The sequence below is a fragment of the Scyliorhinus canicula genome, chromosome 14 (assembly GCF_902713615.1).
Source record: "Scyliorhinus canicula chromosome 14, sScyCan1.1, whole genome shotgun sequence".
NCBI lineage: Eukaryota > Metazoa > Chordata > Chondrichthyes > Carcharhiniformes > Scyliorhinidae > Scyliorhinus > Scyliorhinus canicula.
Window position 1 is genome coordinate 81,078,317 of NC_052159.1, and position 72,089 is coordinate 81,150,405.

Consider the following 72,089-nt stretch of genomic DNA (forward strand, 5'->3'; position numbering starts at 1 on the left):
GGCCGAGTTCCCGATGACGTGGGACACGTTGGTCTCACCCGTCAGGAACTCAGCTTGGCGGCTGCGGACTCAGTCCAGCGCCGCCACAGTCGGAGGCGGGCCAGTCTGCGGGCAGGGGGACACATTATTTGGGGCTGTCGCTGTGGGGGGTGGTCCTGGACACTTGAGCTGGCCGAAGGGGACTATTTCGCGGGCTGGGTCCACGAGTGCCCACTGCCGTGAAGAACAGTACGGCTGCTGCAAGCTGCCGCCGTGCGCATGCATGGCCACGGACACGTCAAATCTCCGGGGCATATCGGCAGCGAGTCGGGTGCTCTACGCTACCGTCCTGATAGCTCCCAGCCAAACGGGGAATCAGTGGTCATTTTGGGCCAGTTTTTCTGGCGTTAAACACCACCATTTCCAAGCCAGTGTGGGGACATAGCCCCAGAATCGGAGAAGCCAGCTCCACATCTTTCAAGATTTGTGGGAGGGAACCGGAGCGTCCGGAGGAAACACATGCAGACACAGTGGAAAATGTGCAGACTCCGCACAGACAGTGACCCAAGCCGGGAATCAAACCCGGGTCCCTGGTGTGTGAAACTACAGTGCTAACCGCTGCGCTACCGTGCCGCCCTTCCATCAGTATCAGGTGTTCCTAATGTTAATCCTTTACAAATAGAAGCTTAAGCACCAAAAATCCCAACTTATCTTTTCAGCAGCCACTCACAAACTCTCTCCATGTCCTTAAATAAGACAAAACAACCCATATTTCAGGGAGAGGTGCATGATCAGAGCAACAGTACATAATATCCTAACTATATCCCAAGGAGAGCAGGAGGTCCGAGAGGCAAAGCTATAGCTATGGAGAAGGTAAGGCTTGTGGCTTATTTGAGCAGGGTATCCGTGAATTACGTGTCACTCTTCATTCAGTGCTGGAAATAAATTTTATTTCCCTTTGGGCATCTGGTTCCGACAAGTAAATGCCTCTCAGAAAAGGACAAATCTCCCGAGAATGCACCATCACTGAAGCACAGACACTGGCATTCAATTAGACAGTCAGACAAGGGTCTGAATATGGTGAAGCAGTCTGAATTGGAGAGCAGCACTGATGCTGGTGCAGGGAGATCTCAGGAGAAGATCCACTGAAGGGTGAGGTCTCCTCCCAGCTCTGCAGGTTATAGATGAGGACCTCAAGGCCTCAGTCATAAAAACAAATCTGTGGGACTGGCATGGGGGTGCAGTGGTTAGCACTGCTGCCTCATGGTGCCGAGGATTGGGGATCAAACCTGGCCCTGGGTCACTGTCTGTGTGGAGTTTGTACATTCTCCCTGTGTCTGCATGGGTCTCACTCCCACAACTCAAAGATGTGCAGGATAAGTGGATTGGTCACGTTAAATTGCCCCTTAATTGGAAAAAAAGGAATTGGGTCCTTTAAATTTAAAAAATAAATAAATTAAAATAAATAAATCAGTTTGTCTCATCTGAGCAATGATATAAGGCTTTGAGCGGCCTGTCAAGGAAATTATGGCAGACAATAGAGAACTCCACTTACAATTTGGACAGTGTCATCTTGCATGCCATCTGCACTCTGTTGTCTTCCTTGGAGTGTACGGACAGCTCCGGCAAACATTCGGGACCCAACCCAGCCGACCTTCGCGACTCACGCCGGCCGACCTTCGAGACCCACCATTGGAACTTTGGTGGAAGCTGAGGGCTGCGCCTTGCTGTCTAGAAAGACTGGTGTGCCAAACAGATAGAGGCCTCCAAAGAGCCACTCACCTTCTCCAATTTGCACTCCCACAAATCAGTGAAAGTTGTGAACTTACTGGCAGTGGCACAATGAGAGACGATTGTGAAGAGAGGCCATACCTGGAGCGCAGGTGCAGTTTTGATCTCCTTACCTAATGCAGGAGATACGTTCCCCAGAGCGAGAACAAGAAAATAGACTGGTTCTTGAGATGAGGGAATTGCCCTATGAAAGGAAATTGTGTAAACTAGGCCTCCATTCCTGGAGTTTAGAAGCCAATATGCACAGCATGTTAAAAACATAGCACAAGTCAATGAGGCTGTCAGCATTCTGGAGTGGCTTCTCCAAGGAGTATCCGGAGCTGAGTAAAACAAGCATTTTGTTGCTCCTTCACAACGACCTACATGTGTGAGGTTGGATTTTCCGTCCTCACATAGATGAAGACGCCACAAAGGAACTGGCTGAATCCTTCACCCAGTATGCGCGTAGCCCTCTCTTCCTGTGAACCTGATTGGAGTGAGATCGTGAGGACCAAGCAGGCTCACCTCTCACATCAACGTTAAGAGAAAATGGTGGGTCGCGAAGGTCGGCCGGCGTGGGTCGCGAATGTCGGCCGGGTTGGGTCCCGAAGGTTTGCTGGTTGGTAAAAATGGGTCCCCGGAAATAAAGTTTGCAGAACACTGCTCTATGCAGATGACCTGCTTCTGTATGTATCGGACCCAATAGAGGGGATGAAAGAAATCATGAGGATTCATGAGGAATTTGGTCGGTTTTCGGGTATAAGCTCAATATGAGGCAAAGTGAGATGTTTGCAGTCCAGTCGAGGGGACAGGAGAGTCGATTGGGGAAGCTGCCGATTAGATTATTGGGGGAAGCTTCAGGTACCTAGGCAGTCAAGTGGCGCGGGAATGGGGCCGGCTGCATAAATTAAATCTGGCCCGACTAGTAGACCAAATGAAGTACGATTTTCAGAGATGGAGCGCGCTTCCGTTGTCACTGGCTGGGAGGCCACAGACGGTGAAGATGACGGTCCTCCCGAGATTCCTGTTCGTGTTTCAATGTCTCCACATCTTTATTCCGCGGTCCTTTATTCCGCGGTCCTTTATTCCGCGGTCCTTTTTTAAACAAAGTGATCACTGGCTTTGTTTGGGTGGGCAAGACCCCGCGAGTAAGGAAAGTAATGCATGAGCGGAGTCGGGGAGAGGGCGGGCTGGTGCTGCCAAATTTTTGTAACTATTACTGGGTGGTGAATATAGCCATGATCAGGAAGTGGGTGGTGGGGTCTGGGTCGGCATGGGAGCATATGGTGGCGGCTTCATGCAAGGGCACCAGCCTGGGGCCATTGGTAACTGCACCTCTGCCATTCCCGCCGGCACGGTACTCCACCAGCCCCGTGGTGGTGGCGGCCCTGAGAGTCTGGGGGCAATGGAGGAGACATGTGGGAGCAGAGGGAGCATCGGTGTGCTGGTCCCCAATCTGCCCCGGGAAGTATGGATGGGGGGCTCAGGATATGGCGGAGAACAGGAATTGAGAGGATGGGGGATATGTTTATAGAGGGGAGCTTTCCGATTATGAGGGCGCTAGAGGCGAAGTTTGGGTTCGCGAGGGGACACAAATTCAGATATCTGCAGGTGCAGTACTTCCTGCGTAAACAGGTGTCAACCTTCCCACTCCTACTGCTAAGGGGGATTCGGGACAGGGTAGTTTCCAGAGGGTGGGTCGGAGAAGGGAGCGTTTCTGACATTTACAAGGAACTTATGGGGTCAGAGGAGACGCAGACCGAGGAGCTGAAGCGCGAGTGGGAGGAGGAGCTGGGAGGACAGATAGAGGATAGTCTATGGGCCGACGCATTGAGTAGAGTCAAAGCATCCGCAACATGTGCCAGGCTCAGCCTGGTACAATTCAAGGTCGTTCACCGGGCTCATATGACAGCGGCTCGGATGAGCAGATTCTTTGGGGTGGAAGACAGGCATGCAAAATGTGCAGGAGGACCAGCGAACCATGTCCACCTTTTCTCTGTTTGGAGAAAACAAGTTTGCCTTGAAAGAGTCACTGTTAGGGTTCGCCTGGAGGTGGCAACCGTTCATAGACTTCTTCGCAGAAAATTAATTGCCGGCAGAAGGGGGGAGGGTTAGTTTAGCTTAGAGTAGGGGGTTAATAAAGGTGGGACCTGTAAGGGAGGGAGATGGCTTTTGCACTATGTTTATAGTTTCATGTACAATGTACAATGTTTATTTTGTTGTTGTCATAATACCAAAAATACCTCAATAAAATGTTTATTTAAAAAAAAGAGAGCTATGGATGTTCAGACATAGAGTATCTTCAAGGGTGGGTCAACTATTTTTGGGCACTAAGGAAATTAAAGGAGGTGCAGGAAGTTGGAGTTAATAGAAAAGGCCAGCCCTGATCTTATTGAACGATGGAATGTGTGAAGTGCCTAATGACCTACTCCTGCTCTTATTTCGTATTTTCTTATATTGACCTCTCAGAATTTCAATGGAGCTGCTTTCCTAGACACCCGCTCAACCTATGTTAGCTATGGTGGCCACAGGGTCAGACGGCCTTGCAGCAGCTGAGCTGTAGCAGTCCCCAGCTCTGCCTTCTGTTATAATCCACATGGGTCTTACAGAGTGGGGATGATTAACTACCCAATGGATATTGCAGAATGCGAGCCCCCTCTATAAGAGGGCGGGGAAACTTTAACCATGTATAGCCATGTACAAACAGAGGCACCTACTAGAGAAGACCCAGTAGGAGGTGTATATAATAGTAGTTGCACAGAATTTACAGTGCAGACGGAGGCCATTTGGCCCATCGAGTCTGCACCGGCCCTTAGAAAGAGCACCCTACCTAAACCCACATCCCCACTCTAGCCCCATAACCCAGTAACCCCACCCAACCATTTTGGACACTAAGGGCAATTTAGCATGGCAAATACACCTAACCTGCACATTTTTGGACTGTAGGGGGAAACCGGAGCATGCGGAGGAAACCCATGCACACACTGGGAGAAAGTGCATACTCCACACAGACAGTGACCCAAGCTGGGAATCAAACCTGGGACCCTGGAGCTGTTAAACAACTGTGCTAGCCACTGTGTTACTGTGCCCCCCCCTTGTGCTACCATGTCCCCCTTCATTATTGTAAAATTAAGTAACTTTTTTACTTCAACAAACTCAGTGTGGATTCTTCGTGGCCTTTTCAAAATTGGCGATGAGGATAAAAACTGGATAGCTATCAACGCTGCTAAGCCACCTTCCAATCTCCAGCTGATACAAGTTGGAAATTTTCTTTCATCGTGCCTCTTTTTGTACATTTGGACGTGTTTGACGCTGGACTGGAAGATTGGAATCAGTACGCACAGAGGCTGCGTTACTTTTTCCAGGCCAACAATATCGCAGCGAACAATCACCAGGTGGTCATCTTGCTAACTGCCTGTGGCGTGCATACGTTCAGAGCAATATGGAGCTTTACATAACCAGCAGCCCCGGACACTAAAACTTTCCATGGGTTTGTAGCTTTAGTGGGGCAGCACTATAACCTGACCTTGTCCGTTATAGTACAACAGTACCGGTTTAATACCACCGCAAGGGCCCCAGGTGAGTCAGACACTGAGTTTGTGTCGAGGTTACTTAAAATTGCGGAATTCAAGGGCAGCACGATGGCGCAGTGGTTAGCACTGGGACTACGGCGCTGAGGACCCGGGTTTGAATCCCAGCCCTGAGTCACTGCCTGTGTGGAGTTTGCACATTCTCCCCCTGTTTCACCCCCACAACCCAAAGATGTGCAGGTTAGGTGGATTCGGCACGCTAAATTGCCCTTTAATTGGAAAAAAAAATGATTGCGTACTCTAAATTTATTTTTTTTAATTGGGAAATTCTGTGAAAATGGTGCTGCCCTGTCTGAAATGCTGCGTGACCGCTTTGAATGCAGCATTAATAATGTGGCCTCTCAGAAGAAGCTGCTAGCCGAACCTTCCCTGACCTTGCAACAGGCCACCCAATAAAGCACACAGAGAGAGGTGCAGCAAATAAAGGGTATGGAGGTGAACGCCGAGGGTGCATCCCCTCTCATCAAGGGGCACTTCCCGGACCTTCGTGTTGCCTTGGACTGAGCACTGTAAAGGCTGTCCTGGGGGCCAAAGGAAGAGTCTACCCAGCAGGCTACATCCCCAGGGTTGGTAGAAGGGCAGCCTTGGTCGGTGTGGGACTTGTGGTCACTGGTCCTGGCGTGAGCGCAAGCCGCGGGTGAACCAGAGGTCCAGACGCCCCGGTAGGGGAAGATGTCAGGCCAGGGCCCGTACTTTCCATCTGGATGAGCCAGGAAGATGAGCCAGGAAGATGACTGCATGCAATGGCATTGTGTGGTAATCCCCGCAGTGGCCCCCATTAAGGTTGCAGTGCAGGTCAATGGGCACCTGCTTGATATGGAATTGGACACTGGCTCTGAGGTGTACATGGTCAGACAGAGAATGTTTGACTGCAGTAAACTGGAAATTCTGATCCTAGATTTAATGGACACCCGTTTACGATGATCAATGTTCGTATTTCATGAGAAGGAGGTGGTCTTCATCAGTTACCAGGTGGACCGAAAAGGTTTGCACCCCATTGTGGAGAAGGTGAATGCCATCCATCGGGCTCCCAGTCCGATGGACGCCTCAGAACTTTGCTCTTTTCTTCAGCTCATTAACTACTATGGAAATTTCTTCTTCAGGAGAATGTGAATAAATGTGAAGGTATCTGTTACAGCAGCAAAAATAGGGAAGCAGATTTTTATTTGAATGGGTGAAAATTGAGAGAGTGGATACTCAGCAAAACCTTGGTTATGTTGGCCTTCATAGTGAGAGGATTTGAGTATAGGAATAGAGATGTTTTACTGAAATTGTGTAGGGCATTGGTGAAGCCACACCTGGAGTATTGTGTATGGTTTTGGTGTCCTTATCTGAGGAAGGTTGTTCTTGTTATGGAGGGAGTGCAGCGAAGGTTTACCAGGCTGATTCCTGGGGGGGGGCTGTCATATGAAGAGCGAATAAACCGGTTAGGATTATATTCATTCAAGTTTAGAAGAGTAAGAGGGGTTCTCAAAGAAACTCACAAAATTCTAACAACATTGAAGAGAAATTTCTTCACCCAGAGAGTGGTGATCTGTGGAATTCACTCCCACAAAGTTCGGCCAAAACATTGTGTAATTTCAAGAAGGAATTAGATATAGTTCTTGGGGCTAAAGGGATCAAGGGATATGGGGGAAGGCGGAATCAGGGTATTGAACTTGATGATCATCCATGATCATAATGAATGACGGAGCAGGCTCGAAGGGCCGAATGGCCTCCTCCTACTTCTATTTTCCGTGTATGTTTAAAACCACATCTGCTCAGGGAATCACGGTGGTGCACTGGTTAGCACTGCTGCCTCACGGCCGCGGTTCAATCCCAGCCCCGGGTCACTGTCAATGTGGAGTTTGCACATTCTCCCCATGTCTGCATGGGTCTCACCCTCGCAACGCAAAAAGATGTGCAGGCGAGGTGAATTGGGCACGCTAAATTACCCCTTAATTGGAAATAAAGAATTGGGTACTCTAAATTGTTTTTGGATAAAAACCACATCCGCCACCTGAACAGATCAACAGAACCCCAAGGGAATCAAGACGCCAAAATGACTGAGGTCGTTAACTCGGACTCGGAGATGGAAACGCAGGAGGGCTCTGATGGGGAACCCTCGGATACGCAGTCTCCAGAATTGCATGTGTTGGAAATGGCATTCACCTTCTCGGTACACACCATCCACTCCAGCATCTCGGGTGCACGATGCCCAGCCAGACGGCAAAAGAGTCCAACGCCCTCCTTTGCCATGGTCTTCAGAGAATTTGTTCAGCCTTTGGGGGGAGGGATGTTATAACCCATACAGGTCTGATGGGATTGGGGTGATTAACTACCCCGTGAATTTTGCAGAATTATGAGCTCCCCGATAAGGGGGCGAGGGACATTTAACAATGTCTGGCTGTGTATAAATATAATTGGCCAGTAAAGCACCGACTAGAGAAAACCCAGTAGAGAATTACTGGAGCTGTATATAATAGTACCTGTGAAATATTGTCATTTTTTTGTTTCAACAAACTTGGTGTGGATTCTTCATGGCCCTTACATAACCTTCATAGATTTGACCTCCCGGAAGTTGGCAGTCATGGGTGTTATATTACGTTTAGTAATATCTTGTTACTCATTTGCTTACTGCCAGAATGGTCGTATGCTTGATGTTCATTAAGAACAAAGAACAAAGAAAAGAAAAGAACAGGCCCTTCGGCCCTCCAAGCCTGCGCTGACCATGCTGCCCGTCTCAACTAAAATCTTCTACACTTCCGGGGTCCATATCCCTCTATTCCGATCCTATTCATGTATTTTTCAAGATGCCCCTTACACGTCACTATCGTCCCTGCTTCCACCACCTCCTCTGGCAGCGAGTTCCAGGCACCCACTACCCTCTGTGTAAAAAACTTTCCTCATACATCTCCTCTAAACCTTGCCCCTCGCACCTTAAACCTATGCCCCCTAGTAATTGACCCCTCTACCCTAGGAAAAAGTCTCTGACTATCCACGCTGTCTATGCCCCTCATAATTTTTTAGACCTCTATCAGGTCGCCCCTCAACCTCCTTGGTTCCAGTGAGAACAAACCAAGTTTATTCAACCTCTCCTCATAGCTAATGCCCTCCATACCAGGCAACATCCTGGTAAATCTCTTCTGCACCCTCTCTAAAGCCTCCACATCCTTCTGGTAGTGTGGTGACCAGAATTGAACACTATACTCCAAGTACACTGGAGGTGTCCGTACTCTCCAAGGAAGACTACAGAGTGCAGATGGCATGCAAGGTGACACTGTCCAAATTGGAAGTGGAGTTCTCTCTGTTGTCTGCCACAATGCTGAATTTCCTTGACAGGCCTCTCAAAGCCTTATACCATTACTCAGGTGAGACAAACGGATTTATTTATTTTTATTTATACAGCTGCAACATGACTTGCCAATTTTTGTACTCAATGCCCCGGCCAATGAAGGCAAGCATGCCGTATGCCTTCTTGACTACCTTCACCCCCTGTGGACCTGTACACCAAGATCTCTCTGACTGTCAATACTCTTGAGGGTTCCACCATTCATTGTATATTCCCTACCTGTATTGGACCTTCCAAAAAAAAGGTCTCGGAAGTCTTCAAATAAATCAAATACTATTTATTGAGTAACAATTATAAATTAGCTATGAGCTTGTTCATTCTTCTATAACTATAACTGTAGATTAGATAAATAAGATTAAGTATGCATATATAATGATTAACTACACCTGCACACTAAGCTATATCTCTAACACTCTGTTCATTAGTCACTCCTGATATGAAGACGCGGGAACTCTCTCTGAGTTTACCTTATATACACATATCTGGTGCTGCCATCTAGTGGTTATCTAGCACTTGCTTATAGTTGTTAACTCTTTACATACCATCAGATATACAGATCACTACAATTGGCATCTCTAGGGTTCCAATATGAAGGACAGTAGATTTCCTGGCGACATTGTTGGAGCAGTAGTTATAGATATCCTTCTTGTAAGAAAGGCACCATAAGTTGACACTTGGTTGATAAATGAAAGAAAGACAATTATTGTGTTGTGAATTAAACCCTTCATTTTATCATATTTGACATCTTGGTTTGCAGTGTGGATTTATTACAGCTTCTGACTGTAATGATAGTAATTCATTGCTATAAAAGTTGGATGAATGGTTTCAAGGTTCCTTCGTGAAGAATGAAAGAAGTAGTGAAGGATGTAATAAGGACTTGTAACACAGAGGGAATTTCTGTAAGTGTTCAGGGCAGGAGAATGAACAGGACACAAGGATCACCAGACAATCATCTCATCCCACACATCATTGGCTTCAATGTTTTTGGCGGTGTCCCTCCTTCTGAAACTCAATTTCCTCTTGACCGTTAACTAGGAGTTATTTCTTATCTCCTAGCAACCAGGAAGAATCATGTGTTAGTCGGGGGGTGGGGGGTCGCGGTAGCACAGTGGTTAGCACAGTTGCTCCAGAGTCCCAGGTTCGATTTCCAGCTTGGGTCACTGTCTGTGCGGAGTTTGCACTTCCTCCCCGTGTCTGCGTGGGTTTCCTTCGGGTGCTCCGGTTTCCCCCCTCAGTCCAAAGATGTACAGGTTAGGCGGATTGGCCATGCTAAATTGCCCTTAGTGTCCAAAAGTTTTCCTTCAACTGTTCTTCCATCCAAATGAAACTGGCAACACGAGCATTCATGATAAAGCCTGCTGTGAATTAGTGAGGCTAAAAATGCGAGGAAGTATTGATCTGGAAGCTGGAAACTCCCCTGGTACTCCAAACAGCAAAAAAAATGACATACAGATCCTGTGACCTGAAAATTACTTGAAAATTTTCAGCAGCTCAGAAAGATCAATCACGCAAGGTTTTACTTGTGGGACTGATGTTGGGTGAAACCTCTGTGGCGTAGCAATGAAAGAGCCTCATGCTTTTGTTTGTGTACTCGGATCAAAATTTCCAATATAGCCGTCATACGTCACCTGCCTCTGGCAGGCACATTGGCCGAAGTAAGGCAAGTGGTTTAAATAGTGGCAGTAACAAATTGGGAACAGAGTGGTAATTACTCTGTAGGTGTTTATACTGCCTGACTATCAGACACCCACAGTTATAAGTGACCCTTTATATTTCAGATAAAGAATTTGATTCTGTTTTTTTCTTTTCTTTCATTAAATGAAAACTTTGTGCAAATATATAAGGCAGTTTTGACTTTGGGAACTTTTCATGCGTTACACTTTTGTCCAACCAGTGTGACGATACACTCAAAGTTAATCGTGAAAAAAAGGGTGGCACAGTGGCGCAGTGGTTAGCACTGCTGCCTCATGGTGCCGAGGAGCTGGTTTCGATCCTGGCCTGGGTCACTGTTCATGTGGAGTTTGCACATTCTCCCTTTGTCTGCGTGGGTCTCACCCCACACCCCAAAGATGTGCAGGCTAGGAGATTGGCCACACTAATTGCTCGCTAAATTGCCCCTTAATTGGAAATTTTAAAAAAATAATTAAAAAAGAAGAACACCTTTGCTTTTTAAAAATTATTGAGGCATAAGTTCAACTCCTTCTTAAGAAACCCAGAAAATAAAATAGGCTTGAAATTGTGCCTGGTTGCCTGCCTGGAGTGGACCAAATTTGTTGCTCTCAAACAGCCACTTAAGAAACCTCAGACTTTTTCAGCAGGCCATTTAGATTAGCTCTGCAGTCTTTCAACATTGTAAGTCAAAAGGCTGGATCCCCTCTGTGTCACTTAAAACTAGCTTCACTGGTTTCCAGCTGTGGTTTAGAGCAGACCGTCAATCATTTAAATATCCCATAAATTCTCACATCCAGTTAACCTTGGAAGTGAGATTATCTGGTTTTCTGCTCGAAAACATCCTTTCACATGCCCTTTTTCTACTGGATATTTTATCTATTTGACGACAAAAGAGCCTTAAATCTCTCTTCTTTGCAGGTTTCAAAACCTGTTCTTACGCAGTGTCTGGATATAAATTATGAGTCTAGGAGTTTCTAAAAAGATATGTAAAGCAGCATTTTTCAGTTCTTCACTTAGTTGGTACAAGCTTCACAAATTAATTATGCCAGACATCGTACAGATAAGAATAATATCGAGATTACATGCACCAACAGCATGCTGACATTTTTCAGTCAAGCTCTGATTTATCATGAGATGACATTTCAAATTGATCACATGTCATTAAATTAAATAAACACTTTGTGTGAAATAACAGACAAGGGACAAGAAGTATTGCAGTTGGAAATTTGCAACATACTGGTAAATATTTGGATTTTATGTGTTTATTGTACATGCATTCCGGAATGTATTGGCACCGCTGTTGAGGTGACGGTCAATCGTGATTTGGCATCAAATTGATGCCTGCTGCGATTTTGGCATCAGAACCTATTCTCCGCCCAATTGCATTTCACGATTTTGGCGTCAGCCAACAGAGAACCCTGCCCAATATCTCCCACAGTTAGGCTCACAGCAGTTGAAGATAAGGAGAGAGTGAGACGGCAGCTCACTTGGTTCTGCTCGAAGCAGGGAATTTTGTACAGCGGAGTAATATGCAAGAAAGGTAACTCTTGAGGCACTAAAGGACAGTTGGTTCTAGAAACAGAATGGGATACTGTTCATGGACAGCCCACCAAAAGCTGAGACAGAATCGGCTGGTGAGAAGATCTGTTTCTCAAGGTTTCTAAAGTAATCCTGAAGGGAAGGTTTCTAACATAATTCTAAAGTTTGGAATGTCTTACAAAAGTCTGAGGAAAAATTTTAACATAATTGGAAGATAGTATTGGCTGAATATCAGAGTTTCTGTTAACAGTGAAAGTCAGTCAAGAAAAGGGGCTGGATTCTCCGCTCCCCGACGCCAAAATTGCTTTCGGTGATGGGGCGGAGAATCCGATTTGGTGCCGAAATCGGAAGCACCGCCAGTTTCCAAATTCTCCGCCCCCCCGGAAATCAGCATACTCATGGAGGATGCTGCGCTGAGTATCCATCGCCTCAGGCCATTGTCTGAGGCTCGCCTCGCAATGCTCCATTGCCAACTGGCCGAGTTCCCGACGCCGTGGACCTCTCATGGTCCCACCATCCGGGATCCTCGTGTGGTGGCTGCAGATTCAGTCCAGGGCCGCCACAGTTGGGGGACGGCCGATCGACCGTAGGGGGGGCCTTCGTTCGTGGCGGGGGGGAAATGTGGGCGGGTGATGCGGGGCACTATTTTGCCAGTCCAGTTCTGCGAGCTGAGTCCACCATGGAGCACAGATTGGCCGCTGGAGGCTGCCACCGTGCACATGCGCGGCCTCTGACCCGGACGTGCGGGGGGCTATATCAGCAGCTAGAGCTGCGAGCTCCACGACGGCTGCCTGCTAGCTCTCAGCAAGACAGTGAATCTGTGGCATTTTGACACCAGTTTTCCTGGCGTAAAAGACCACAGTTTTCACGACGGCGTGCAGACTTAGCCCCTAAAATGGAGAATCCAGCCCAAGGAATCCTAATGGGGTTGGTGGAAAATCTTGGTTTGGTTTCACTGGTAAAAGTGGGTCAGAAGCTTTGTTCACATAAGCCTTTTGGAAAACATGGACTTGATTTTGGAATGTAAAAGAGAAACAGAAAGGATGATTATGTGAGAAGATTTTAAAGAATGTTTTGGGGATTAGAGTTTGGAAACTCTTATGTGACAATCATCTGGTGGGATTCTGAGGAGACATTCATAGTCATTTACTTGGGGTTTCAGAGTGAAGTGTGTATTTGACCACAGACATCTTGTGTGTGTCAAAGGGACTTTGTGAGACCATTGGAGCACCAAATATACTTTGTCATGTGTGTTATGTGTGTTAATCTTAAAGCCTGTGTGTATTTGTTATGCTAAGGGGGAGAGTAAAGGATTACGGAACCATAACTTCCTGGAGGATTCACGACTCTAAGTGGCTGGTGCGCCTCACATGCGCTGCATGACAGCTCGGAAGCCCTGATGTTCAGGCATGCGGCTAAAAGTATGCTGCATTTAAAGTACCAGCCAATTTTCTTTCCCTTTGAAGCTCTGCACTGCCGAATGAAAACTCCGGCTACAAAGCTAACTCGGGCCACTTACTCGGATATTTGGTAAGTTTTTACACCTTTTTATTTGCGCTGTTTCAGTCTAGCAGAAGCTGGAGACATCGGAGACATTTTTTTGGTAGGTTAAAGTTTTATATTATTTGTGCTTAGTGTTTACATATATGTTTAAAATGCAATTAAAATGAAAGGAAGATTTATCATTTTATTATTTTAAAACATAGGTTTGTCAAGAGGCTGTTAATTTCATTAAAAAGGTACTTTACTCTTTAAAGTGAGTTTCAAGCCACAGAAAGTGAAAGAATCATTTATTTTAAACTTCGGTTTGTCATGAGGTTATTAATTCCATTAAAGGAACTATAATGGATAGAATGCAGTGAGCACTTGCTAATGGGTATGATAGTCCACCTAAGATACTGGCCATAGGTTCTGTGGATCCTTGCATGGCCATTGAGCCTGATCCTAGAACCGCATCTTCAATTAATTCACTTGGCAGGAGTTTCCAAAAGGTGGCATCTGTCCTTGGATGCCACGTCATGGGTATTCTTTTCTCAGGCCCTTTTCTGTGCCCCTTTTGCCATCAGGTGTTCTCGATGAATTTTAACCCTTCAGTCAGGAGGTTCCTCTAAGTATGTCTATTCTGAGCAAGGTCTACCAGGCATTGACGTGTATGTTCCATTTCTTGAGGTAAGCCTACAAGGTGTCTGTTATAACCTGTCTGCTTACCACTGGCTGGGGACTAATGGCAATCACACAATACTTAGGGAGTATGAGCTACCCCAATAAGGGGGCGGAGAAATCATTAGCAGCCTCTGCATAAATAGAGCTGGCCAGTATGGAACCAGCTAGAGAGGGGTGAGCAATGGTGGAGTCCTGCTGCTGTATATATATGTCATTGTAAATAAAGTTATTTCTTTCTATTCTGCAAACTCGTGCTGGATTCTTCGTGGTGCTCACAATAGTTTCTTTGAAGAGCTTTCTTTGTCCTCCTCTTGTTCAGGATCCTACCTTGAGCTGGGTGAAGGAGATTTGTGTTGGCAGTCGGGACACTCATATCCTAAGTATATTGGTGGCCCAGCAGAGTTAGTTTCGGATGATCATGGTCTCAGTACTGGTTCTATTGACTCCTTTAAGGGCACTAACCTTATTACGCCTATCCTCCCAGCTGATTCAGAACTAAAGTACATTTGGATTTTGCAATGTATTTTAAGCTGAGTTGTTTATGAGTATCCCTGATCTAATCCAGTTTGGCGGCGAAATCGGAAGCACTGCTGGTTTCCAAATTCTCCGCCCCCCCCCCCCCGAAAATCGACGTACTCATGGAGTATACCGCGCCAATTGTCCACGACCTCAGGCCATTGTCTGAGGCCTGCCCTGCAATGCTCCGTTGCCAACCGGCCGTATTCCCGACAGCGTGGACCTCTCATAGTCCCACCGTCCGGGATCCTCGTGTGGCGGCGGTGGACTCACGGTGTGCCACAGTCGGCGGAGGGCCGATCGGCAGGCAGGGGGGACTTCATTCGGGGCTGGGGGAAATGTGGGCGGGCGGTCTGGGGCGCACAAGCGAATGATGCGGCGCACCATTTTACCAGTCCAGGTCTGCAGGCTGAGTCCACAATGGAGCACGGCACAGCTCTATGTTTATCCTGAGACGACTCAGTGATTACTTCAAATGCTTTAACAAAGTTTAATGCCTTAGTTGATAAATGCAAGCCTCCTTTAAGCTAATGTGAACTAACTGTCTGACAGGTATTGCAACGAATCAACCATTCACCTTTAAGAGTGTACTGTCAAAGGACTGTAGCCATTTGAAATGCCTACCTGGAAAGGACTATGGGAATTGTGGTCAATCAGCCAATCTGTATGGTCAGCTTTGCCAGAACCCCAAAATGTAGGAGGAGGAAGCCTAGAGGAAATGAAGCCCGCAATATTAGATGCTTTCGGATACAACAAAGGGGATCCGGTAGAGGGTTTGAACAAATGCAGGCAAAAGAAAGGGGAACATCCGACCGCCTTTGCCAGTCGCCTCTGGATACATTTCAAGGCAGTATACAGAAATTTAAACTGCGCTCTCCTGGATGAGGACGAAACCACTAAATGGTGCCGTACTTTAGTTTCGCATACCAAGCAGGAAAAAGGGCTTGCGCAAACTATGACCTGGCAGATACCACACACAATGAGATTTGGATACTTAGACACCTATCCTGGGCATGGGAACAGTCACTGCAGGATCAGATCGACCAAAACGGATTAGAAGCCACAATGTACCCAGTTAGAACTAGCCAGGAACCCGCATGGATAAATGAGGGCAGAAGAGAGGAACACTACCCCCGAGAACAGCACCCCAGAGCACAAGGCCCAGCCCATGCACCACGAGGTTCATGTTGCAACTGTGGGCAGTCAGGACACTTCGTCTGAGATTGCAGGAGACCCCCACCACCAGCTAGACCAGATATGAAAGAGAAGACTACCCATAGCAGCTAGAAGGTCCCAGCTGCCCCATGCACACTGTGAGTGCTTACCCGCCACTTCTCATGGCAGCGACGCATCAGCAATGCCACTTCATTTTTGTTTCTCTCTTTCTTCCTCTCTTCTTCGGTTACACTACACAAACTCCATATGCTAGTTGCACCCCAAGCGAAATGTGAGTGCAGCTAAGAAATATATAAAACTGGCCACCCTAAAATATGGCTGAACTCCTCAAACTCTCAAACTCCTCAAAGCCTCAAACTCCCATGGTTGTGAGTGAAGATGGAGACTGGTCGAAGAAAGCATCCACCCACTCCAAACATCGACCACACTTGAATAATTGAGTTGAGACGCTTGGATTAGTACCTCTCAATTAAAAAAAAAAAATGGGGGAGTCACACATGTTGACGATCATAAAGGGAAATTGTAACTAAGAGAAAGAGACTAACACACACTGATATTAAGCAATGATACCGACATGATACTATGCTTGATTCCCTAGGATTATACGGAAACCAGACATCGCAGGATGAACCCAGCTGCCATGATCTTCGTATGGATAATGATAACTTTCCGCAGCCCAGCGTTCTGTGGTACCGTCCCCCAGATGCAGGGGAATGTGAGAGTGGCACCCTATGGGTGCGTAAGAGCAAAAGCATCATATTTGGCTGCAATAACCAACGGGCAATTTTCAAAAAGCCAAACGGAACCACATCAGAATGTTACATTAGCACAACCGGAACAGAAGATTGGTTAGAACTTACTAACGAAGGGTGCCCTGAAATTGGATGTTTAAAGAAAATTGCAGGGAGCACAATAAGGATCGGACAAAATTGCCCCGGCACACCTACTAAAGGTAATTTGGCAATACACACAGAGTAGGTCCTAATCCAGCCCTGAACGCCACCACCCCACAGACCACCTCCAGTCAGGATACCACACAACTGTGAGAGACAGAGACCGAAACCCCCACCTAGTGGGAAGGCATTGCATTGTGGGAATCATACATAATAGAGACCCTCTTCCAGATTGCAGTAATCTATAGTGTAGTCCTCACATTCAAACTCCGTAAATGGAAGGCAAAATCCTCCCGGCCCCCTATATACACAGTTCGAGCCCCCATCTTTGGAATCCAATAGAGCTCTATTAAGAATGTACAACTTATTTTTTTTAAACTGTAATAACCACTGCTAAATGGACCCTTTGTATCTCTGTACAGAAGAAATGTGATAAGAAGGAAGAATGTGGTGCTGCTGTTTAAATTTTGTAGATTTTGTGTCGTAGATAAGTTCTTTATGTAAAAACAGCAGCATGAGTGTAGCATAGAAAGTTTAGTTGGCGACCAAGTATGAATTGAAGTTAAATTAATTTATATGACTTTAATTTAGATATAAAATAGCCATTAGTAATGAATTATGAATTGATTTAATGAATGTAAGTGATAAGGTATTAGGTAAAACTATGCAATGAATTCGAGGACAGAGTAGAGTAGGACCTGAACTGACTGACCAGTGGCCGACTTGATAAGGTAGACTACGGGATCAAGACTGAGCCACCACGTTTCGCGTTCAGGATCAAAAGAATCGAATGTAGCCATTTAAAATGGCCACCTGCAAAGGACTATGGGAATTGTGGTCAATTTGGGACACAGACAGGTAAACAGCCTCTGTGTATTGTGCAAAGAAACTAGACCTGGTAAGAAACTCCCAGTTCATTAAAGATCGATCACCATTTTCTCCAAGGCAATAGCATTCGCATTAAAGACCATCAACGATAGCTGATTAACTGGCGACACCCCCTTTATTTGGAAAGGCCTACGTGCCTGGGACAATGATAGCTAGGACCCACCCAGTCATCGAGGTATCCACCCCCTAATTGGCTAAGATCCATGAGGGTGATCGAAACGCTATCGATCCATTGAACCTGGAGTAAGGACCGCCCAAAAAGGCGTGAAAGAGATGAAGGATAAAAAGCCCTGTGCATTAAGGATCAGCCTCTTTTGGGACCGGCCTGTGCGCGACCAACTATAGCAGAACAACCAAGTTCAAGGACCTCCGACCATTTCCTGAAGGACGAGCCCAGTTGTGACGAACCCAACAACTTCCAACCGACCACGTGGACCTGGATAAAGGCCTTATCCCGCACAGTGCCGGTCTCTCGAAGTTAAGTTAAGGTCATCTTAGTTATTAGGTGTAGTTTAGTACGGAGCTGCGTGTATTATTGCATAGAGATACAAGCCCTGTGTCATTAATAAACTGTGTTTTTGAGCTAACGTACTGGTTCTGTGGTCAGTGGTCAACATAAGAAACGGCTTGTGGTTTACCTGAAGGGTAAAAAGGCAACAGGACATTCCAAAATGATGTCAGAGGAGATGTGTACCAGGACACTGCTCTTCAGCAGCTGTTGCTTTCGGACTTTGATCTTGTCAATTAACAATTGTCGAAACCCTCCCCTACCCCCTCCCGTTTACAAATAGATAGGACTGTTGTGTTTAAGTGAGATCATGGGCAAAATTCTCCGACCCCCAGCAGGGTCGGAGAATCGCCTAGGGCCGCCGAAAATCCCGCCCCCGCGTTGGCAGAGATTCTCCGCCACCCGGGAAGTTGCGGGGGCGGGAATCACGCCACTCCGATCGGCGAGGCCCCTGTAATGTTCACCATCTTTTTTAAAAATAAATTTAGAGTACCCAATTCATTTTTTCCAATTAAGGGGCAATTTAGAGTGGCCAATCCACCTACCCTGCACATCTTTGGGTTGTGGGGGTGAAACCCACGCAAATACGGGGAGAATGTGCAAACTCCACACGGACAATGACCCAGAGCCGGGATCGAACCTGGGACCTCGGCGCCATGAGGGAGCAGGGCGAACCCACTGCGCCACCGTGTTGCCCCGGGTGCACTCTTTCTCCTCCGCCGCGGCCACGGCCTCCGCCATGGCAGAAGCGGAAGAGAAACCCACATTGCGCATGTGCCGGTGGTGACGTCAGCGGCAGCTGGCCGCTGATGTCACCGCCAGCGCATGCGCCGACCGACGAAAGCCTTTCGGCCAGCCCCGCTGCCGGGCGGCAGGCCTGAAAGGCCGCTGGCGCCGGTTTTTTGCGCCAGTCTTCTGGTGCCAACCGCTCTGGCACGGGGCTAGCCCCCAAAGGTGCGGAGAATTACCCACCTTTGGGGAGGCCCGACCCCTGAGTGGTTGGCGCCACTCCCCTACGCCGGGACCCTCTGTCACGCCGGGTAGGGGAGAATCCCGCCCCATATATTTTATTACATGAAATTTGTAAAAGTTGAGGCAGTTTTACGTCATTGTTCAGCTGATGAAGTTAAACGTTAAGTTAAATGTTAACTGATTTCAAAGTTTGGTATTATAAAATTCTTCTTGTTAATAAATGTTTTAGATTAAACTTTACAACCTTCTACAAATGACTTACTGAAACATCATAACCCAACATTTAATTGAGATCATTATAAATGAAAAGATAATTGAAATAAACAAGGCAGAAACATATTTAATACGGTGGCACATTAGCTAGCACTGTTGCCTCTCAACATCAGGGACCTGAGTTCAATTCAGACCTTGAATGGCTGTGTGGTGTTTGTACATTCTCCCTATGTCTGCAGGGGTTTCCTAGGACCATGGAATAGAACCATTCAATTCCTACATCGCAGAAGGAGGCCCTTTGGACCATCAAGTCTGAAACGATCCTCTGAAAAAGTATCCTACCTGGGTCCATTTCCTCGCCCTATTTCCGAAACCTAACCTGTACATCCCTGAATGCTAAGGGCAACATAGCATGGCTAATCCACCTAACCTGCACATCTTTGGACTGTGGGAGGAAACCAGAACACCTGGAGGAAACCCAAGCAGACATGGGGAGAACGTACAAAGTCCAAATAGACAGTCACCCAAGGCCGGAATTGAACCGGATCCATGGCGCTGTGAGGCAGCAGTGCTAAACATTGTGCCATCATGCTGCCGCCATTTCCTCCGGGTGCTTCGGTTTCCTTCCACATTCCAAAGATGCGCAGGTTAGGTGAATTAGCCTTGCACAATTGCCCCTTAGTGTCCAAAAGTTAGGTGGGGTTATGGGGATAGGGCGGGTCATGGTCTTCGGGAGGGTACTCTTTCGGAATGTCAATGCAGGTTTCATGGGCCGAATGGCTTTCTTCTGCACTGCAGTGATTCCATAAACACTCATCAAAAAATGTAGATGTTACAAGGACAGTGACAGTGTTTTTAAAATCTTATTTTGAAGCCTGCCACCGTACAATTATGTAACAATATAGTGCAGATTTAAATAGGTTCACAGATATAAAACAAATAACCATATCCATGTTTACTTACAAATAATCACCTGTAATCATAATTTAAAAATTAAAATTACTTTAAAGGTATCAACAACAATAATAATGCCTGTTTAAAAGAAAGAGCAAAAAAACTGTTTTAAAAACGCCGACATTCCTTTAAAACACTTGTTAAAATAGTATTTATCTAAATCTGCTATTTAAATGCCTGCCCGCAATGGGTGTGCCCAAGCTGGCCACTTCTCCTGCACCGCGCTGGAGCCTGCGCTAACCGGGATGCTGGAGACCCCCACCGCGCTGGAGCCTGCGCTAACCGGGATGCTGGAGACCCCTCTGCCGCAGAGAAAGGAAGGTTGGATGCATCATTGGAACTTAGGTAAGACAGCAGATTTCACTTTTTAAATTGGCAGCCTGTGGCTTCCCGCTGCTTAAATGCCATTGTATTATAATCCACTTTTTTTCATGTTCAATAAAATATCTTTTTCTTGTTAAAACTAATTTACGGTCCTGTGACCCTGTTCCTCCACATTTGATTCAGAAAACATTACGCAGTGGAATTCTCCGTTCCTGTGACTATGTTGACGCCGAGGCTGGAATCGCGGGTTTCCACGACGGCAAAACTGGCGCGGCACCTGGACGGATTCAGCGACCGTTGAGGGGCTAGCACCGGTCCCACGTGGAGCACAATTGATTCCAATGAGAAACGGCGCGGGATTCACCGGGTTTGTGACTGTCACCTGAGAGGCTGACAAGCTGAAGCCGTACATACACACATAACGGGGCCTCACGGTAGCATGGTGGTTAGCATCAATGCTTCACAGCTCCAGGGTCCCAGGTTCGATTCTCGGCTGGGTCACTATCTGTGTGGAGTCTGCACGTCCTCCCCGTGTGTGCGTGGGTTTCCTCCGGGTGCTCCGGTTTCCTCCCACAGTCCAAAGATGTGCGGGTTAGGTGGATTGGCCATGCTAAATTGCCCATAGTGTAAGGTTAATGGGGGGATTGTTGGGTTACGTGGGTTTAAGTAGGGTGATCATTGTTCGGCACAACATCGAGGGCCGAAGGGCCTGTTCTGTGCTGTACTGTTCTATGTTCTATGTTCTAACTCCCCACACACACTCACCCCAGCCAACAAGATGGCGCTGGTTGTTCTGGAGCACGACCATCCCACTGATAGATTGGCTGGGGCCAGAGGGCACCTAGTGGAGTGGCCTGGGGTCAGGCCTACATGACCAGTGGACAGTCAGCGGCATGCGCTGCTGCATAGCGGTCTTTCCGGCTGCGATATTGGTGTTCCATGCCCATCCGCCACGACCTCACAGCCCACCTCCTGGCCACCCTCCCACTACACCACCCACCCCTGGTAGTAATTCCCGGCCAGTGGCACAACTGTCAGCAAACTATGGTGATGTTGGACACTTTCGTACCCCTTCTCTCTCCCTCAGCAGCCATGGTGCCTTTTTCTTGATTTTTAAAAGCACAAGTGAACCTCGCCATCGGGAATTCACCCCAGTGGAGGCGGAGAATCGTGGAGGACACAGAGAATACCGGATCAGGCCCGCTAATGAGCAGCCAATGGTGTTTACTGTACGTGCAGAGTCGAATGCATTGACGCTGGTGGCGAAGCACCAGAGAATTACGATTTGAAGTGGATCCAGCGCCCACCACAATTTTGGTAGCAAACCGATTCTCTGCCCTATCGCCTTTCCCAATTCCGGCGTCGGCCAACGGAGTATTCTGCCCACGGTCTTTTAAGCCAGGGTTCCATTTTGGGATCGTCCCATCCAGCTATAACATCAACTGGGATCGTAACATAACCACGAATGTATCGCAAATTCATTTTTATTCCCCTTGACCCAGCACATCTTTGGGTTTCTCACATCTGTGGCTATGTTCCTTTCAGTGCCCTGCTTTTGCAGCATAAATCCTGCTGAGGGCAGAAAAATGATGGGCTGCTAATGGTCTGAGGTAAAACATCTGGCCATGCTTAGAAACATTGAACCTGTCAAACAGCTGGCAGGAGAAAGAGGAAAAAATTGTGCCTTGTTCTCCAAGAGGTCCAACTACAGCAATTTTATTCATTTTCAACCCGGAATATCTCTATACAATTTGTAGCATGCACACTTTTTAACTCTTGGTCTACTTCAATAATTGCATGACTGAATTCTCCCTCTGTGTACCCGAACAGGCGCTGGAGTGTGGCGACTAGGGGTTTTCACAGTAACTTAATTGCAGTGTTAATGTAAGCCTACTTGTGACGCTAATAAAGATTGTTATTATGGATTTTCAGGGCGGCACGCTGGTGCGGTGCAATGGTTAGCACTGCTGCCTCACGGTGCTGAGGTACCAGGTTCGATCCCGGACCTGGGTCACAGTCCGTGTGGAGTTTGCACATTCTCCCCGTGTCTGTGTGGGTCTCACCCCCACAACCCAAAGATGTGTAGGGTGGGTGAATTGGCCACACTAAATTGCCCTTTAATTGGGAAAAGAAATGGGGCGCGATTCTCCGCAAATGCGGAGAGTCGTAAAGGCTGCCGTGAAACTGGCCGTGTTTCATGGCAGCCTCCGCGCCCCCTCCCGGGACCCGATTCTCCCCCCCCCCGGGCAGGGCTAGCAGCGCGGCCCCGTGAAGCACGGCATCGCGGGCTTAGCGACCATCACTAAGTCCGCGCGCCAAGCGTCACGGCGGCTGACGTGCACGATGACGACACCATGCCCTCTGGAGCAGCGATTCTGACCCCTACAGGGGGCCAGCATGGCACTGGAGCGACCAATGCCACTCCAGCTGCCGATCCCAGTGTCAGATGTGCGCCGCGGGTCTGTGCATGTGCAGTGGGACCGGCGCTAATGTGCACATGCGCACTGGGTCCCTTCTCCACGCCGGGCGGAGAATCTCCGGGGAGGCGGAGTAGAGCGACCCCCGACTGGTGCCGCGCCGGCGCCAATTCTCTGCACTCCGGAGAATCGGCGGACCGGCGTCGGGGCGGCGTCGCACAATTTGCGACCATCCGGTGATTCTCTGGCCTGGCCTGGGCTGAGAGAATCCCGTCCTGTGTACTCTAAATTTTAAAAAGTACTAAGGATTTTCAGTTGACTTCACAAAAGCAGAGGTTAGGTGATCATGTAGACATCCTTGGAGAGTAACATCCTTAACAAAAAAAGTACAGAGATTGATAAATTCTTTAAAATTATTCCAAGCTTAAAAGTCAGTCCACAGTCAATTGTGAATTGGCCACACTAAATTGCCCTTTAATTGAGGAAAATTAAAGGAATTGGGTACTCTAAATTTAAAAAATACAATGGATTTTCAGTTGACTTCACAAAAGCAGACATTATGTGATTATGTGAACTTCCTTGGAGTTGAGTAACATCCTGAACACAACAAATACAGATATTGCTAAAGGCTTTAAAATTATTCCAAGCTTAAAGATGAGTCCACAGTCAAAACGTAAATGCACAAAATTAAAAGGCATTCTTTTTTATTGAAATTGCATTGAACAAAAGATGCCAAAGCCACTTTGTGCATCACATTACTTTGCAAGGATTTTTCATGCAAACTGCAGATCTAGCTCAAATGTAAATTGTTTCCTCTCACATTTACAATATTCATTTCATAGCATATTAATTCATTTTAATGTAATAATATATTCACGGAACATATGATCCAGGTTCAGCAAAGGTCCATTTCACATAATTAGTATTTTTCCACTGTTTTGCTTGACAATAACGTCAAGGAGTGACAGCTTTGATTTTTGGCTGACATTCAAGTGCCACAGTCAATACAAATGCTGACAGCCGGTTGGCATGTCACAGAATGCACAGCTCTTCCTACTTTAGGGAATTCTCAGCGAATGTTTCAGTTCCACGGACAAAAAGTTGGAATAATTTCTCTGCTTTGCCAGTTCTGTGTTGTTGAACAGAAGGGACATTTTGCCAATCGCCCTCTGTAAACCTAACAAGAAGAACAGGGAACCTAACCCCCATCCCAACACTCACCACCCCAGAAAATGTAGAGACCCCCACCTGTCTGGTATTTCCAGTAATTTCCAACTTGCCTTATAAGGGGTAGAAGTTTAGTCCACCTCTTATAAGGGAGGTATCAACAGGGGAAGAACAAGAAATAGACTTCATGATGTTATACCAAGAATTTTCATTCCACTGGATCAGTGGGACTGGGTGTATGGAAACCGATGCACTAAGCAAGTTAAGGCTTTCCAGCTGAAGATGAAATAAAGGTTAACCCAACAAGCCTTGTTAATATCTTGGAAGTGGCCTGGAATCCTGACAAAGGGGAGGTATATCTTTAAATAGGAACCAAATTGGCTCTTCAACAGGTGTTTCAAAAAGCTAGGAGAGTCCAAAACATGAGATGTGTCCATCCTGGTGCTTATGCCTGTCTCTTCTATTCAAACTTGATGACCTCCCACTGATGTCCTCCAAACACCAGCAGAGTCAGTGGAATCGAACTTAATGTGTGACGGCAGTTCAAAAAGTGCCCAGTTTCCATGTACGAGTTCAGACTCCACTGGCTCGCTATTAGAATCTGCTGTGTAAGCTGATCAATTTAAGTACCAAACCAGAATTTGCAAATTTCTATTCATTGTATACAACCAAATCCAGAAACATGGACGCAATTCACCGAAACGGAGAGAAAAGGCCGACGCCGGAGTGAAACCCGGAGTGTTTCACTCCAGCGTCAGAGGCCGCTCCTCGCCCCCTATTCTCCCCCACCTCCCCGGGGGGCTAGGAGCGGCGTTGTTCGAATCTCGGGCATCGGGCCTTGACGCTTGCGTCAAAGCGGCGCACCGAGAATGACGCAGCCGGCGGCGCCTAAGTGGCGTCAGCCGTACATGCGCAGGTTGGCCAGCTCCGACCCGCGCATGCGCGGTTGTCGTCTTCCCCTCCGCTGTCCCGCAAGACATGGCGGCTTGATCTTGCGGGGCGGCGGAGGGAAAAGAGTGCGTCTCTTAGAGATGCCGACCCGACGATCGGTGCCCCAGTCACCTCACGAGCATGCCCGTGGTGCTCGACCCTCTCTCCGCCCCCCACAGGCCCCACACTTACCTGTCACGCGATGTTCACGCCGGCAGCGACCAGGTGTGGTTACCGCCGGCGTGAACCGGTCGAGTTCGGCAGGCCTCTCAGCCCATCCGGGCCGGAGAATCGCCGGTCACCGTGAAAAAAGGCGAGCGCCGATTCTCCGAGCGGTGTGTCGCGTTTTGCGACACGCCATTTTGGGGGGGGGGGGGGGTGGGAGAATCGCGGGGGGTGCCAGAGCGGCGTGGCGTGTTTCGCCTGGCCCTCCCATGATTCTCCCCCCGGCGTGGGGAGCGGAGAATCGCGGCCATGTTCTATCTTTAAGCAGTAGGCATGCAAACAAACAATATTACCGTACTTTCCACAGTAGAGGCATAACTATGTCAATCGTTTTCAAACCCAACTCTCAATAATTTGTTTAGAAAAGCTTAAAATCTTTATAGTCTGTTTTTCAGTAACACTGATTCATTACAGTATGACAAATGTTATTGTGAATGTAATGACTTCCAATTAGCATTATTGGTTAGCCAATTGGAGTATGAGCTCCCTCAATGACAGCTCATTGAGGGGGCCCATATAAGCACCTGTGTAGGCTTTGTGAGCCAGTCTTAAGTTGACTGGAATGCTAGCAGCACTGTTGGAGCTGCTCTTGTATTGGCAATAAATATTGGTGTGGTGACGGGACTCCTGCCTCCTGTGGATTATTACAGTGAACATGACCTCCAGTGTGGTGAATGTGTTCACCAAAATGCATGCATGATACCACAACCTGGGACCTGGAAGTGGCAATATAAACTGCTTCCAGGTACTGTACTGTAACCCCGGTATGGCTCCGCCCACACTGGGGCCATGTACGCTTACATCGCGCACCAGGACGGACGGCAAGATACAGTATCCCTATGGCTCTGGCTCTGCCCACACTGGGGCCATATATAAGCCGGCCTCCTGTGGGCGGCATTCATCTGTACTACTGACTCTGGCTGGGCACGTTCATGACTAATAAAGCCTGCTGTTCACTTGCTCTCTCTGCCTCACTGTGAATTGAAGGTATATCAATTTATTAGTCATAGACAGCACTATGGAAGCCGCTCTGAAGCCAGACAGGCTTGAACTCGATGCCCGCGTGTCTGAAGCCAAGGAAATATTCAAACATTGGCTCCGATGCATCGAGGCCTACCTCGACTCCCCCTCAACGCCTCCCACAGAGACTCTTAAGCTGCGACTCCTCCACGCCCAGGTGAGCCATCGAATCTCCGTAATGATCGAAAAAGCGGCCACGTACAAGGCGGCGGTTGCAACTCTCAAGGCACACTTCGTGAAGTCCGTAAATTAGGTGTTCGCCAGACACCTCCTCGCTACTCGCTGTCAACGCGCCAGAGAATTGCTGGACGAGTATCTCGAAACCCTGACTCTACTCGCAAGGAACTGCAGCTATCGAGATGTGACAGCGGAGGAACATATGAACTCACAGATCCGGAACACCTACGTGGCGGGGGTCTGCTCGAACTATAGCAGGCAGCGTCTGCTGGAAAACGGGACTTCCAACCTGCAGGAAATGGTAAAGCTAGCCACCTCACTAGAGGTGGCCGACCAGAACCTCAGCACATTCCCCACGGGCCTGCCGAACCCCTCCTGGACACCCTCAACGCGACCCCATTCAGACCCGACTACGTCGCAGGCCTGTGCCGCGCGCCTGCCAGCCCAGCCCGGGTAATCGCAGTGCTACTTCTGCGGCCAGGGCCAACACCCCCAGCAGTGCTGCCCAGCCCGCACATCAACGTGTAGCGATTGTGGGAAAAAGGGGCACTTTGCTAGGGTCTGTCTGGGCCAGCCTAATCGAAAGCACACCAGGCCCAACCCATGGACTCGCAGCCCCACAGACCCCACAATGCGGCTGCGTGCCTGCCCGGAATGCCGCCGTCAGATGTGTCACCGGCAGCGTGCGACTCGTGGGAGCCGCCATCTTGGTCGCTGGCCCCAACACCGACCGACACGTGCGACTCATGGGGGCCGCCATCTTGTGGCTCCACTGACCGCACAGACTACCCACAGTTGGGCGCAGTCACCCTCGACCAGTCGCAGCCAAAAGAGCTGAAGAACTCCATGATGGTCATCAGGGTCAATGGGCACGAGACCCCCTGCCTTTTTCACTCCGGGTGCACAGAGAGCTTTGTCCACCCCGACAAGGTAAGGCGCTGCTCCCTCCACACCTACCCAGCCACCCAAACAATCCCTTGCCTCTGGGTCCCATTCGGTTCAGATCCGGGGGTACTGTATCGCCAATCTCGCGATGCAGGGTGCAGAGTACACTCGTTTTAAGCTCTACGTCCTCCCCTACCTCTGCGCTCCCCTACTGCTCGGATTGGACTTTCAATGTAACCACCGAAGCCTGACCCTACAGTTCGGCGGACCCTTTCCCCCCCTCACGGTGTGCAGCCTCGTGACCCTGAAGGTTTCCCCCCCCTTCACTCTTTGCGAACCTCACTCCTTACTGTAAGCCCGTCGCCACCAGGAGCAGACGGTACAGTTCGCTGGACATGACGTTTATCGAGTCAGAGGTCTGCGACTGTTGAGTGAAGGGATCATCGAGGCCAGCAACAGTCCCTGGGGAGCGCAAGTGGTGGTCGTCCGGACCGGGTAAAAGAATCGGACGGTTGTGGACTGCAGCCAGACTATTAACCAGTTCATGCAAATGGGTGCGTACCCCCTCCCCCACATCGCGGAGATGGTCAACCAGATTGCACAGTACTGTGTGTTCTCCACGGTCGATCTGAAGTCGGCCTACACCAGCTCCCAATCCGCCTGGAAAAGCGCCACTACACGGCTTTCGAGGCAGCCGGCCAGCTCTTCCACTTCCTCAGGGGCCCCTTCGGCGTCACTAACGGGGTCTCGGTCTTTCAGTGAACGATGGACCGAATGGTGGACCAGTACGGTTTACGGGATACATACCCGTACTTGGACAATGTGACCATCTGCGGCCATGACCAGCAGGACCATGACGCCAACCTCCAGAGGTTCCTCCAGGCCTCCCAATCCCTCAATCTCACATACAACAAAGAAAAATGCATTTTCCGCACTAGCCGACTAGCCATTCTCGGCTATGTCGTAGAGAACGGAGTCCTAGGGCCCGACCCCGACTGTATGTGCCCCCTCACAGAACTCCCCCCCTCCCCACAGCCTCAAGGCCCTAAAACGATGCCTGGGGCTGTTCTCCTACTACGCCCAGTGGGTCCCCAACTATGCGGACAAAGCCCGTCCACTTATTCAAACAACCGCATTTCCCCTGACGGATGAGGCCCGCGTGGCCTTCAGCCGCATCAAGGCTGACATCACCAAGGCCGCAATGCACACGGTGGATGAGTCCATCCCTTTTCAGGTAGAGAGCGATGCATCAGACGTCGAACTGGCCGCCACATTCAACCAGGCGGGCAGGCCAGTAGCATTCTTCTCTAGGACCCTCCACGCTTCCGAAATTCGACACCCTCAGTCGAGAAGGAAGCACAAGCCATAGTGGAAGCCGTGCGGCACTGGAGGCACTACCTAGCTGGTAGGAGGTTTACCCTCATCACCGACCAATGATCGGTAGCCTTCATGTTCGACAACGCACAACGGGGAAAAATAAAAAATGATAAAATCTTGAGGTGGAAGATCAAACTCTCCACCTACAACTACGATATCAAGTATCATCCTGGGAAGCTCAATGAACCCCCAGATGCCCTGTCCCGCGGCATATGCGCCAGCGCGCAAGACGACCGACTTTGGACTATCCACAATGACCTCTGCCACCCGGGGGCCACCCGGGTTACCCACTTCATTGAGGCCCGCAATCTGCCCTTCTCCTCCGAGGAGGTCAAGGCCATGACCAGGGACTGGCAAGTCTGCGCAGAGTGCAAAATGCACTTCTACCGGTCAGACAAGGCCCACCTGGTAAAGGCCTCCCGGCCCTATGAGCGCCAATGCATTGACTCATAGGGCCCCTCCCCTCCACCAACCAGAATAGATACTTTCTCACCGTCATCGATGAGTACTCCCGCTTCCCCTTCGCCGTCCCCTGCCCCGACATGACCTCAGCCACTGTGATAAAGGCACTGCACAGCATCTTCACGCTGTTCGGTTTCCCTGCCTATGTCCACAGTGACCAGGACACATCGTCAGTACCTGCTCAACAAAGGCATCGCCTCGAGCAGAACTACGAGCTATAACTTGCTGGGAAACGGGCAGGTGGAGAGGGAGAATGCGACGGTATGGAAGGCCGTTCTTCTGGCCCTTAGGTCGAGAAGTCTCCCAATCCCCCGCTAGCAGGAGGTCCTCCCTGACGCCCTCCACTCCATCAGATCGCTCCTCTGCATGGCCACGAACGTGACCCCTCACGATCGTTTGTTTATCTTCCCCAGGATGTCCATCTCCGGGGTTTGGCTTCCATCTTAGCTGAAAACTCCGGGACCAGTCCTTCTCCGGAGGCACATTAGGAGTCATAAGACCAAGCCCCTGGTCGAGAGGGTCCAGCTGCTCCATGCTAACCCTTAGTACGCTTACATCGCGCACCAGGACGGACGGCAAGATACAGTATCCCTATGGCTCTGGCTCTGCCCACACTGGGGCCATATATAAGCCAGCCTCCTGTGGGCGGCATTCATCTGTACTACTGACTCTGGCTGGGCAAGTTCATGACTAATAAAGCCTACTGTTCACTTGCTCTCTCTGCCTCACTGTGAATTGAAGGTATATCATTCAGAAAGTATTTCCTTCAAAACAATAACTGTCAACGTGTTTGCCGTTCTGCCCTATGGTCCCATTTCCTATCTCCAGTCTGTCTTGGCTATCTCATTCCACAATGCGGCTACAAAATAAATCAAAACATTAATTATGCAGCCTGCATCCTCAGCAAGTCAGATAGATAGAGATAGAGAAATACAGCACAGAACAGGCCCTTCGGCCCACGATGTTGTGCCGAACTTTTGTCCCAGGTTAATCATAGAATTTTGGACACTAAGGGCAATTTTTCATGGCCAATCCACCCAACCTGCACATCTTTGGACGGTGGGAGGAACCCGGAGCACCCGGAGGAAACCCACGCACACACGGGGAGGATGTGCAGGCGCCACACAGGCAGTGACCCAAGTCGAAATCGAACTTGGGACCCTGGAGCTGTGAAGCAATTGTGCTATCCACAATGCTACCATGCTGCCCTTAAGAAGAAATTAATCTACACTCCATTATTCTACCCTAATCCATGTACCTATTCAATAACCGCTTGAAGGTCCCTAACATTTCCGACTCAACTACTTCCACAGGAAGTGCATTCCATGCCCCCACTACTCTCTGGGTAAAGAACCTACCTCTGATATCCCCCCTATATCTTCCACCATTTACCTTAAATTTATGTCCCCTTGTAATGGTTTGTTACTCAATCAGTAACATTACTCACTGTTGTCTCACAGTGCCAGGGTCCCGGGCCAACACCGCTGTCCCACAGTGCCAGGGTCCCGGGTCATCACTGCTGTCTCACAGTGCCAGGGACCCGGGTTAATACCGCTGTCTCCCAGTACCAGGGACCCGGGTTAGCACAGCTGTCTCACTGCGCCAGGGACCCGGGTCAACACCGATATCCCACAGTGCCAGGGAAAAGTCCTTAAACAACAATGTCAGCTCAATTTTAGTCTTACACTTCAAGCCCTACAACATACAAGTGAATAACTTGAACTATTTAATTACATCTAGCGTCAGGACAAGTCTGCAAACTCTCCATAAATAAAAAATATCCCAAAACTTTAATCATATGTGATTAAACCAAATCTTAACCCTAAAAACACACCTAGGATATGCTGTGGTGGACTTCTTCCACCTAACCACAGGAGAGCCAGGGACAGGTTATAATCATTTATTCATGGATTCATGGAGGGAACTTACCCAGAGAAACCTATGAAGCAGCACTCTCCTCCATTACAGCTCTCAGCTCTAATACAACTCTCACAGGGAGAGCAGTCTAATACAGCTCTCTCTTCTAAGTCACAGATATTCACGGTTCATACACTTAGTAAGTACACAGAACATTATTTAAAATTCTGATCGTGTTTACATAGGTTTATCATTCACCCAGAGCCTGACCGTTATCTCCTCCTAGTTAAAGACTATTTCTTCTGACATAAACAACCAAGGCCTTGCTGGAGGGTTCTTGCTGATCTCAGGTCATGGAAGGTATGTAAAGTTCACTTGGCATTTAAGCATTTAACTAGCATGTGCTCTTTACTCCAATGCAAGGGTGTTAGATCTAACCCCCTTTTGCTAAATCTCTTAATTTATCTTTGCAGGTAAACTACAGCTAAGCTTGCCTTCCGTCAATGTTCACAAGTGCATATTTCTCAGCAGGAATCCAAGGATAGTAATCAGGATCAAAATTCCTGGTCATTTTTCCTGCCCATGACCCATAAATGCTTGTGATGCCCATACCACCATCCCATTAACGGCAATTGATATGCATTTGTTTGGCCTCTTCTGGTCCCAGTTACCTTGGCACCCTTTTTCCATCAAGCCGAAATAGGACCTTCTTCCTCCTGCAGACCTCCTCCATAAGGACTTTCACAGTACTGACTGAAAAGAATACGCACAGTCCTTCCCTTTCTGACAAGATGTTCCATGTTCAAGCACAGAAAAGCGAAGCTCTTTTAAGAGATGCAGCACCGCATTTAAATGGTATCAGTCCCACCTGAATTCAGATGAGTCCTAATGTGTTGATGCCAATAATCAGTTAGTGGTGCTGACAGCTTGCTCATCGCTTAGACATTGACAGGGCTATAGGGAAAGGTCAGAGATTTGGACTCATTGGATAGTCCTTTCAAAGAGTTGGCAGGGGCACACTGAGCTAAATGGCCTCCTAAATGGTTCTATGAATCTATGAAAAGAGATACAAATCTGAACATTTGTCTTTCATCCAGGCCATAAGACAGGTGCCTGTCGGCACCCAATTCATCCACTTTCCTTACAGAGGTTAAAAGTTCCTTCTTCTTACTAAACTTACAACCATAGCTGCTGGGCCTTTAAGTTTGTTTCTGACTTTCAACATCTAGCAACCCTGGGCACCCGTTTAAAGAAAAACATAGCACAAGAACTAGCGTAGATGAGACAAAGATATGGAAAAAGGGGTAAATGATGTCATCATGCTGTTACCGTCTCACTTGCATTTATTCATCCAAATTGCTTGAGAAACTTTACGCTTGCACATTGTATCAACTATTTCATGACACCAGCCATACAATCCACAAGACCAACCTTGTTTACATTCTTCATTTTTTTCACAGAATATTAATGCAATCCTCAATGTGACCAAATCATTCACAATGACAAAAAGGTTTTTATTCTTTGAACAAAGCAACGGGACCTGTTTGACTTGTTGGAAAACAATTGTTTCATCAATTATAATTTGCATTGATTCTATATTGATGATTTGTATTCATGAGTAATTTAATCGTACAAGAAAACTCAGACTAATGTAATATAATTTACAGCGAATGTAAGAATTGTTACAAGCTATATTCAGTATGTGTAATAAAAGACAAGCTGTTGTTGTTCCATTAATTTTTACTAGTATACATTACCAGCCTCACACCTTCATGAACCATTGAAAAAAACAATAAATTTTACCTTTTATGCAACTTGCCTGAGTGCATATTTTAATCTAGCAGAATTTATATGCATGACAATCCTGGCAGCTACACTGGGAAGCTATTCCTGTCTTTTAGAGACAGTTGCATTGACACTCTTCAGAACATTTATATCTGGGTTAAGGAACCATCAAATGTTTATGGAAGTGCAATGCTGGCAACAGAATTTTACAGTCGGGGCATACCTGAAGTCGGCACGGGCAGGAGCAGATGTAAAACCCGTGCATGCCCGAGACTGTTGTTAACGTGATATTACATTGGCTGGCCAATTAAGGCCTGCTCGGCATGTAATGGGCCTGCCGATTAGGACTGAGTGGGTAGGGACGGGGACACGAACCAATGTAGATCCAGCAAAGAGTTTGAGAGGAGAGCAGACAGTTCTCTGAAGGCTGACAGGAGTTGTGAGGGAGGCTGAGGGTGTTGTATGTATCACAACTATTCAGAGGGATGTTATCAGGAGGCCATGGAAGTTAGAGGTAAGGTCGGCTGGGATAAGTGCCCCCTGTTTTACAGATGAGTGCCTGTCTGTGGGGTTGTTTTACAGATGAATGCTAGACGTGGCGTCCTGATGCTCAGCGACGAGAAGAGAAAGCTGCACAACCTGACGAAGGATGCCTGGAAAGAGGTGGCTGCCGAGGTCAGTGGGTATGAAATGGTGCACAACACCTGGCCGCAGTACCACAAACTATTCAATGATCTTCTGTGGTTGGCTTGGGTGAATGCAGTGGTGGCATGGACCTGTGCAAAGAGGCATAGCCGATCCCTTCTGGCTGCTCAGGGATCTGAGTTTTCATGCCAACTGGCACTGAAGCCGGACCTGCCAAGGCTGGACTGTCAGCACAATGGGCCTCAGTGTATTGGAGGGGAGAGTTGTGCCACAGTGAAATGATCTGCTAAATGCCTGTGCGGGGGGGGAGGGGCATCTGGAATGGTCCTCAAGGAAGATGGAACCCTAATGAACCATTCTATTGTCGCCTGTGGGGAGCAATGAGCCACAATACTGCGGAGCGCCACCAAACCCTTGGGTGAGTCCTCAATCTGGTGGTCCTGACAAGAGAAATGCTCTTGGCTTGGACTGCCTTGGCCAGCTCGCTCCCACGTTCCTGGTGAGATGGGGGGCTGGGTTGAACTTAACTGTATAAGTCCTAGATGCGTGTGCCCCAGGTACAGGAGAGTTCACAAACTTCTCTTACCAGAAAGTGAGTTGTCCCAGCCAGAGTGCCCATTGAAACGTCAATGCCGATGGACCAGGCAGCATTGCTCCATTGTCTCAGCATGCCATGGCCTCTGTCATTGAGGAGCCCATGTGGAACATGAGCACTGCGTTGACCCTGAGCACCGAGCTTCTGCCCCCTTCCATTAAGAGAGTGGAGTCTCTCATAAGAACATAAGAACATAAGAACATAAGAACATAAGAACATAAGAACATAAGAACATAAGAACTAGGAGCAGGAGTAGGCCATCTGGCCCCTCGAGCCTGCTCCGCCATTCAATTAGATCATGGCTGATCTTTTGTGGACTCAGCTCCACTTTCCGGCCCGAACACCATCACCCTTAATCCCTTTATTCTTCAAAAAACTATCTATCTTTACCTTAAAAACATGTAAGGAAGGAGCCTCAACTGCTTCACTGGGCAAGGAATTCCATAGATTCACAACCCTTTGGGTGAAGAAGTTCCTCCTAAACTCAGTCCTAAATCTACTTCCCCTTATTTTGAGGCTATGCCCCCTGGCTCTGCTGTCACCCGCCAGTGGAAACAACCTGCCCGCATCTATCCTATCTATTCCCTTCATAATTTTAAATGTTTCTATAAGATCCCCCCTCATCCTTCTAAATTCCAACGAGTACAGTCCCAGTCTACTCAACCTCTCCTCATAATCCAACCCCTTCAGCTCTGATTAACCTAGTGAATCTCCTCTGCACACCCTCCAGCGCCAGTACATCCTTTCTCAAGTAAGGAGACCAAAACTGAACACAATACTCCAGGTGTGGCCGCACTAACACCTTATACAATTGCGCCTCATCAAATACACCTCATCGAGAGGCAGCTTCAAAGACCCCCTTAGGGTTTCAAGGAACAAGCTTGGACCTGCATGCCAGCATACCACTATGGCCACTGGAGGACACTGCCGGTGTGAGAGATGGATGAGCAACCTAGTCTCTCTGCTTGGTGCTCGTTTCTCAATGGTGAGCAGGGAGCTGCATATACACCTCACGCTGGCAGACAAGGTGCCTGTCATCTCTGTGGGCTCTACTGGGAGTAGCATATGCTGCTCCACCGTCCACCTCTGCTGATTTGGATTGGTTTATTGTCACATGTACCGAGGTCCTGTGAAAAGTATTTTTCTGCGAGCAGCTCAATTATGCATGAAAATAAAAGAAAAGAAAAATAAAGTACATAATAGGGCAACACAAGGTAGACAATGTAAATACATAGACACTGGCATCGGGTGAAGCATACAGGAGTGTAGTATTAATCAGGTCAGTCCATAAGAGGGTCATTGAGGAGTCTGGAACAGCGGGGAAGAAGCTGTTTTTGAATCTGTGTGTGCGTGTTCTCAGACTTTTGCATCGCCTGTCCGTGGAAGAAGTTGGAAGAGTTAGTAAGCCGGGTGGGAGGGGTCTTTGATTATTCTGCCGCTTTCCCCAGGCAGCGGGAGGTGTAGATGGAGTCAATGGATGGGAGGCAGGTTTGAGTGATGGACTGGGCTGTGTTCACAACTCTCTGAAGTTTATTGCGGTCTTGGGCCGAGCAGTTGCCATACCAGGCTGTGATGCAACCAGCTAGGATGCTTTCTATGATGCATCTGTAAAAGTTGGTAAGAGTTAATGCGGACATGCAGAATTTCTTTAGTTTCATGAGGAAATATAGACGCTATTGTGCTTTCCTAGTGGTAGCGTCGACGCGGGTGAACCGGGACAGATTTTTGGTGATGTGCACCCCTAAGATTTTGAAGCTATTAACTATCTCCACCTCGGCCCTGTTGATGCTGACAGGGGTGTGTCCAGTACTTTGCTTCCTGAAGTCAATAACCAGCTCTTTAGTTTTGCTGGCATTGAGGGAGAGATTGTTGTCGTTTGAACCAATCCACTACGATCTCGATCTCCCTCCTGTATTCTGACTCATCGTTATTCGAAATCGGACCTACTATGGTCGTGTCATCAGCAAACCTGTGGACAAATTTAGAACCAAATTTTGCCACCACGGGGCACACGTGGCGGGCGGCGTTAAAGATAGTAGCGCCCACGGGCCACACGAGGCCTGATGGGGGGAATATGGAGACGCCCACAGGCCGCATGTGTCCTGAGGCGAGGAAGATGGCGGCACCCACGGGCCATACTTGGGTTGCGGGGACGAAAATGGTGACGTCCATGGGTCGCACGTGGAGGGGTGCAGGAACAATGGCCCTGGTTACAGCGGTGATGGAGCGGGCCTGGCACACAGCAGTGAAATGTCCTTTCTTCCCGCAGGCCTTGCAGAGTGCGCTCCGTGCTGGGCAGCGCTGCCGGGAGTGCTTTGTCTGTCCGCAGAAGTAGCACTTGGGTCCCCCGGGGTTGGCTGGCTGTTGCGCGGCGCAGGCTTGGGGTTGGCTGGGGGCGGTCGCTGGTGGGGTCCATGATGGGGTGTTCGCTGGTGGCGTCCACGATGTCCAGAAGGGGGGCGCCGTGCGGTCGGGAGCGTACGCTTGTACATTAAGAGGGGCGACCGTTAGTGAGATCTAGAGTTTCATGGTCGCTGCGAGGTCAAGGGTAGCCCCTTCTAAGAGGCGCTGGTGGATGTACGCCGACCCTATGCCCATAACGAAAGCATCCCTGATTAGGAGTTCTGAATGTTCAATGGTCAAAATGGCCTGGCAATCGCAGTCCTTCGCCAGGACGTGCAGGGCACGCCAGAAATCCTCCACAGACTCACCGGGGAGTTGATGCCATGTGGACAGGAGGTGCCTGGCGAAGAGTTTGTTGGTCTGCTGGGTGTAGTTCTCTTTCAGCAGCGCATGGCCCCAATGTAGGTGGGTGCGTCCCAGATGAGGGGAAAGATATCGGAGGTCAGCCGTGTATACAGGATCTGCAGTTTCTCGGCCCCTGTGGGTGGTTCTGTCGCAGATCCAATGTAGGCTTCAAAGCAAGATAGCCAGTGGGCGAAGGCCGACTTGCCGTTGTCTGCTTGATGATCCGTAGCTGCAGGCAATCCTCCCTGATGCGGAGGTCCATCGTTGTGAAATTTCTGCTTAATAAATTGATGCACTATCAATTACGACGAGACGAGAGCAGCATGTAGTCGAGGCTTTATTAAGCAGAGATGTGTAGCCTCCTGCAACTGCTGCCGAAATGGCTGCAGCTCGGTGTGCACACACATTTATACTCCGCCCACTGGGCGGAGCCAGCAGGCAGGGATCTACCCCCATACCTGTAGTGCAGGAACCTTACCGTATTACATCGCGTATGTGATATATCCAACAGTGGTGACTACCACAGTTCGACACTCTGCTGATCTAACTCTAATAACACCGTAAACTTGACTAGCTGTGTAAACTGAATCTAAGCCACATGTGGTGGCTTGACAGTGATCTTTGCTACAATCGTGCTGTTCCTCCAGTCTCTGCTGGGAGTGAGAGCGAGAGCCTGTGTGAGCCCGTGGTTTTATAGTGGTCATGTAATGCCCTCTAGTGGTTATGCCACAGCGGGGTGTTCTGATTAAACCATTGGTTACATATCAGTCTACATATCATTACAAAGCTGATACTATCGAAGACAGATGTCTGCTGAATGACACATTGATAAAATGCAAGCTCGACATGGGAGGGAGGGCCAACCTCCTCAGTCTGTCTGATTTGCATGGGCTGCGGGTTAAACTGATAGTCGTCAATCAAATGAGACTGCTGAAAGATACACCCAGCAGTTGGTAGTAAGCAGTACAAGAAGACAGTCGCACTCAGAGTAGTTCCAGAATTCACTGACTTTGTTTGGTAGCCATTGTCTAACTGTGGTCCCTTAATTATTTTTTCCACGTGTTTATTAATAAATAATTTTTATAGTGAATCAACGATATGTTCTGTGTTCATCATTACAACAGTTACATCACAGAACACAACAGACCGGTCCAGGCACCTAAACCACATCTTCAGGGTGGCAATGCACCGCTGAATCACGCCCCTGGTTGCTGCATGGGCATCGTTGCAGTGGGTCTCTGCGTTGGTCTGTGGTCTCCAGATATGCGCCATAAGCCACAACCACAGCGGTTAGCCCCTGTCACCCAAGAGCCAACCCTTCACCTGGGGGCGCGCCTCAAAGATGTCAGGAACCATCTAATCTACTAGGATGAAGGCATTGTGCACACTGCCCGGGTTTCGGGCACAGATGTGCATGATGTGCAGCTCATGATCACACACCAGCTGCACATTCATTGAGTGGAACCCCTTTCAGTTTGTGAAGACCAGGCCTGTCATGGGATGGTGTTCATAGGGGGACCTGCATCCCATTGACCACCCCCTGGACCTGGGGCATCCCAGCGATGGTGGTGAACCCCATTGCATGGGCACCTTGGTGGGCTAGATCCATATTCAGGCTGATGTATTGCGCCAATTGGCCATACAGGGCCTCTGTGACAGCACGGATGCAGCTTTGCACTGAGGTCTGTGCAATCCCAGACAGGTCCCCACTCAGCATCTGGAAGGAAGCCGTTGCATAAAAGGCCAGGGCAACCTTGACAGCCACCAGGAACTGGTGCCCTCCCCCAAACCCCTGCAGTTCAATGTGCATCATGTCACAGATGTATTTCACTGTCCCCCTGTTCAGCCAGTCTTTGGCGACATGCCTAGTCCGGCGGGTCATTGACCGACAGGCCTCATGCGGCGCCTCCTTCCCACCTCCTCTTCTGCCTGTTGGATAGCCTGCTCTCCATCCTCACCAGCAGTTCCTCTGGGGCAAGCTCCACCGCTGCAGTGTCCTTCCCTAGCAGCTCCTGTTTGTACAACCTCAGTGGATCCCCCAGGGCTGTGGCAGCCAGGAAGAAGGCCACCATTCTTGTTTGGATTCCAAAGTCCATTGTCCATAGGGGGTGGCCATGACCTGCACTCAAGGCCTTGCTCCCACATGTCCATTCCCCCCCCCCACTCCCGGCCGTTTCCCCGGCACTTTGCCTTCCACACGGCATCCATGACCCCATTGGTGTCCAGTAGCCAGCAGGGGTACTGGGGGTTGACCCATGCCGGCGGTATATTCTGCGGCCCCCATCCATCACCCTCCTGTCGGGGCTACTGTGGGTAGCCCCTTGGGTGGGCTGCATGATGCTCCGCCACTAGGTGGCACCAGATGTAGCGGGTGTGAGGGCTGTGCAGTGGAGGGGATCTGGGGAGCTGCTGGTGAGGACACTCATATGGCTGGCATCACTCTGTGCAACCACGGGGCTTGGTGGGCAGTCAGTGGGGAGCGCAGCAAGATGGCTGTCTTGCAGACTACGGCAGTGGCAGTCAGTGCCTACACTGTGAGCTCACAGCCCATCACCTGGTCACACACCCCCCCGGCCCCTCTACTCTCCCCCTGGCCCTGGAAGACAGCCTCCCCCCCCCACCGCCAGCCCTGCCAGCGGAAGTTCCGGGGGTCCATGGTCGCGTCTTTGGGTACATGTCTTCCCTCCGCTCTCTCCCTCAGCCACCAAGGCATCTGTGACCCAATTTTCCTGGTGGAAGCAGAGCATCGTAGGCACCGGAGACGATCGGGTCAGGCCCACTAATGATATGCCAATGCCTTTTACTGTATGTGCGGAGTAGAGTGCTTTGACGCCGCTGTTGAGGAGCATGGTATTCCATTGGGCGCCCGGAGCCAGCCACGGTTTTCAGCTCACGCACAATTCTCTGCCCAATCACGTTTTGCGATTCCAGTGTCGCTGGACAGAGAATCGCACTCCATGCATATTACCAAGTTCCTGCAGTCCACATTTTATTTCACTTTTGGTCAAAAGCATCATGCTGTTGCCACCTTTTATTGATTTGTAGACATCTCCTTATCAGGAACTGCATATCCTTCCACAACTTCACAATGTACAAGCTATATGTGTTTCAGATCCCATGGTAATTGATTTCCTAACATCCTTTCAAACTGAGGAACAGTTATTCACAAACCCCTGACCTGACCTGACAGAATTCCCCCTTAGCACGTGGCTCAGATTTACACTGTCACAATCCCAACGTTTTTTACGATATATTTTAATCCTTTGCAGTGCCTCCGGTGTTCAAAGTTGCTTGTACAATTTTATGTTGGCACATGGTTCATACGTCCTGACTGACAATGCTTTCCCTGCAAACCTATGTAGCTTCACCCCAGGTTTTAATGCCAAATTCTCTTGCCTTTCTGTAATTTTCTTCATTGCGATGTGTTACATCAGCAGAAATCATCACTTATTCATCATTATCTTCATGTCAGCCACTCTGAACTGACAGCTATTATGCTTCGGCTTTAGTCATTTAAGTTCTGAAAAGTATTAAATCCTGGGAAAATCTGCAGATGTTGGAAATGTTGCAAATTTGACAGTCCTAATTTATTTTTCAACTGTTTGAGTGATGGCACCTTTTGTATGTTTCAACTAAATCACTGCCAATTGTGTTACCTGCTGCAGCATGTATGGCCTAAAATGGTCTTATTATGCAGGTTTGGTGACATTTTGGAATTTTGTCAGGGTCCTCCTATTATCCCACAAAGAAATGACAAACAAAATTGAAACCTATTCCTGTACCTGTTTAAATTGGGACAATATATTCGTTTGGCAATTAACGCACTGCACCTGATTTTACCTGCCCCCTCACCACCAACTGGTGGAAACGTGACATGGGGGCAATTAAAATAATGCAATTCACTTAATTCTCCCCAATCCTTCCCAATGCTTTCCCACCATGTCTCAATTATGACCTATTCTTTTACCAGACCAAGAAGATGTACAAGAAGGATCAGGCTCCTACTTATCTGCATAGATCAAACCCAATGACGACATCTGCAATCTCAACTTGAGGGTGGGGTTGTGCTAGAGGACAGTGTTGGCTCCTTTCTTTTTGAAAATCTGTAGCGTACCATATCCTGAGCCTGGGTGGGCCCAGAAGATAATTGAAAGTTGATTTTAGATTTCCTTGTTCCTTGTGGGCCAGGACGTGTCGGGTCCTGGACAGCACTTTATTAACTGCGACCCTACTATTAATTCCAGAGAGGAACGACATTGGGCCACAACATTTTTTGTTAAACCAGGAGGAGCTCCACCTTTTAGATCTCATCTTGAAGGGCCATCAGTAATCCCGCTAATGACTGCTGGTTAGGCCATTCATGACCAGGTAGGAATGGACGCTATTTGTACCTGAAAATTCCAAACAGAATCTGCGGAATCTGAAATTAGAAACAGAATGTGCAGGAAACACTCAGCAGGCAAGGCAGTATTTGGGGAGAAAGAAACAGGGATAACAATGTGAGTCGAATGAGACATTTTGTGAACACATTCTGGGCATGATTTTATGGCGTGTCGCACTCTCGCTCAAGTGCGGCACGGCCGTTAGATTGCAGGAGAGACTAAAATCGGGAACAGCGCCGGGCGCCGATAGGCTTGAATTTAACCGGTCCGCTCCTATTGGAGAAATCAGAATCCCTCCATGGTGTGGTGAGAAACCAATAATCACCACTTCAAGCCAATCTCCATACACTTAATGGGGACAACCCCCTATCTAATGGCCTCCCTTGATATAACTACCTCCCGAGCAAGTGGTCACACGGGCACTGATGGGTACACCTTTTTAAAAACATGAAGGTGGCAGATTAGCTGCTGTGGGGATGCAAGGATGTGAGTAGCTATCTTCGCTCCTGGGCAATGAGCCCGGTGGCACTGGGGTTGCTGCCGGGGGTGGGGGGGTCACCCCTGGGCTGGGAGAGGGGGTGTCTCAGCGCCCACGGGTCCACCATGCCACCTCCTGGATCATGTGTACACATAATAGGGGCAACCCCAGTCCCTGCCTGTCTGTCCCACCCAACACCCATAACTCCCACTGCCCCTGGAGGCCTCTGGCCTCGGGGCTGAAGGCCGTTGCAAATAGGGAATTGGTAATCTTAGTTAAGTGAGCACTTCACAGCTCCCAAGTAGATTCTGTGGGTAGGCGTGCCTTGTAGCACGTGGACGTTATTGCTTAGCATCCCAATGAGACCGATATGCCCGGACATTGTGCCTGAACACTGCAGGAAGCCACACCATGGGCACAGTGGCCAACATCCAAACACCCAGGAGCTGGGCCCCAGCACTCGGGGCATTTCTGCACCAGGAAGGGGACCAGTGCCCGGTCCAGGTAATGTTACGTGCTGGTGTCTGGGGGACAGGGTCTGAGATATGGCAGGTTGGGTTTTGGGGGGGGGGGGGGGGGGGGGGGGTAGTAAGGGCTCCCCGCTGAGGACCTGTCTAATGATGGCATTATGGAGGTACAGACCTGAAAAAGAACAAGGCTCATGCAGCCACCTAGGCTGTCACTGAGCACTGCATCGGACTCCTCAAAATGTGATTCCAATGCCTCAACAGCTCTGGTGGTGCCCTCCACAGCCGGGCACAGCAGTGGGGCAACGTGCTAGAGATGGAGGGGCAGGAACATGTGGCCACCTCTGAGTAGGCGCCAGGACCAGAAGGGGCTGGAGGATGAGCCTGGGGACCTGCTTGTCCAGCCAGAAGATGGCGGACAACAGCAGGAGTGAGTGTCCCATAAGCCAGGAGGGCCAGAGAGGCCCTCATTCTCACCCTCTTCATATAGGACGTGGCCCCTCCCAGGGTCTGTGACATCACCCCAGGGTGATGAGACTGTGTCGGTGATGTCAACGATTCAATGTTGTACGTATGTGCCTCCAACTGCCTCTCGCCCCCGATGGTGCCTACCTCCCCACCCCTCCCAGCCTTTACCTCACCCTACTCCCCTTACCCCATCAACACTCCCCCCCCCCCCCCCCGACCCCCCCAAGTGCCCTCTCAGTGATCCTTGACCTGCTTAGCCTTCCATGCTTTATCGCTGGGTCTAGGTATGTCCCCAGAATGCACATCAGAGGTGGAGGCAGCCAGCTGCTCACTGCGTTCCATGGCATTCGATGTTCCTTGTGGGTGTCCTCTGGGGATCTTGGGGTTGGATGGCCCTGGTCCATTTGAAGACTGCACATGCCTCGCCATGCCACCATGTTCAGGGGGTGACTCTAAGACGTGCCATTGTCGGGGGGGGGGAACTTGGGGGGAGCTAGGGGGTACCTAGCACCCCATCCTACTGGTCAGTGCCAATAGGGCACTGGGGGTCACCTCAGGTCAGAGGGGCAGCTGGACTGAACCCTGGCTGCACCTATGTCATCTGACTCTGCCAGCCCTGGTGGCTCCCCAATGTCAGCACCATGGTGTCAATGCCCTCTGCAATGCTCTTCAGTGACTGGGTCATGCTCTGGCAATGCCCATCTGAGACTGGGACATGCTCCGCAGCATTTTCGAGTCTGACATGCTGTCGAGGACCTCAGCCATGGCTGTCAGTGACTGACCCATGCCTTGGACACCACCACTCCTGCTGCTGACACCGTGCATCAGGCTCTCCACTGTGGTTACCACCATAGCAGTGTTGGCCTTAGTGCCAAGCATTGCCGGCACTATACCCTGCACCCGTAGCCTCTGGGACTCCTCCAATCGGCTATGGATCTGCGGCAGTGTCGCTGACATCTCCCTCTGAATATCACCGTCGCACCCTATCGACTGCATCGGCTCCGGGTAAACCTGGTTCACAGGCTCAGCATCTGACTGATTGATTGATTGATATGTAGTGTCACATGTACCGAAGTACAGTGAAAAGTATTTTTCTGTGGCCAAGGGAAAGTGCACAGTACGTACATAGAAGACAAAAATAATAGTCGACAGAGTACATTGACAAATGGTACATCAACAGATATTGATTACAATGCGGATCAAGGGCCAAACAACACAACTACAAAGCAGGAGCAGCATAGGGCGTTGTGAAAGGTGTTCTTACAGGGAACAGATCAGTCCGAGGGAGAGGCATTGAGGAGTCTTGTAAGTGTCGGGAAGAAGCTGTTTCTGTATCCGGATGTGCGGGACTTCAGACTTCTGTGTCTTCCGCCTGATGGAAGCGTTTGGAAGAGGGCAAAGCCTGGGTGGGAGGGGTCTCTGACAATAGCCTGACTGGGTCCCAGCTGGGTCATGGGATCCAACAGATCCCCAACTGCTGTCTCCACCTGGGCATTCCTGCCTCCACCTTGTGTGCATCATCAACTGTGTGGTGCTCATCAGAATGTGCCCAAAAGCCTGAACACTATGGCCGCCAACCGATGCACTGGTGGAGGGGGAGGATGGCAACTGTGCCGCAAATATGGTAGTGTCCTTGAAGCTCTCCTCCAAGGTGTTCTCTTGGGAGGTGCGTGGGGAGGGGGGGGGTCGAACCGCTCCGGATGGGCAGGCACCGTCGGCTGGCGATCCTGCAGGATAATGGGCATGTGATCAGTGGGAGGGATGGATCAATCTGTATGGCATGAACAACTCACATATGACAGCTCATCTGGGTGGGGCCGGTGAATCCTCACCTCTGCGCCATACGCCAACCTCTACATTGGTGATGGGATCTGCCCTCAGTCACTCTCGCGATCTTCAGGATCCGTTCCTCGTAGGGGGTGAGGACTCTGATATCTGGCACCCCACCACCCGTCTGGGCCCTCTCCCATCGCTTGTGTGCCAAGGTATCCTGCGGAGACACAAAGAGGGCATTGTGAGCTGCAAGGGTCATTCATATGGAAGGAGGGGGGGAGGAGGGGGGTAGCACTGGTGGACATGGGTGGGCCGGGGCACAGTATGGTGCTGGGCGGGGACGGTGCCTGCTGCACGGTCGTCAGGGGGGTGGGGGGGTGCTAGAGGGCTGGTGCGGACCCACCCATGCAGCCCGGTCTCCTTACGGCACTGAGTGTCGGCGACGCTTCCCGAGTTGACAGCTGTTGCCACTTCCTCCCGGGCTGACATTCAATCTGGACTCAACCGTGTCCACCAATCTGGTGGGGCTTGTTTAGCACACTGGGCTAAATAGCTGGCTTTTAAAGCAGACCAAGGGCATCATAGGGCAGCACGGTAGCATGGTGGTTAGCATAAATGCTTCACAGCTCCAGGGTCCCAGGTTCGATTCCCGGCTGGGTCACTGTCTGTGTGGAGTCTGCACGTCCTCCCCGTGTGTGCGTGGGTTTCCTCCGGGTGCTCCGGTTTCCTCCCACAGTCCAAAGATGTGCGGGTTAGGTGGATTGGCCATGCTAAAATTGCCCGTAGTGTCCTAAAAAAAAGTAAGGTTAAGGGGGGGGTTGTTGGGTTAAGGGTATAGGGTGGATACGTGGGTTTGAGTAGGGTGATCATTGCTCGGCACAACATCGAGGGCCGAAGGGCCTGTTCTGTGCTGTACTGTTCTATGTTCTATTAAGACAGGTCAGCAGCACGGTTCAATTCCTGTACCAGCCTCCCCGAACAGGCGCCGGAATGTGGCGACTAGGGGCTTTTCACAGTAACTTCATTTGAAGCCTACTTGTGACAATAAGCGATTTTCATTTCATTTGATTTCATTCAATCTGGCCAGGTCGGCATCCCTGAATCATAGGGCTGGTGTCCTCGGTGGTGTGGCTGTGAGTTGTGTGATGTTTGCTCTGCAGGATGGGTTTAAGTGCTGCTCCTCCTTGTTGACGGGGAGCTGGCAGGCACAGATCCACCGAATCAGCCGGCGGGACTATCATTTGCGGCGTGAAGCCCCTGGGGCCTTGTTCAGTGGACCAATTAACGTTTGATACCGGTGTCGAGAGTAGGGAATCTTGTGGCAGATCCTGCTCGTTACCACACTTAGAAACCTTTACATTAAATCGCACCCTCTATTATTAACTTCAGATTTCCAGCATCCACATTATTTAGATTTTATTATGGGATAGGACACTAATGTACCAACATCAGCAGTCAAATAGTTAGTCACCTGTAAACGTTAATACTCTTAGCAAAACATATTTATTTTCTATGAACAGGCTGCTTTTATTTGGAAGCTTATTTTAAGCTCATTGATTTCCTTCGCTAATACTCAACCAATAGTCACCTTTATTACTAAAATTTCATTTTACAGTCAAATCATTACCCAGTTCTTTGTAAAATGTACATGAGATACTGAAATAGTGCATTTCAAATAGGCCTTGTATGTCATTCCATTGAAGATTAGAATTTGCTTACTAAAGTGAAATCTGGGTGGGTATTTCAGTAACTTGTGCTTGGCTATGCAGAAAACGGCTTCTCTGTGTAATGGATGTGTAATAGCAATCATTGATATTGACAAGGTAGGCTCACAAGATAAATTGCTGTCCTTGGTAATCCTAATACTGGCACACTTTTGAATGAAATCTCATGCTCTTCCTTAAATAGAGCAATTAAGTAAAGTTTAATAGAACTTCTAATCAGACAATCTGTCTCTTATACCAGTATCTGTCTACTTAGGTTTGTATTAACATACCCATCACCTGGAGGTTCAAAAGGCTTTGGATCACTAATTTGTAGCGTCAAGGGAGAAAGCAGGGATAGTGTATGCATAAGAATCACAATCATGCTTAATTAAACATTTGCCCTTCTGCAGATTATTTCTCCCAATCCATAACAAAATTGAGGACGAAGAAACTGAAGCAAGAACGGTCCCAGCAAGGAGCATTAAAGTTCATAGCAGCAGGTTTAGTCACATTCCTCACGGGTTACTAACCCATTGAGAAAAGGTTATGCAAAAGGCAATTATAAAAATATTAGTAAGTGATGATGAAGATTATTCAGTTGCCTCCAATGTGTTGTAGATATCTGTATACCTATCTTCCCCAAAAAAGTCTCCTGAATTATAAATCTCTTGCCCTGCTTACCAGAAAGTCATACAGAACAGAAGGCAGCTATTCAATGCCCCTGCTAGTTCTTTGAAAAAGAGATGCAAATAAACTTACCCCATGCTCTTTTCTCCATACTTCTAAATCCATAGAATCCCTACAGTGCAGAAGGAGGCCTTTTGGGCCATCAAATCTGCACCAGGCCTCCAACCTAGACCCAATCCCCACCCGATTCCTGTAACCCCACCTAACCTAACCTTTGAACACTAAGGGGCAATTTAGCATGGCCTATCCACCTAACCTAACATTTTTGGGCAGTGGGTGGAAATCAGAGCACCCGGAGGAAACCCACGCAGACAGAGGGAGAATGTGAAAACTCCACATAGACAGTCGTCCGAGGTTGGAATCGAACCCAGGTCCCTGACGCTGTAAGGCAGCAGTGCTAACCACTGTGCCACCGTGCCAACATTTTTCTTTTTCAGGTATACCTCCAAATCCCTTCTGACAGTTAATTTTAATTTGTTTCCACCATCTTTTTAGGCAGTGCATTCCAGATCATAAGAACTCATTGCATCAAGTAATTTCTCCTCTTCCATTTGCTTCTTTAACCAATTACCTGTAAATCTGTTGGGCTGGATTCTCTGTTTTTGGGACTCACTCCCCACTCCGGCATCAAAACTGTGGACTTTCACGCCAGAAAAACTGGGACCTTGGAGATGTGAAGCAACTGTGCTAACCACTGTGCTACCGCGCTGCCCATAATTTACTGTATTTTACACTTTCAGAAACTGCATGTAGTCAGTGTTAAAAGGAATGTTTTTATTCTTTAATTACTAAATCTTCATCATGCAGGCCTTGACTTTAACATCGCATTCAGTTGATTACTTGATGAAAACGTGGTATTTGGTGTATTGCAGAACTAATAGGATGCTTTAGAACATAGAACAGTACAGCACAGTATAGGCCCTTTGGCCCACGATGTTGTGACCATTTATCCTAATCTAAGATCAACCTAACGTACACCCCTTCAATTTACTGCTGTCCATGTGCCTGTCCAAGAGTCGCTTTAATGTCCCTAATGACTCTGACTCCGCCACCTCCACTGGCAGTGTATTCCACGTACCCACCACTCTCTGTGTAAAGAACCGACCTCTGACATCTCCCCTATGCCTTCCTCCAATCACCTCAAAATTATGTCCCCTTGTGACAGCCATTTCCGCCCTGGGGGAAAGTCTCTGGCTATCCACTCTTTCCATGCCTCTCATCACCTTGTCCACCTCTATCATGTCACCTCTCTTTCTTCTTCGCTCCAGTGAGAAAAGCCATAAATCTCTCAACCTTTCTTCATAAGACATACCTTCCAGTCCAGGCAGCATCCTGGTAAATCTCCTCTGCACCCTCTCCAAAGCATCCACATCCTTCCTATAATGAGGCGACCAGAACTAGAAACAATATTCCAAGTGTGGTTTACCCAGGATTTTATAAAGCTGCAGCAAAACCCCATGGCTCTTAAACTCAATCCCCCTGTTAATGAAAGCCAACACACCATACGCCTTCTTAACAACCCTATCTACCTGGTGGCAACTTTGAGGGATCTATATACGTGGACACCAAGATCCCTCTGTCCCTCCACATTTTCAAGAATCGTGCCTTTTACACAGTATTCAGCATTCAAATTTGACCTTCCAAAATGAATCACATCACATTTATCTAGGTTGAACTCCATCTGCCACTTCTCAGACCAGCTCTGCATCCTGTCAATGTCCTGTTGTAACCTGCAACAGCCCTCGACACTATCTACAACTCCAACCTTCGTGTCATCAGCAAACTTACTAACCACCCTTTCACTCCCTCATCTAAGTCATTTATAAAAACCAGAAAGAGCAGAGGTCCCAGAACAGATCCCTGCAGGACAAAACTGGTCACCGACCTCCAGGCGGAATACTTTCCATCCACGACCACTCGCTGTCTTCTTTCGGCCAGCCAATTCTGCATCCAGACAGCCAAATTTCCCTGTATCCCATGCCCCCTGACTTTCTGAATGAGCCTACCGTGAGGAACCTTATCATATGCCTTACTGAAATCCATATACACCACATCCACTGCCCGACCTTCATCAATGTGTCTCGTCACATACTCAAAGAATGCAATTCCTGTGATAAGTTTTTCAATTGTTACCAGATATTTGTGTTAAATAAATAAACAATTTGAAATAACAATATGTGGTTCCAGCTCCTCGAGAGCCGCATTAGGGACCTGGAGCTGGAGCTGGATGAACTTCGGATCATTCGGGAGGCGGAGGAGGTTATTGAGAGGAGTTATAGGGAGGTAGTCACACCTCAGGTAAAAGAAGAAAGTAGATGGGTTACCGTCAGGGGAGGGAGAGGGAACCGGCAGGCAGTGCAGGGATCCCCTGTGGTCGTTCCCCTCTATAACAAGTATACCGTTTTGGATACTGTTGCGGGGGACGACTTACCAGGGGTAAGCAATAGGGCGCAGGTCTCTGGCACAGAGTCTGTCCCTGTTGCTCAGAAGGGAAGGGAGAAGAGGAACAGAGCACTTGTCATTGGGGACTCCATAGTTAGAGGAACAGACAGGAGGTTCTGTGGGAACGAAAGAGACTCACGGTTGGTGTGTTGCCTCCCAGGTGCCAGGGTTCGTGATGTCTCTGATCGTGTTTTTGGGATCCTTAAGGGGGAGGGGGAGCAGCCCCAAGTCGTGGTCCACATAGGTACCAACAACATAGGTAGGAAGAGAGATGGGGATTTGAGACAGAAATTCAGGGAGCTAGGGTGGAAGCTGAGAGCTAGAACAAACAGAGTTGTTATCTCTGGGTTGTTACCCGTGCCACGTGCTAGTGAAGTGAGAAATAAGGAGAGAGAGGAGTTGAACACGTGGCTACAGGGATGGTGCAGGAGGGAGGGTTTTGGTTTCCTGGATAATTGGGGCTCATTCTGGGGTAGGTGGGACCTCTACAAACAGGATGGTCTTCACCTGAACCAGAGGGGTACCAATATCCTGGGAGGGAGATTTGCTAGTGCTCTTCGGGGGGGTTTAAACTAATTCAGCAGGGGGATGGGAACCTAAATTGTAGTCCCAGTGTACAGGATGTTGAGAGTAGTGAGGTCAGGGATAGGGTTAAAAGTTCGAAAGAGGGCACCGGCAAGCAGGACGCTGGTTTGAAGTGTGTCTACTTCAACGCCAGGAGCATCCGGAATAAGGTGGGTGAGCTTGCAGCATGGGTTGGTACCTGGGATCTCGATGTTGTGGCGATTTCGGAGACATGGGTCGAGCAGGGACAGGAATGGTTGTTGCAGGTTCCAGGATTTAGATGTTTCTGTAAGAACAGAGAAGATGGTAAAAGAGGGGGGGGTGTGGCATTGTTAATCAAGGAAAGTATTACGGCGGTAGAAAGGATGCTTGAGGACTCGTCTACTGAGGCAGTATGGGCCGAGGTTAGGAACAGTAGAGGAGAGGTCACCCTGTTGGGAGTTGTCTATAGACCTCCGAATAGTCCCAGAGATGTAGAGGAAAGGATTGCAAAGATGATTCTTGACAGGAGCGAGAGTAACAGGGTAGTTGTTATGGGGGACTTTAACTTTCCAAATATTGACTGGAAATACTATAGTTCGAGTACTATAGATGGGTCAGTTTTTGTGCAGTGTGTGCAGGAGGGTTTTCTGACACAGTATGTAGACAGGCCAACAAGGGGCGAGGCCACATTGGATTTGGTACTGGGTAATGAACCCGGCCAGGTGTTAGATTTAGATGTAGGTGAGCACTTTGGTGATAGTGATCACAACTCGGTTATGTTTACTTTAGCAATGGGCAGGGATAGGTATATACCGCAAGGCAAGAATTATAGCTGGGGGAAAGGCAATTATGATGCTATTCGGCAAGATTTAGGAGGTATAGGATGGGGAAGGAAACTGCAGGGGATGGGTACAATCGAAATGTGGAGCTTTTTCAAGGAACAGCTACTGCGTGTCCTTGATAAGTATGTACCTGTCAGGCAGGGAGGAAGTTGTTGAGCAAGGGAGCCGTGGTTTACTAAGGAAGTTGAAGCACTTGTCAAGAGGAAGAAGAAGGCTTATGTTAGGATGAGACATGAAGGCTCAGTTAGGGCACTTGAGAGTTACAAGTTAGCCAGGAAGGACCTAAAGGGAGAGTTAAGAAGAGCGAGGAGAGGACATGAAAAGTCATTGGCGGATAGGATCAAGGAAAACCCTAAGGCTTTCTATAGGTATATCAGGAACAAAAGAATGACTCGAGTAAGATTAGGGCCAATCAAGGATAGTAGTGGAAAGTTGTGTGTGGAATCAGAGGAGATAGGGGAAGCATTAAATGGATATTTTTCGTCAGTGTTTACACTGGAGAAAGACAATGTTGTCGAGGAGAACACTCAGGTTCAGTCGACCAGGCTAGATGGAATTGAGGTTCAAAAGGAGGAGGTGTTAGCAATTTTAGAAAATGTCAAAATAGATAAGTCCCCTGGGCCAGATGGGATTTATCCTAGGATTCTCTGGGAAGCCAGGGAGGAGATTGCAGAGCCTTTGTCCTTGATCTTTATGTCGTCTTTGTCGACAGGAATAGTGCCGGAAGACTGGAGGATAGCAAATGTTGTCCCCTTGTTCAAGAAGGGGAGTAGAGACAACCCTGGTAATTATAGACCTGTGAGCCTTACTTCGGTTGTGGGTAAAATGTTGGAAAAGGTTATAAGAGATAGGGTTTATAATCATCTTGAAAAGAACAAGTTGATTAGCGATACTCAACACGGTTTTGTGAAGGGTAGGTCATGTCTCACAAACCTTATTGAGTTTTTTGAGAAGGTGACCAAACAGGTGGATCAGGGTAAAGCTGTTGATGTGGTGTATATGGATTTCAGTAAGGCGTTTGATAAGGTTCCCCACGGTAGGCTATTGCAGAAAATAAGGAAGTATGGAATTGAAGGTGATTTAGCGGTTTGGATTAGTAATTGGCTAGCTGAAAGAAGACAGAGGGTGGTGGTTGATGGCAAATGTTCATCCTGGAGTTCAGTTACTAGTGGTGTACCGCAAGGATCTGTTTTGGGGCCACTGCTGTTTGTCATTTTTATAAATGACCTGGAAGAGGGTGTAGAAGGATGGGTTAGTACATTTGCAGATGACACGAAGGTCGGTGGAGTTGTGGATAGTGCTGAAGGATGTTATAGGATACAGAGGGACATAGATAAGCTGCAGAGCTGGGCTGAGAGGTGGCAGATGGAGTTTAATGCGGAAAAGTGTGAGGTGGTTCACTTTGGAAGGAGTAACAGGAATGCAGAGTACTGGGCTAATGGCAAGATTCTTGGTAGTGTAGATGAACAGAGAGATCTCGGCATCCAGGTACATAAATCCCTGAAAGTTGCCACCCAGGTTAATAGGGCTGTTAAGAAGGCATATGGTGTGCTAGCCTTTATAAGCAGGGGGATTGAGTTTCGGAACCACAAGGTCATGCTGCAGCTGTACATAACTCTGGTGCGGCCGCACCTGGAGTACTGCGTGCAGTTCTGGTCACCACATTATAGGAAGGATGTGGAAGCTTTGGAAAGGGTTCAGAGGAGATTTACTAGGATGTTGCCTGGTATGGAGGGAAGGTCTTACGAGGAAAGGCTCAGGGAATTGAGGTTGTTTTCATTAGAGAGGAGAAGGCTGAGAGGTGACTTAATAGAGACATATAAGATAGTCAGAGGGTTAGATAGGGTGGACAGTGAGAGTCTTTTTCCTCGGATGGTGATGACCAACACGAGGGGACATAGCTTTAAATTGAGGGGTGATAGATATAGGACAGATGTCAGAGGCAGTTTCTTTACTCAGAGAGTAGTAGGGGTGTGGAACGCCTTGCCTGCAATAGTAGTAGACTCGCCAACTTTAAGGGCATTTAAGTGGTCACTGGATAGACATATGGATGAAAATGGAATAGTGTAGGTCAGATAGGCTTCAGATGGTTTCACAGGTCGGCGCAACATCGAGGGCCGAAGGGCCCGTACTGCGCTGTAGTGTTCTATGTTCTATGTTCTATGTTCTAATATGGCCTGGAGTTTAACTTCAAAGGGCTCTTTATTTACAGCCTGTCAGTAGTAGAATGAGGTTCTTTAGAGCTGGGCTTCATTTGAATGGCACCATCCAACTTTCCACCACTTCCAAGAGGGATGTCAGCTGGAAGGGGTGGTACATTGCGTGGCCACCCGAGCCACGAGGGTGTTAATAAGATCGGAGTTGGAGACAATTTCACAGGGCTCTCACCTTCAAAAACCAAGATGGAGCTGTGAAGCTGGAGATGAGCAGGAGATGTTTCCCTTGGCACATTACAAACCTATCTGTTTGGGCATCTTCTGGCTCCCGACTTCTGTTCCCCACTGTCTTCAACAGGCGGTCAAGTCACAAAAGATTTGCACTCAAAACTGTCAGGTTAAAATTGGAGTCAGGTCCTCATGGTGTCACTCCCAGTGGCCCGATAGTGGGTGAGTAAGCTGGGTGATTTGAACTGACAAGCCACATAGTTTCTGCCATGTGAGTAGGGCTGAATTTGCCTCTTGTATGCTAGTTTTAATGCATATCATATGTTGTTCAATAGTGAATCCTTAGCCATTGAAGAATGTTCACACATTAGTTTTTATTCCTGCTGAATTAATCTTCAAGCCCAAAGAATGTTTTGTCGCCTTTTCACCAATTATAAACTTGACAAAGTGGTACAGAACAGAGTGTGAGTTTCAAAGATTTTCTGGTGTTACAAATATATCTCTAGCTGCAACAGAGTTTAAATTTAATTTGCTCCCATTTTCACCGACAAAATTGATGCTTTTTGTCACAGCTACTTGAACATTTTCTCTCTTAGACTGACACTTTCTGAGTCTAAAAATCCCTATTCATTGACTCGAGGGGCAATGTTGACATTGAGCGACAGGATAAAACAAATGATAGCAATTCTACAACCCATTTTAAATGTCTTCTGATTTTTATTCCCATTGACTTCTGATAAAAGACATTCTTTTAAAGTTTTCTGAAGCAATCACAAAAACTTATTTTCAACCGACAACATGTGACAAATTTTTTTCCTTTTGTCATTTATGCCTTTTCTGCTCTATCTTCATGGCCAGCTTGTTGTTTCCAATGCTCACAGGGCGACTGGTATATTATAGAATATATTTATTATGATATATTAGAGCAGATTGACATGAACCTTGTCTCCAAGAACACATGAATTAAAATAGAGGCCTTTAAAATCTATTTTTAATCAATATTGCAATGGCCCAGACATTAGGGTCAGCAGCAAACAAATGATGCTCGTCATTATTTTTTTATTTTTTATCATAGAATTTACAGTGCAGAAGGAGGCCATTCGGCCCATCGAGTCTGCACTGGCTCTTGGAAAGAGCACCCTACCCAAGGTCAACACCCCCACCCTATCCCCATAACCCAGTAACCCCACCCAACACTAAGGGCAATTTTGGACACTAAGGGCAATTTATCATGGCCAATCCACCTAACCCGCACATCTTTGGACTGTGGGAGGAAACCGGAGCACCCGGAGGAAACCCACGCAGACACGGGGAGGATGTGCAGACTCCGCACAGACAGTGACCCAAGCCGGAATCGAACCTGGGACCCTGGAGCTGTGAAGCAATTATGCTATTCACAATGCTACCATGCTGCCGTGCTGACATTATGGGCTGTGGAACAGCAGCATCGTACATGTTTAACTTAGTCCTGGCATGAGCATCTAGCTTCTGGATTTCCTGGCCTATCAAAGTGTCTGGGCATGGTGGTCCATGTCTGCCAATGGCAGGCTCTGTATTTAAGGCGACCCTTACAGTTGTCAGAATTGTTGTGTCCAACATTCCTGCTGAAGGCTGGAGGATAGAGAAGAGTGGAAGGAAGATGTGGAAAGGCTGTTCCCAGGTCTCTGAATTTTCCCTGGAGATGATGCTGGAGGCAGTGAAGACCAGAAGGGACCTGCTGTTTCCTGCAGACAGGAAGAAGAGACTCAGTCATGCAGTCAAAACAGGTGTGGATGGAGGTTGTTAGCAGCAAGAGTGTGGTCCCACGGACAAGGTGGGCTGAATGGCCTACTTCTGGGCTGTAACTTTTCTATGATTCTATGTGGATCCATGTCAGAGTTTAACAACCACATTAGATCAGGACAGATGGGTAGTACACCTCACAGGTGACAACTCTCAAACTCTGACTTTCTCAGCATTCTTCTGCACAAACTCTCCTCAGAGCAACACACCTTGCAACTCCACTCATCCCTCTCTCTCTCTCTCCGGGCATCTCCTCAAATATACATGCGAAAAGCCACTTCACACTTACATTCACACTTACCTTATTCCCATTTCACACCCATCCTCAGGGGAGGTTTTGCGGTTCTGCCAATGGTGCTTTGCCTCTGAACTAGAGGCAAAGGGTCCAATTCCCCCTGTAAGATTTGTTGGTCACAAAAGGAGCGCTCATTGTGGAGTTCAACAGTTTAGTAATCAGTCTGCTAATTCTGCCAACACTTCCCCTATATTCCCCAAAGGGATAAATGTGCAGAGGGAGATGTTAAACAAACAAACGCACGCCTCACATTCATCCTCTAGGAATGTTGTAATTCATTCATATTGCACTTTTTCCACATTCATAACTCGCTGATTTCTCTCATTGCAGAAGAAAAGAACACAAAACTCCAGAGAGAGACAGAAAACAGAATGGATTTGCAGTTATGACCACTCTGATTGCTGTAGAGTGTCATAATATATACCAATGCCTATATCTACATTTTTATAAAAGGGGGATGTCATAATATACACCAGTATATCATGGTGCAGACACACACAATCAACATGTACAAACACCGCAGCCAATCACCAGTTAGAATACACACACTATAAAGGCAGAGGATACCACGGTTCCCGCTCATTCTGGGTGCTGCCTCTGAGTGTAACAGGAACTTATTCAGCCCAGCACAGACTCACAACACGTGTTGAGAGAATCACCTGGTTCGGACAAGGCTTAGGTCTCTAGTTCAAGTTAGCATCATTTAGACCCACAGTCATCGTGTGTTAGTTAGTTAGAAGTAGTTAATAAAATTGAGTTGAACCTTCATCTGTGTTGGAAGTGTCTGTTCATCTCTCAAGCCTACACAAGCAAACACATCATGGTACCAGGAATTGAGGAATGCTTGCACTTCTGAGACCTACCCTTCAGTGATCTGCCTTCCACCAGTCTCCAGCCATGCTACAGAATGGACTCCGTTCGCCCACCGCCGCCTCTCCGCATTGCAGGGAATCTGGGCTCGAACTGAAAACTTTTCAAACAGCGCTTCCAGCTATATCTCGAAGCCAGGGACCTGGAAGCTGCCTCGGACGCACGGAAGATTGCTCTCTTCCTCTTCACAGCCGGTGACCATGATGTGCACATTTACAACTCGCTCACCTTCGATGAGGGGGAGGAGAAATCGAAGTTCAAGACCATAATTCTGAAGTTCAACAGCTACTGCGTAGTCGAGGTCAACGAGAGCTTCGAGAGATACATGTTTCAGCAGCAAACTCAGGGTAAGGAAGAGCCTTTCCAGTTCTTTTTTTTTAAATAATTTTTATTGAAATTTTTTACAGAAAATATAACAACAAACAATGAAAAGCAACAATAAAACACCATAGTATCTGTAACACCCCCAAGACCGTATCAACGCATGTATCTGAACCCCCCCCCCCCCCCACACCCCCACCCCCACCCCAAACCCAGTAAACAACAAGAGAACTTAAAAATAAATTAAAATTAAATAAGCAAACATAGTCAACTATGTCGCCTCCACTGCCCTCAAATTTTGAAGTTAGCCGCCACCACCGGACTCGTGGTATACCTCGTAGGAGGGAGCGGCCACGGCGCCGTTACCAGGGCCCCCAGGCTTGTGCCTCCACAGGACGCCCTCTCCATCCGTTTCCATGCTGTCCCCTCCCCCTCTATCACCCACTTGCGCACCATCGACACATTGGCCACCCAATAATACCCCGGGAGATTGGGTAATGCCAGCCCCCCACCATCTCTACCCCACTCCAAGAGGACCCTCTTCACCCTCGGGGTCCCATGCGCCCAAACAAAGCTCATGATGCTGCTAGTCACCCTCCTAAAAAAGCCCTAGGAATAAAGATGGGCAAACACTGAAAAAGGAACAAGAACCTCGGGAGAACCATCATTTTGACGGACTGCACTCTACCCGCCAGCGATAGCGGCGCCATGTCCCACCTTTTGAATTCCTCCTCCATCTGCTCCACAAGCCTGGTAAAATTAAGCTTATGGAGAGTCCCCCAACTCCTGGCCACCTGCACCCCCAGGTATCTGAAACTCTTCACTGCCCTCTTAAACGGGAGCCTCCCAATTCCCTCCTCCTGATCTCCCGGGTGTAGTACAAATACCTCGCTCTTGCCCAGATTCAACTTATAGCCCGAGAAGCTCCCAAACTCAGCCAACAGCTCCATCACCCCCGGCATTCCCCCCTCTGGGTCTGCCACATACAACAGCATGTCGTCCGCATACAGCGATACCCTATGTTCCTCCCCACCCTGCACCAGGCCCCTCCACCTCCCCGACTCCCTCAACGCCATAGCCAATGCAAAAAGCAAGAGGGACAGGGGGCACCCCTGCCTGGTCCCACGGTAGAGCCTGAAGTACTCTGACCTCCTTCCATTGGTAACCACACTCGCCATCGGGGCCTCGTAGAACAACCTCACCCATTTGATGAACCCCTCCCCGAATCCGAACTGCTCCAGCACCTCCCACAGGTACCCCCACTCAACTCTATCAAACGCCTTCTCCGCCTCCCCCTCCACTGCCGGCATCATAATAACATTTAACAATCTCCGCACATTCGTGTTAAGCTGTCTTCCCTTGACAAATCCTGTCTGATCCTCGTGTATCACCTCTGGCACACAGTCCTCTATCCTGCAGGCCAGGATCTTCGCCAGCAACTTAGCATCAACATTGAGGAGCGAGATAGGCCTGTATGATCCACACTGCAAGGGGTCCTTATCCCGCTTCAGGATCAGAGAGATCAGCGCCCGTGACATCTTCGGGGGCAAAGCCCCCCCCTCCCATGCCTCATTGAAGGCTCGCACCAACAGGGGGCCCACCAGATCTGCATACTTTTTATAAAATTCCATCGGGAACCCATCCGGCCCCGGCGCCTTAGCTGACTGCATTTGACCAATCCCCCTGACTAGCTCCTCCAACTCTATCGGCGCCCCCAGCCCCTCCACCAGCTCCTCCTGCACCCTTGGGAAGCGTAGCCTGTTCATGAAGCTCTCCATCCCCCCCACCCCCACCGGTGGCTCCGACCGGTACAGTTCCTCGTAAAAGTCCCTAAAGACCCCGTTCACCTCTGCCCCCTTCCGCACCACATTCCCACCCTTATCCTTAACTCCACCAATTTCCCTAGCCGCATCTCGCCTGCGGAGCTGATGCGCCAACATCCTGCTCGCCTTCTCCCCATACTCATATACCGTGCCCTGCGACCTCCTCCACTGTGTCTCCACCTTTCTGGTGGTCAACAAGTTGAACTTGGCCTGCAAACTACGCCGTTCCCCCAGCAACCCCTCCTCCGGGGCCTCTGCGTACCTCCTATCCACGTGCAGGAGCTCCCCCACCAGTCTCTCCCTCTCCCTCCTCTCCCTCCTTTCCCTATGGGCCCGGATGGAAATCAGCTCCCCCCGGATCACTGCTTTCAGAGCCTCCCAAACCATCCCCACCCGGACCTCCCCAACGTGTCGTTGGTCTCAAGATACCCCTCACTACTTCCCCGGATCCTCCTACACACCTCCTCATCAGCCAGCATCCCCACACCCAGGCGCCACAGCGGGCGCTGGTCCCGCGCCTCCCCCATCTCCAGATCGACCCAGTGCGGAGCATGGTCTGAAATTGTTATGGCCGAATACTCGGCATTCTGCACCTTCGGGATCAATCCCCTGCTCAGGACGAAAAAATCTATTCGGGAGTAAACCCTATGGACATGGGAGAAAAAGGAATACTCCCGCGCTCTCGGTCTCCCAAACCTCCAGGGATCCACCCCTCCCATCTGGTCCATAACCCCCCTCAGCACCTTGGCCGCCGCTGGCCTCCTACCCGTCCTTGAACTGGACCGGTCCAGTGGGGGATCTAGCACCGTGTTAAAGTCCCCCCCATGATCAGGCCCCCTGCCTCCAGGTCCGGAATGCGGCCAACATGCGCCTCATAAAGCCAACATCATCCCAATTCGGGACATACACATTTACCAGCACCACCTTCTCTCCCTGCAGCCTAGCCTTCACCATAATAAATCTGCCCTCCTTGACCGCCACCACCTCAGATGCCTCGAATGCCACCCTCTTCCCCACCAGAATCGCCACCCCCCGGTTCTTCGCGTCTAATCCTGAGTGGAAAACTTGCCCCACCCACCCATTCCTCAGACAAACCTGGTCCGCCACCTTCAAGTGGAGCATAGCCATGTCCGCCTTCAGCCCCTTTAAAAAAGAAAATACCCGAGCCCTCTTAACCAGCCCATTCAGCCCCCTCACGTTCCAGGTGATCAGCCGGATCAGAGGGCCCCCCGCCCCCCTCCCTCGCCGACTAGCCATAGCTCATCGACTGCTCACCCCAGGCCAGCACACCCCTACCATGGTGCATATTTCACAAATAATTGAACCGCAATTTCACTCCAACCTGAATCATCCAACCGTTTTCATGAAAACGCACAAAAACCCCTGCAGGGCACTTGATTTCCCAAATGACTTCATGTTTAACGATGTGACATAATGAATACACATGTACTTGCAGCCACCAGATGGTGGTGCATTGGTAATTTTTCCATTGTGATCTCTTGGTAGTCTCTGAGCAACCTTGATCTTCTGTCACAACATTAGACATTTTTGTTCCAAAAGTGGTGACACCAACCAGCTGTTGTTTTGAAATCTTCACTTAACTCAGAGCTTGATTTGACCATTTAAGTGAAGCATTTCTGGTGATTATCCAACCATTCTGATGATTTTTGAGGGCCCATTCTGAAACATGCTTCTCCAAATCAGGCCAGTGGCTGGTCCCTGTCCTCACAATGTATTAGTTCCTGGGCATCTTCTGCAGGGTGTATTCCGTTTTCTTCCATTCCCACATCAGTTTTTCACTAACATTGAATTCTCTCGCTGCAGCAGTTATTTGATGAGCTAGCAACAATTTTTAACTTGAAACCAGCTTCATATTTCATTTTCTTTTGCAGGAAGACCTATTTCTGTTCTTCGGTTACCATGCACAGTTGATGTGTCTTAAACGCCTGGAATCTTCTTGGCAACAAGGCTGTTTCACTTGCTTGACTTAGAAAGCAAATATAACCTTAAACATGTGTTTCTCAGTTGAAAAATTAATGTAAATATAGCCTTAAACATGTATTTATTAGCTGGAAAATACAGGTGGTGGGAGGGCTGGGAAATACAGAAAAGTGTTCTCCAATTCTTGGCTAGCATAGAAATGCAGGTAAGCCATGAGAAGGAAGATGGAGAAAGGGCACAAGGAATTGGGGACTGTCCTCAAGAAGCTCCCTGTTCTCATCCCTTTCCTTGCCCCTCATCTCAGACAGGGCCCCACATGATGACTCCTGCCCCAGTGACTGTGTCTGTCCCTACACAGGTGTAGCTGAGGTAAACTTCAGCATGTCATAGAATTATAGAATTTACAGTGCAGAAGGAGGCCATTCGGCCCATCGAGTCTGCACCGGCTCTTGGAAAGAGCACCCTACCCAAGGTCAACACCTCCACCCTATCCCCATAACCCAGTAACCCCACCCAACACGAAGGGCAATTTTGGACACTAAGGGCAATTAGGATGGCCAATCCACCTAACCTGTACATCTTTGGACTGTGGGAGGAAACCGGAGCACCCGGAGCAAACCCGCGCACACATTGGGAGGATGTGCAGACTCCGCACAGACTGTGAGCCAAGCCGGAATCGAATCTGGGACCCTGGAGCTGTGAAGCAATTGTGCTATCCACAATGCTACCGTGCTGCCCCACAATGTCCTTCACAATTTCCAAAACCAAGAGGATGTCCACCACATGCATCTTACCTGTCAGGGCAGGACAACCAGCAGCCTACTTTTAATTCAGCTGAAGCTGCACGGGGTGCACTGTGCAATCCATAATAAACTGTTTCTTAGTCAATGACGTGGGTCTGCAGAGCAAGAATGATGGAGATAGCTGAAACAAGAATGTGCTTTCTGTAAACTACAGTAACATCCAAGGGCAGGTAGGGAGATAAGTATGCAAACAAATGATTGAAAATGCTTGTTTTTCTATTGGTTCATTTGCCCTGTTCTATATTGGCTGGAATTAATGTCCCCTCATTGGTTTGAAATGAAAGGTTAACTGTGATATTTTTGGTATGTTGACATGCAAATGAAGGATTAGACTGCAACTGCAAACCTATTGGTTGAAATGTTATAAGTGTTTCGAAAGAGAAAATGCTGGAAAATCTCAGCAGGTCTGGCAGCATCTGTAGGGAGAGAAAAGAGCTTTCAAGTCCGATTACTCTTTGTCAAAGCACCTATCAGGAGACCACCACTGATATAGAGCAAGTTATAATAAGACTTATGTCACCACAAAGGCAATTATTGAACAAACCATGAGGTTGCTGAAGATTTGATCAGGTACTTGGACATGTCTGGAGATTCTCTTCAGTACATAGTAGCTTGTGTTGAGAATGGTAGTGGGCCACTGTGCCTGTACATCATCACACTGCAAAAAGGATTGGAATTGCCGGAGGAGAAAGGTGCAGACCACTTAGTGTCTGAGGAGGAGGAAAAAGAGCAGGAGGAGGCAGATTTGGTCATGTTGCCTGCAGCCACTCACTTTCCAGTCAGAAAAGCTTGAGGAAGATCCATAGAACTTCATCTAGTCTGAGTGAATCTGGACATATGGCAATGCTATCAGAAACCCTGTACTGCCCAATCCCATCCCCAACCGGCCTCCACCCCAACCCAAATCATTCCTACTGTCAAAAACCTACTCTTAGATTCACGCTCCTTCTTTATCTTCCAACCTGCATCATGAAATTCTCCTGAAGGCTCCTCTCCAAGTGGAATCTGGGGTACCACAAAGTGGATGGTGGGAGAATGAAGAGTTTAAGTATCGTGCATGATTCATATTTATGAAGCCTAAACATAATGTAATGAACATGATTATACAAAACCAAAGCAATCTCTAGTGTAATTAAGAAGACTACCTCTTCCCACTCCTATTGTCCTCAGTGGTGCTGTCGGAATTATGCAAGGTCTACCCGGCGAGTACTCTTCGATCAATCTTTATTGACCTGTGCACAAGTAGAACAAATCAATGGAATTCATTGCATTGTTCTGTCTGAGTCCAGGGGAGCAGAAACACTTATAGATGGATAAAAGCAAATTACTGCATGTGATGAATGTTATCAGTAGCTGATATAATGGTACCTTACCTTTAATGCATTGACCCTTTAAGACCAGGCTTGGAACCCTGGGGGACTCCGCCTCTTGCTCCGCCCCCAGGAAACGGTATATAAGATAAGGCTCACTCAGGCAACATGTGATGAGCACATTTCTCAGCTGCTGTACAGTTCTCAGATGATTAAAGCCTTTGAATCATCTATCTTCTCTCCTGTGTCATGATTGAGGGTATCTCACTGCAGATGCTGGAATCTGAAACAAAAGAGAAAATGCTGGAAAATCTCAGCAGGTCTGGCAACATCTGTAGGGAGAGAAAAGAACGAAAGTTTCGAGTCCGATGACTCTTTGTCAAAGCTACTGTGGATTTTAGGAAGTTAAAAACACAAGTAATTACTTGTTTGCATATTTAAGTCACTAACCTGACAGTCCCATGGTGGCTTCCCACTTAGATAAAGATAATGTTGCCACAGTCCCAGATAACCATCGGCTGCTTTCAACTTTGAGGGGGGAGAGCTGGTTGGTGGTGATTTAATCTGAGGATAAGATCACCACACCTCGCACGAGGGGCAAGGTTGAGAAGGTGGGGCCTTTTTCCCACCTACCTCCAAATTAGCTCCCATAACACCCAGATGTGGATAGTGTCAAGTCAAGTTTCTAACCCACCAATATTTCTCAAGGATTTCACCACCATGCCTGCATCCAAACACTTGGCAGCTAATATTCTGCTCGCATTGCCTAAACCGGCCAGCATAAGTTAGAATATTTAATTTAATACAAAAGCACATACAGAAAACAAATTAAAGGCCAAGTATTTTTAAACCTCCATCAATAATTAAAATCTGAGAGATTGTTTCGGCTGGTCCGTGAATCTAAAATGCTTGGACACAGTCTCACGATAAGGGGACGATCATTTAGGACTGAGATAGAGGAAAATTACTTCACTCAAATGACTGTGAATCTAAGAAATTCTCTTCCCCACAGCGTGGTGACTTCTCTAGCATTGAATACATTTAAAGCTGGGATAGACAGATTTCTGGGCTGTCAGGAAATTAAGGAATATGGAGAATGGGCAGGAAAGTGGAATTGAAGTCTGGGGTCAGCCATAATCGTATTGAATGGTGGAGCAGGTTCAAAGAGCCATAGGGTCTACTCCTGTTTCCATTCCTTGTGCTCTTGTGAATCAAACACTCTACTTGTAAAAGTAAGTTTTCAGTGCCAGAGAGATTGTTTCGCAATAATTAAGACTTATTATGACATTAAAAATTCACTTACATTTGAATGAACAAGCCTTATGTTTTTCTCCTGTATTGATTGGGTATATGACCCAACTATCTGGCCTTCATGTGTTTTAATGCCAAATCTCTCATGGAAGTGGGCTTATTGGGCAGCACGTTGGCACAGTGGTTAGCACTATTGCCTCCCACCATCAGGGACACGGGTTCAATTCCGGCCTTGGGTGACTGTGAGGAGTTTGCGCTTGCCCCCCGTGTCTGTGTGGGTTTCCTTCGGCTGCTACAGTTTCCTCCAACAGTGGAAAGATGTTCAGGTTAGGTGGATTGACCATGCTAAATTGCCCATTGGTGTTTAGAGATGTTCAGGTTTGGTACAGGGATAGGGCGGAGGAGCATGCCTAAGGAGGGTGCTCTTTTAGAGGGCCAGTGTGGACTTGGTGGGCCAAATGGCCTCTTTCTGCACTGCAGGGGTTCTATGATTCTATTGGACAGTACTTTACCAATTTCTACATTTAACTGTATGTGTGCTGGAAGTTGCTGTCCAATTTACTTCTTAATAACAGTGAGCACTTATAACTCAATCATTTTGGTTCAACCCAAAAGAGTATAACTTCATCATCATATTTAGTGCAACGTCTGGGCCATGATATTTGTTCCAGAAAATGACTACATTTTACTCTTTATTTAAGTGAGAATTTTATCTTTCCACTGAGCAAAATTTAGGCAGAATGGAATTTGCAACCAATACAGTACTTTTTGATTTTCAGTTACAGTTCTACGACCCTTTTCACACCGAACCCTGCATCCATTTTATAGGTTTACTTGCCACAGCGGACACTTGAACCAATGAAATATACTAACGCCCAAGTCACAAATAGAAGTACAAAAATGTACTTTCATGTGGTCAGGGAGAGCAGGAGCCAAAGCTGCCTCTTTACATCCATATCGAGAGGGAAGCTGTCCAGTACAATGTTATCAAGCCCCAGCTATTAAAATTGACCAGCTTTCCACAACAATTTCCAGGTAGGAGATCTGGCACATTTCCCTTGTTTACCACCTAAAAGTTAAAATCTCTGTTGTGATGTTCATCATTATTTGAAAAGAAACCGGAAGGAGCAGTTGGAAATTTGCTGTCAACACAACTGAACAAATACATGTAAAATCAATGTTGTTCCATGTTAATTACTGTGTGGTTATCAAATAGTATTTTCATTCTAATTTCTGCCAGATGTGTGGTATAAACTAATCTTTTCTAGTTGAACAAAGTGGTTTGACAAGAAATACAGCGGACAAAGAATAATCTGTCCTCAATTTACATGGAGTCATTTGAGAAGGATGAACATCTGCCAATGTATTTTTAATATCTAATGCTCATAGAAAGAAGAACGTTGAAAAATGATCTTAATTATACATGGAAAATCAAGCATAAAAATAGGCTTTGCTTCCAAATTTGCAATAATGTTAAAATGCAATTTTATAAATATCCTTCTGCTCATTATTTATTCGCACAAAACTGATTTTTCACTGGTTTTACTTTGTATTCTGAGGCTTGCCTGTAGAAGTACTGGATTGAAATCACTGGAAACCAAGGACTGAGAACAATAATGGTTTATTGTTAACTATGAGCAGCTCTTGCATGTCCCCAAGGGAGAAATCCCATGCTCCCAACACGTGACCCCTTAAGTACCCGCATCATCCCAGTATCCATGTTACCACCCTGTCTACATCTGCCCCGTTTAAGTTTTGGCAACATACAAATTGTACCGACTACCAACATGTAGCTATTTACATTGTGAAAAACGCTGCCAAAGCTGATGCATAGCCCATTGTGTCCACTTTCACCCCCACTTTGTAAAACAAATTGTAGACTAGTTCATGACAAAATCGTGGAGTCTTGTATTTGGTTCACTCATGCATCCTGGGTAGGCGATTGTTTCACTTGGCTATGCTGGAGCTGCTCTCAGGTTGGTGTCTTCAATGTGGATAGCATCAGGCCTCCTTATAGTGTATCCTGAGCTTCAGGGCCTCCTGCATTGGCCTCTGGGAGGGGACCCATTTCCATTTGTGTAGATTGTCTGGATTGGAAGATGGATGCTTGAGGACTATGATGGTGATGGTGCTGGTTCAGATATTTGGAATAGGTGATGCTAGTTTTGTACGTACTGGGCACCATCACTTTTTGGCCGTCGTATATGATTGTTTACCTTTTCCAATTTGTCGAGGCCGCGTGTCGTCTGGATCCTGACCATCTGACCAGATGTTAAAGGGCAGGGTTTATGATCATTTCGGTCAGAATTGCTCTTTCTCCTAAGTTGGTACTCCATGGAGGTGCCACACACGTTGGTCTGACCTTTGGCTGCCAGAGTGCCTTGGCAATGGAGATCATGGACCTGTTGTGCATGGAGATCAGTCATTATGCTGATGATGGCAGACCCTGACTTGCCACATTTTGCAGGCTGCGGGGTGCAGCATCTGTGTGGTCTCAGGCATATTTCTCAAGTCGGTGCTTAGCTGAGCATACCATCCATTCCACCAGGTCATTGGACTGTGGGCTTGGGGGCTACGAGTGATGTGGCTAAAGTCCCATGTGTGTACAACATTTTTGAACTCACCGTAGACAAATTGGCAAGCATTGTCCGTCATTATCCGCTGAGGAATGCCATGTGTGACAAAGTGTCTCTTGAGTTGATTATGACTGTGCTGCTCTTCATGTCTGGTAGGTGGTCAAGTTTAAACACCCGGAGTATGAGTCGACAAGGATCAACTGCTGTTTACCATTCCATTCAAAGTTATCAGCTGCTATGAGTGACCATGGGACGTTCGGCACCTCATGGAGGCAAAGTGTATCTGGTTGCCTCTAGCCCTGGGTGCTCTTGGTGAAGTTAACTCTGCAGAGAGGTGGAGATGGCGATTCGCTGGTCACACAGTATCAGTCCATCTTGTTCAGCTGGTTCATCTCTCACGGAGATGAATGGGCAGAGCTCATCATAAAATCATAGAATCCCCAGAGTGCATAAGGAGGCCATTCAGCCCATCAGGCCTGCAACAACCCTCTGATGCTCCCATCCTATCCTCGTAACCCAGTCAGCCCACCTAACTTTTGGACACTAAGGAACAATTTAGCACGGCCAATCCATCTAACCTGCACATCTTTGGACTGTGGAGTAAACTGGACCACCTGGAGAAAACCCACGCAGACACAAGGAGAATGTGCAAACTGCACACAGTCACGCAAGGCTGGAATTGAACCTGGGACCCTGGGTGCTGTGAGGCAGCAGTGCTAACCACTGTGCCGCCATGCTGCCCAAGGGTAAGCTTCCTTGAGGACTCAGGTCAGACTTTCCTGATGACATTGTGAAGCTGTCTGCATGTGAGATACACCTGTAGTGTATCCTTAAGTTCCTTGATTTGACGAGAGGAAAGCATCTTTATGGTCATGATGTTGATGTCCTCCTCATTATCTGCTTGGTCAGTAGTGGGCAGGAAGTTCTCAGGAAAGGACATCAACAAAGTACAGTTCCTTAACACGTTTGTAGATGACACTGAGAATGTAGTGTTACAGCTTGAGCATCATGCACTGCAGCAGTGCAGATGCAGTCTGAAAAGGCATTTCAAAAATAGTTATGAGTGGCTGATGATCTGTTTCGGCACTTATGGGACAACCAAATATGAAGTCATGAAATTTCTGACAAGAGAAGACGAAGGCAAGGAGTTCCTACTGGATCTGAGCATGACGAGTCTCAGTGTCAGTGAGGGCCCTTGATGCAAAGGCTTCTGATCTGTTGTGCTGGGTGTAGACTGCACCAAGTTCCCGCTGGGAGGTATCTGCTGATAACAGTGCAGGTTCTTGAACAACAAAGTATTTTACACCGGAGGGGCTAAGTATGCCTCCTTGAGTTTGTTGAATACAGCAATATGATGCTCCCGCTAACACCATTCGGCATCTTGATGGAGGAGCTGACGAAGAGGTCCAGTTACCTCACTGTAGCAAAGAAAAAACTTGGAAAGAGAATTCATCATTCTGACGAAATGAAGCAAACCATGCTTGTCCATGGGGATGAGTATTTATCCAATAACCATTGTCTTGTCTGGATCTGGCTTCACACCATCAGCTGTGAGTAATTGACCCACATAGGGAACTTGGTTGCCCATGAATCTGCATTTAGAATGTTGAACTTTAACTGTATGGTCTTAATTCTGTCAAGGACTAGTAAAGGACGTGTATTGTGTTCTTGCATAGTACCATCCCAGACCAGGATGTCATCAACGATGAATTTGCAGGTTTGGCCTGCAAAGAGTTTCTCCATTTAATGTTGGATGGCCTTGCTGCCAGTGGGAATCCCATAGGGCATGTGGAGAAAATGGTACCTGCCTATCAGAGACATGAATGTGGTGAGTTTCTTGGTCCAGAAGGGTTTACTAGAACCTGCATTTCGCATCTAAGATGCTGAGAACCCTGGTATTGGGCATGTCAGCTGCAACCGATTCAATAATCTTCATTGTGTCTGCGCAGTGCCTTGTTTAGGTGAACTGGGTCGGCACAGATCCTGAGGGCAGCGTCTTTCTTTCCTGAAGCCACCATTGCTGAAACTCACTCTGTGGCCTTATCTATGGGGACTATGACACCCAATGTTGTCATCTGGTCCAAGTCATCGGCTACTTTCTGTTTCATCGCTAGGGGGATTCTTCTCGTAGCACAGACTGTTAGTGACACCGAGTCATCTAGCCTCATATGATGTTTGACAGGAAGTTGCCCAACAATGTTGCAATTGAATAGGTCTTTGTATGTATCAATTCTGGGGCCTAGTGCTGCAGAGTGTGTACATCTAGACCAAGGTGAATTAGCCCCAATGTGATTCTGTCCTGTATATCTTACGGGGGTTTACATTTTGGTCAACAATATGAAGCTGGAAGCTGCCCTGCATGTAATTGAGAGTGTCCACACCTTCGGTGCGAATGGTTTGTCCACCGAACACCACAAGGTCCAACTGGTTGTTAGGATCTGGTGCAGAATATGGGTCTATTGCTCACAGCAATTGCCTGGGCAGGACATTGCATTTTACTCCAATGTTGATCTTTACTTTTAGTTTAACATTGCTGCAGGATGTTGTTGGCACTCTCACATTAGAGGGTTGTTGGAGGCTCAGTGGCTTAGTTGCTCTGATTCAGCTCCAATTCATTCACCTTGTTTGTGTTCATTGTGTCTGCGCAATGCCTTGTTTAGGTGAACTAGGATTGGCTTGGGTTACAAACTACATCTTAATCTACAACAATCTCATTAATCCAAAGTACTTTTAAGCACACAAGATGACTATCGTCAAATATAATCTCCATGATGAAGCCCAAGTGAATGTTTGAGGTCATCTCCTCAGAATCGTCCTAAATAATTGTCAAATTCTACCCGCAAAAATACACTTTAAAGTCTTCTTTTATAATTATGCTTTCCCTTTGTGGGCTTCATTCCAAAATCCAGACCAAATTTTCCAAATGACACTTTTAAACTAATCTGCTTCTCCACTTTTAACAGCAATTCCAGTCAAGGATTTCACACCAACCTATTTAGGATTTCCTTGTCTTGACTGCTGTGCAAACTGCTCACAATTGCTTTAACTCTCGATTCCCAGACTGTATTAAAATGGTATCAGATGTTTGTTTTACCTTTGAAGGCTGCCGTATTTCTGACATCCAGTTCAAAATGAACTGCAATTACCCGCAGTTAAAATGTGGGAAGACAGAAGCTATCTTCTTTGGTCCCCATCACACATGCTGTATCCTCGTTACAAATTCCATTGCTCTGCAGGTTTGAGCCACAGTATTCCCAACCTGGACTTTCTTTTCAAATCAGCCTTGCTGACCTGCATTGGCTCCCAATCCTCAATTTAAAATTCTCATCCGTGTGTTTGAATCTTTTCATGGCCTTGCCTCATTTTATTTCTGTAACCTCCAGGATTAAAAACGCCATTCCTCCAATTCGGACCTCTTATATTTCCCTCACTTTTCACCTCACTATTAGAAGACCAGCTTTCAGCCATTAAGACCCAATCTTTAGGATTCCTCCCCTGACCTTCCCTGCCCACCCACGGCACCCTCCTCATTATACCTATCTCGTTTGCCAATTTGATAATCATTGTTCTGATACCTCCTTCTTCTGACTGGTGCCTATTTTTATCCGATTGGTCCTTCTCTACCTGGGGCACTTTTCTACATTAAAAGTGCAATCTAAATGCAAATTAATGTAATCATTGAGGTTGTGATAAATTTAAGTTCTTAAGTTCTCTTAAAGTTATGCACTTAAGTTCTATACATAAATACATTTTTTAATGGTTCAAGAAAAAATATGTGCAAACTTTTCATGACTTTAATGTTTAAATACTGGGACAATACACATGATTAAATACCAAGTCACAGAAGGAAATACATAACTCATTCAGTTACACTTCCTTGGCTAACAAGAATGTCACAACTATAAAATTTAATGAATAAGATGTAAATAATGGTCTGTCTTTAGGAACGTACATCAATTCATAAGATAATTATTTCAGTTTTTGGCTGGCAAGAAAACACATTACTTTGCAATTAACGTGAAGTTGAGTAAGCTGCAAAGAAGTTAAACTTAGCTCACTAGCTCCCTCTAGAGAATGTTCTTTCAATAACAAAATAACAAATGATGATTGATAGTATGTTTAGAATCATAGAATTTACAGTGCAGAAGGAAGCCATTCGGTCCATCGAGTCTGCACCGGCCCTTGTAAAGATCATCCTACTTAAACCCACACCAAACCGTATCCCCGTAACCCAGTAACCCTTCCTAATCTTTTTGGACACAAAGGGCAATATAACATGGCCAATCTACCTAACCTGCATATCTTTGGACTGTGGGAGGAAACCGGAGCACCCGGAGAAAACCCACACAGACACGGGGAGAATGTGCAAACTCCACAAAGACAGTGATCCAAGCCGGGAATTGAACCTGGGATACTGGCACTGTGAAGCTGTGTGACTGGCACTGTGCTACCATGCTGCCCCTGATTACATCAGCCATCAATTAAATAGTAGCTTCCTTTATCCCTATTTTGTATATAGACACATGGACAACTATCTAGCGAAAAAAATGGCTTAGTGATTGGGAAACTGAGCATTCACTTTTCCAACATGAGTTTGACTTGTCCAAACATGTGCGGCGGGATTCTCCGTTCCAGAGACTAAGGGCTGGATTCTTTCAACCCGCCTGTTGCAAGAACACCACGGGAGAGACGTGAACAATGGAAAAGTCCATTGACCTCGGGCCGGATTCTCCGGGCAGATGCAGTGAGAGAATTCCGCCCTAAGTGTTGACGCAGGATTGAATCAGTGGTGTTCTACAACAGGAAAATTGGCGTGGTTCCCAGAGCAATTAATCAACCGTTACTGCGCTAGCACTGGCGCCTAGTGGAACATGACCAATTCCAATGAAAAACGGTGTCCGATTCGCTGGAGTCAGGATTGACACTCGGGAAACTGACAAGCTACAGTCACATATCAGCACTCCACTCCCCACACACACTTATTCCGGCCAACATGATGGCAGCAAGAAGAGCAACACCCCGGTTCACCGATGTGGACATGGAGACCCTGCTAGACGCCATGGAGGCAAGGCGGGCTACCCTGTACCCAGGGTGAGGAGGACGATGGATATCCACCGTCATGCACTGGGCCTGGGCAAAGGTGAGAGACGCTGTGAGCGCCGTGGGCAACACCGGCCAGCAGTGCCGTAGGAAACTGCACAACCTCCTCAGGGCAGCCAGTGTGAGTAGGCAGCAATGCGCCCCTAGCACTAACCCTGACCCATACACCTCCTCCCCACTCCGCCCATCCCCCCGGAGGGCAACCGAATCCCCCTCCCTGCACCACCTGCCAACAGCCATACCGGCCACCATTACCGGGTGCCGTGGCGACGATCACAATAACTTTTGTTTTCACATCCCGTGGGACCATTCGACCCTGTCTGATTGTATGGCCAAGGAAAGTGACTTGGGCTTTTCCATATTCACTTTTGGCTCGGTTTATCACCAAACCTGCCTCCTGAAGTCGATTGAATAACTCCATCAGATGCTTCAAATGGTCTTTCCATGTCTGGCTAAAAATTACCAGATCGTCGATGTATACCGCACAATTGGGTAATCCTGAAATGACTTTGTTAGTTAACTGCTGAAATGTGACTGGGGCGTTTTTCATGCCAAATTGCATAACCCTGAATTGGTATATAACATCTGGAGTCACAAAAGCTAAAATCTCCTTCGCCCTTACGGATAAAGGGTCCTGCCAGTAGCCTTTAAGTAAATCCAGTTTGGAAATAAAAGCTGATTGCCCCACTTTCTCAATGCAATCCTCCAAACGTGGGTTAGGATAAGAGTCCGTTCTTGTAACTGCATTAACCTTTCTATAGTCCACATACAACCGTTGTGTATCGTCTGGTTTTGGTACTGTACCATCACTATGGGTGAGCTCCATTGGCTGCAACCCACTTCAATTATGCTATTTTTAAGCATACTTTCAATCTCTTTGATAACCTGTGCTAATTTTAAAGGGTTAAGTCTACATGGATGTTGTTTAATTGGAACAGCATTTACCACATCTACATCATGTATGGCCATTTTGTTTTTCGACTTCCAGCGGGGGAAGAGAGCGGTTGGTGGTAGAGGAGCTCCTGAGGGGGGACCACAGTTGCATCCCGTTCCCCACAAAGAACA